This window comes from Podarcis muralis, chromosome 1, assembly GCF_964188315.1.
Source record: "Podarcis muralis chromosome 1, rPodMur119.hap1.1, whole genome shotgun sequence".
Taxonomy (NCBI): Eukaryota; Metazoa; Chordata; class Lepidosauria; order Squamata; family Lacertidae; genus Podarcis; species Podarcis muralis.
In genome coordinates this window covers 66,362,403-66,430,218 of record NC_135655.1, presented here as the reverse complement: position 1 = coordinate 66,430,218, position 67,816 = coordinate 66,362,403, and the positions used below count along the sequence as shown (strand labels likewise).

The window sequence follows — 67,816 nt, the reverse complement described above, 5'->3', positions numbered from 1 at the left end:
ACACTGACAAGATGCACCTAGTTTTTAGAGGAGGAAAACAAGAAAAAAAATATTCTGAATCAAATGTTGTACTAAACTATTTAATAAACAACCGAAGGGTTTCATCAGGATACCCTGAACCTTGAAGATACTTATATCACCCCCCCAACCCCACACAGGAAGCTGCTAGGTAGGAGATCAGGACAGACAAAAGCAAGAACTTTGCACAATGTATGGTTAAAAGACAGAACTTGCTACAAGACTGAGCGACAGCTACTAGCTTGGGTGACTTCAAAAGTGGATTAGACAAATTCCTGGAGGATAAGGCTATCAATGGCTACCAGTCATTATCACTATATGGTACCTGCCTCTGGATACCATTTGCTGATGAACATGAATGGGAAAGTGCTATGATGCTCATGTACTGCTTGTGGGTTTCCCACAGGCATCAAGCTGGCCGCTGCATGACAAGAGAGCAGTACTAGGTGGACCTTCCGTCTGATCCAGCAGGATTCTTCTTACTTTCATCTGACTGCCCACCTTCAGCTGCATAGCAGGGAAGTTCAAATGCATCACATGGCTCAATGATTCAGGCTTCCTGCCATTTAAGTGTTGGGAGAAGTGGATGTAGGCATCACAGAACCAAGTGCCCACCTTCACCTGCAAGTTCAAATGCAGGAGAGGCTTCATTGGATGCCCAGCATGATGAGAGAGGGAGAAAAGCCTTTCTCTATCTACTTTCTCCATGCCATGCATGATTTTTAAATGTCACCCCTCACTTGCCTTAGCTAAAAAAAAAATCCAAATGCTGCAACCTTTCTGCATAAGAGAGTTGCTCCAGTCCCTTGATCATTTTGGTGGCCGTTTTCTGAACCTTTTCCAACTCTACAATACAGTGGTACCCCTGGTTATGAACGCTTCTGGTTACGAACACTTCAGGTTATGAGCTCCGCTAACCCAGAAGTAGCTGCTCCTAGTTGCAAACTTTGCTCCAGGATGCAAATGCAAATTTAGTTCCAAGGGTAACAAAAATCCAAATATGTCCTAGAACATGCTCTGATCATAATGCAGTGTTATTGGAAATGAAATTGTATCTGCAGGGTTCCTTCAGATGGAGGATGAATGATGGGTTATTGAGGAATGAACAGGTGGTGGGAAAGGCCCAAAAGACTATTTTGAATTAAATATAAATACAGAGGTAGAAACAAGAGTCATTTGGGACGCTAGCAAAGCTGTGATGAGAGGATTCCCCATACAACAGAATGCTATAAAGCAGTGTTTCCCAACCTTGTGCCTCCAGCTGTTTTTGAACTACAACTCCCATCATCCCTGACTAGCAAGACCAGTGGCAAGGGATGATGGGAATTGTAGTCCAAAAACAGCTGGAGGCACAAGGTTGGGAAACACTGCTATAAAGAAAAAGATACAAAATGAAAAAAGGAAACAATTCTATCTCAAATTAAAGAGAAGGAAAAGAGTTTAAGATCAAAGCCGAAAAGCCAACAGATACAAAAAGAAATTAAAGCGTTGCAGACTCAATTTTTTCAAATTATAAATCAAGAAATAGAATGGAAAATAAAATTAATGAAACAGAGAAACTTTGAGTCTGCAAACAAAAGTGGAAAATTGTTGGCTTGGCAATTAGAAAAGAGACAGAAACAAAATACGATTACAAATATTGTATCGGAGGGAAAATCTATGGAAAATCCTGGGGATATTAGAAAATGTTTTCAGAAATATTATAAACAACTGTATAAAAAAGGTAAAGAGGATAAAGATAAAATCGAGCAATTTCTTAGGACAAATGAATTGTAGAAAATTCCCGGAGATAAAAGACCACTACTCAATGACATGATTACAAGACAGGAGATTGAGATAGCAATAAACCAGATGCAATTGGGCAAGGCCCCAGGACCAGATGGATTATCTGCCAAATATTATAAAACTTTCAAAGACTGGCTAATTCAACCTTTGGCAGAGGTTTGTAATAAGATATTGGGAGGGGAGAGGGCACCTGAAACCTGGAGAGACGCATTTATAACTCTGATACCGAAGTCTAAGCAAGATAGATCAGATGTAAAGAATTACAGACCAATCTCACTACTTAATGTGGATTATAAAATATTTTGGCTAATAGATTGAAAAAAAGTCTTATCAGAATATATACATAAAGACCAGGCAGGATTTCTTTTTTCTTTTTTTTAATGATATTTATTAAAAGTAAGAAAAAGAGAAAAAGAAAGTAAACAATACAAATTACAATACATATATATAAAAAAACAAAGAACACAATACATCAAAACAAAAGCAAAAACAATTAAAAACACATCCAATATTTCCATATCTTTATCTTTCATTAACTTGTTTCATCGACCTCCTCACACCTCCCTTTTTTGTATTCTAGTTATTAATTATTTCAGCAAATCCTTTCCATCTTTCACTATTTTCTGTCATTTAATTGTCTTAATTTATTTTAACCTTATCTTACCATAAAAAACCCTAAAACTTATTTATACTTAACACCTTATAACATTTCTACTAAAGCCGTATAGTTTCATTCCAACATTTTTCTAACACTCATTAATTTTGCAGTATTTCTCTAAAATAAATTTTTAAACTTTCTTCCAATCTTCATCCACCGTCTCTTCTCCCTGGTCTCGGGTTCTGTCAGTCCTTTCTGTCTATTCCATCTAGTCCATCAACCTGGTGATCTTCTTTCCGAGGCTCTTAACTCTTTTCCATGTCCCTTCTGCAGATCTTCTTCATATTTATACCTGCACTTTACTTTGTCATATGCTGATCTTGTTCTTAATTTCCTTCCTTTGGCACTGAGTACATCTCGGGGAGACTCCAACCTAAAAATGTCTTTATCCCTTCTCGACAAGTCAGCCCATTCTCCATAGTCAGAACTAAAATCCAAAGGGTATTTCAGAGCATGTTTCAAAATCCCTCCAAAGTTAAAGGCCCCCACAACTCCAATCTCCCCCTGGCCCAAAACCAAATCCCAAAAGCCAGAACATCCCTGCATAAGGGGATCTATCCAACTTTCCTTCTCCAATCCAAGCGGGACTCCATCTCTCCAAAATTGCCTCTGCAAGGTCAAGGCTCTCTCCACTTGTATTACTTGAGGTTCAACAACCACCTTCTCCTTTGTCTTCTCCACAGCTTGCCATGTTGAAACAGATTCCTGGATCGGTTCCTGAGTAGTTTCTGTATAAGTATTCACTTTTAGTCCCAAATCAGTCATTTTTTGTCCAAAATTGTCAATTTTAGTAATCATCACATCCGTCTTCTCATGAAGCTATTCCAATAAGGCGCTTGTCTTGCAAAAAGCAATCACTAAGGCTTCTTCTGTCAACATTCTTGTCCAAGGTCAATGTCTAATTCTCACGGTCTTTAATCTCTGCAGCTGGAAAATTCCCCAGCTCCACTCCTGCAACAGTTTCAAAAGCTCCCTCTAGGGGAAACAATTTCTATTTGTATCCGTCCTTTTAAAAGCAGATCCAGCAACAAAGTTAATTTCAATTTTCAAATATTTTGCTCCTTTTTAAGTGCAAAAGGAAACATTGGAATCAATATGTTTCTCTTATTTAACTATCTGTCAACATACGTTTTATTCACAGTCAATGAACTTTCCCAAAACATCGGTCTTACTGGCAGCCCGTTCCCAGGTTCAAAACGGTTGTAATTTATCTATCTTCACTCTCTCTCCTGCAGGCTTAAACGATCTAAAATTTCCCCCCTCTTCTCCTGCTTCCAAGGGGGGTTTAGTAATTTTAGCCGATGGAGATTTAATCCTTTACAAAAGACTTTCCAGACTTTAGCTTGCAATGTCTTTGCTTCAATCTATTTACAAAAAAGGAAGGCGGACTTCCTGTTTGAAACCTTCCCGTTTCGGTGCCAAATTAAGATGTTTAGTAATCCAATTTTCAGTTCTACTCACAGGTAGTTGTTTAAAGTCCAATTGTCCACAGGAAAAAGTCAGCGCTCTCCGGCAACAGCAATGCGGCTTCACTCCGTGAAAAAAGCAGTGGATTCGAAGCACCGCGCCGCTTACCCCACGTCGCTCCGGATCCCCGAAACCGGTTCCCCCCGCAAGTAGGGGAGGCGCAAAAGGTGCCAGCCGAATCCCACGTCCACAGGCTTCTCCCGCCTGTGGTTTTTAATGGGTCTCCGCCTCGCCGTGGCGGTCCAGACCCTGATTTCCATGAAGCGGATTCCTCCTGATCAGAGGAAATCCGCCATTGCCGGAGGCGCTAACCCGGAATTTCTGCCTGGAAGACATATGAAAGATAATATCAGAAACATAGTGGATATTTTGAAAAGATTAGAGGCTAAAAGAAATACTAAAGCATTATTAATGTTTATTGATGCGGAGAAAGCCTTTGATAATATTTCCTGGCTTTTTATGGAAAAAAATCTGGAAAGTATTGAGGTTGGTCAACAATTTTTAAATAGTATCAAAGCGATCTATTCAGAACAAAAAGCTAAAATTATTTTTAATAATGTGGTATAGGAAGAAATTAAAATTGAGAAAGGAACCAGGCAAGGGTGCCTACTCTCCCATCTATTATTTATTTTGGTCCTGGAGGTCTTGCTGAATAGTTTGAGAAAAAAAGATAAAGTCAAGGGCATTGTAGTGGGTACTAAGCAATATAAATTAAAAGCCTTTGCTGATGATTTGGTTCTAACTTTACAGGATCCAGAGACCAGTGCAGTGAAAGCACTGGAGATGATACAGGAGTACGGGCAGCTGGCTGGTTTTAAATTAAACAAGAGCAAAAGTATTGGACAAAAATTTAGATAAAGATGAAAGAAAAACCCTTATAGAAAAAACAGGCCTAGCATTTACGAACAAGGTCAAATATTTGGGTGTGAATTTAACAGCGAAGAATTTGAAACTGTATAAAGATAATTATGAGAAAGTATGGAATGAAATAAAAAGAGATTTAGAGATTTGGTCAAATTTAAAATTTTCACTTATGGGTTGAATATCGGTGGTTAAGATGAATGTATTGCCGAAAATGCTGTTTTTGTTCCAAACTTTACCTATTATTGATAATGTCAAATGTTTTAAAGAATGGCAGAAGGCCATGTCCAAATTTATCTGGCAAGGGAAAAAACCGAGAATTAAGTATAAATTACTTACGGATTCAAAAGAAAGAGGTTTTTTCCTGCCTAATTTAAGGATATATTTTGAGGCTGCGGCCTTCTGCTGGATTAAAGACTGGATTAATTTAGAAAATGAAGATATTTTGGATTTAGAGGGACTGGATAATAGGTTTGGTTGGCATACATATCTTTGGTATGATAAAATAAAGGCCCATAGTGGTTTTAAGAATCATATACCGTATTTTTTGCACCATAACACTCACTTTTTTCCTCCTAAAAAGTAAGGGGAAATGTCTGTGCGTGTTATGGAGGGAATGCCTACGGGTGGCATGCCTACGGATTTTCCTCCTCTAAAAACTATGTGCGTGTTATGGTCGGGTGCGTGTTATAGAGCGAAAAATACGGTAATTAGGAAGGCACTCTACAATGTGTGGATTAGATACCAGGACCTTTTGGTAAGAAAAACTCCCAAATGGATCTCACCGATGGAAGCGCAGGCACAAAAAAAGCTCAATATGGAAAATAAGTGGTTGAGATATTCAGATTTATTGGTTGATGGTGGGGAGGGATTTAAGTTAAAATCATTCGAACAAATTAAAGATAAAGTAAACTGGCTTCAATATTACCAAATTAATGAACTATTTAAGATTGACAAGAAAAAAGGTTTTGCATCTGAAAAAACCAAGCTGGAAATGGAGTTGTTAGATACTAATGTTAAAAATATGTCAAAGATGTATAGTTTGTTATTGGAGTGGCATACAAAAGATGATCAAGTAAAATTGGTTATGATTGATTGGGCACAAGATGTGGGACATAACATAATGTTGGAGGATTGGGGTAGACTTTGGAAGAAAGGGGTTAAGTTTACTGCATGTACAATTACAGATAGGTAGCCGTGTTGGTCTGCCATAGTCAAAACAAAAAAATTTCCTTCCAGTAGCACCTTAAAGACCAACTAAGTTAGTTCTTGGTATGAGCTTTCGTGTGCATGCACACTTCTTCAGATACACATCTGTACAATGCATGTACAATGTTAAAGGAGAATGTAATGAAAATGATGTATAGATGGTACTTAACCCCTGTTAAATTGGCAAAGATCTACCACAATTGTGATAATTTATGTTGGAAATGTAAAGAAAAGCAAGGTACTTTTTATCATATGTGGTGGACTTGCTCCAAGGTAAAAGACTTCTGGGGAAGAAATTATAATGAATTTAAAAAAATGATGAAATATACCTTTATGAAGAAACCAGAGGCCTTTCTCCTTGGAATAACAGGTGCTGAACTGCCCAAAAAAGATGTAAAAGTATTTTTGTATGCTACAACTGCTGCACGGATTTTGCTAGCCAAAAAATGGAAAACACAAGAATTACCAACTGTTGAAGAATGGCAGATGAAGATGATAGAGTTTATGGAGCTGGCTCACTGGGAGAATCCACGGCCAGAAAGAAGAGGAACACTGGAGAGGAAGACTGTCTCTGCCTCCAGCCCCTGGCCCAGGTTGTTTTATTCACAAAAAAAGCTTTTTACAGAGTGTTCCTAAATTATTGTCAATGAATCAAACCCAGTCAACACAATGCATTCATCGTGGACACAATGGCTTGATGCATATTTTATAATTCCTCATAGTAATCCCACCTGACTCCACACTCTGGATATTTGCACTCCTACAGACTGGAAGAAATTTAAAGACTATTTGAATAAATATTGTAATATTAAAGATATGTAATCACTTGAAATATTTAATTAGGCTGAGGATTAATTTAGGATTGAACATATAAGTTAGGAAATATGATTCTGACTCTGATATGGTATTATGAAAGATATAATTACTAAGAAACTCAGATGGAAGAGATTTGAGGAGGTCAAATAATATGTTTATGAAGATGGAATCTAATTGATTACCGTATTTTTCGCTCTATAACACGCACCCGACCATAACACGCATGTAGTTTTTAGAGGAGGAAAACAAGAAAAAAAATATTCTAAACGAAACAGTGGATGTATGATTTTTGTGGTTCATGCTGTGGCCACAGACATGTGATCTGACAGTGAGTTTGGAGTAGCCCAATGCAAAAATCCTGAGGATCCATGTGGATCCGTGCTTTGTAACCACGTTTTAAGTGGGGAGGGAAGGAAAAGCACTCAAGGGACAAGGAGCATGTGTGGGGTGGGTGAAGAAGGATGCTGCTAATAATGAAGAAGAAGAGGGGTATAAGGGGAGAAGGCTCCTCTCCTCTCCCTCTTTGCTCCTTTAAAGCAAGCAGGTTCTGCTTTTCTCCCTCCTCCCCGCTCATCCCCAGCATAGCGAGCTGAAAAACTTTGCTGCTATTTAGTGAGCTGAGTGGGGAGGAGAGAGGGACAGAGAGCCTGCTTGCTTTAAAGGAACCAACCGGACAGGAGCCGCTTACACTCGTGTAAGCAGCTCCTCTCCTCTCCCGCTTTGCTCCTTTAAAGAAGCAGGCTCTCTGTCCCTCTCTCCTCCCCACTCAGCGGCTCTTCTCCCGCTTTGCTGTTTCAAAGCAAGCCACGGAGGAGGGAAGGAAGGGGAACCATGGATTTTCTGCTCACGACTGCAGCAGATCCCCCCGCCACCCGTAGGCATTTCCTCCATAACACGCACAGACATTTCCCCTTACTTTCTAGGAGGAAAAATGTGAGTGTTATGGTGAAAAAAATACGGTAATTAATTAATTGTTAATGTTGTGGTGATTCATTGTATTTTATTTTATATTTCAGGGCAGCAGCTGAAGGAGGAGCAAAAGGGTTTTCTTGTGTGTGTGTTTATTTGTGGCTGATTAGCTGCTCTCCCTGTGCAAAGGTCAGAGGGGGCAGGGTTTCTGTTGAGTCAGGTGATTAGCTGTGTGAGGAGCTTATCAGAGCTTGCAGGGCAGCGGCACGCGCAATTTGATCCATCTTTTAGATTTAGGGGAGCTAGTCTCAAACGTTTGTTGGGGGAGACCTAGGTTTTTTTGGGGGGGTATTTGTCCTGTCTTCACGCCTTTTAAGATGGAGGACCACTGTAGCCACCCCCAACGACACATTTTCAAGATGGAGGGTGAGGGAACAGCTGCAGTCGCCTGCGGTTCCTGCGCAATGTTTGCCATCTTGCCAAAGGTTGCAGGCAGCTTTATCTGCAGCAATTGTATGTTGATTGCCCTCTTAGAAGACAAAGTCCAGCAACTGGAGGAACGTGTAGCTACGCTCCAAAGAATTAGAGAGCTGGAGCTCTTCTTGGAAGCAACAGAGAACACCGTCTCCACCAAGGAGGAGACAGGGGACACCCCTGAGAAGGAGGCTAGTTCACCAACACAGGTGCCAGATATATGGAGAAATGTGACTCAAAGAAGTAGGAGGCCCAGGGTTCGCTCTGATTGTTTAGAAATACACAATCGCTTTGAAGTCCTCTCCCCTAGCATGGAAGATGAAGAACAGACACCATTTGAGGATCTCTCCCTCATTACAGTCAATCAGGTATATGAAGACGGGCAGCAAAGTCAGTCCTCAGGGAATGTGCAGGTGACCTTGGAACGGACAGCTCACGGAAGAACCCCGACCAAACCTAAGAGGAGGCGTGTAGTGGTGATAGGGGATTCCCTACTGAGGGGAACAGGAGCAGTGATCTGTGGGCCTGACAAGATGTCCCGGGAGGTGTGCTGTCTCCCCGGGGCTAAGATCCAAGATGTAACTGAACGACTGCAAGGAATCATAAAACCCACTGACAAATACCCCTTCCTCTTGGTTCATGTGGGAACCAATGACACTGCAAGCAATAGCCTCCAGAAGATCAAAAGAGACTACGAGGCTCTGGGCAGGAAATTGAAGCAATTAAATGCACAAATTGTCATCTCATCTGTCCTCCCAGTTGAACGATGTGGCCCAGGGAGAGAGGGAAAAATAGTGGAAGTGAACAGCTGGCTTCGCAAATGGTGTAAACAGGAACGGTTTGGATTCTTAGATCACAGACTGCAGTTTCTTGAAGATGGACTTCTGGCAAGCGATGGGCTGCACCTCACAACGGTTGGGAGGAATGTTTTTGCCAAAAATCTCAGAAACCTCATCAGGAGGGCTTTAAACTAACTAATGTGGGGGAGGGAGACAATGCTCCTGAAGGTAGGAGTCTATCAATTGATGAAGATGATCATCCAAATGTCATAGACCAAATGGAGCAAACAGCATGCAGACCTAGTGGTGGGAGGAAAAAATCCTTAAATAAGAGACACGGGGGAATGATTAATGGACTTCAGTGTCTGTACACTAATGCGCAAAGCATGGGAAATAAACAAGATGAGCTTGAGCTCTTGGTACAGCAAACTAAATATGACATAATAGGCACCACTGAAACCTGGTGGGATAAGTCCCATGATTGGAATGCAATAATGGAGGGATACAATCTATTTCAGAGAAACAGACCAGACAAGAAAGGAGGAGGAGTGGCGTTATATGTCAGGGATGTGTATACCTGTGAAGAGATCCAAGATTTAGAACCTCAAAGCCAAAGTGAGAGCATTTGGGTCAAAATTAAGGGAGAGAAGAATAACAGAGACCTCATTGTGGGAGTTTACTATAGATCCCCAAGCCAAACCGAGGACATAGATGATGCCTTCCTGGAACAGATGGCCAAGCATGCAAAACGAAGGGAGATAGTAGTAATGGGGGACTTCAATTACCCGGATATTTGTTGGATGTCAAACTCAGCCAAGAGCATAAGGTCAAACAGATTCCTCACTGGCCTTGCAGACAACTTCATTGTCCAGAAAGTGGGAGAAGCAACAAGAGGAACAGCCATTTTAGATCTGGTCCTAACCAATGTTGATGACCTGGTTAGTGGGGTAGAAGTGGAAGGATCATTAGGCGCGAGTGATCATGCTCTTCTGAAGTTTACTATACAGCGGAAAGGAGCAGCCAAGCATACGAGGACTCAATTTCTTGACTTTAAGAAAGCCGACTTCATAAAACTTAGGGAAGTGCTGGGTGAGATCCCATGGAAAGTAATACTAAAAGGAAAGGGAGTTCATGATGGCTGGGAGTTTGTTAAGAGGGAGATAGTAAAAGCACAACTTCAGACAATACCAATGAGACGGAAACATGGAAGGTGCCTAAAGAAGCCAGGGTGGCTATCTAAAGAACTTTTAACTGAGTTAAGATTAAAAAAGGATGTGTACAAAAAATGGAAAAGGGGGGAAACCACCAAAGAGGAATTCAAACAAATAGCCAGCACATGTAGACACAAAGTCAGAAAAGCTAAAGCACAGAATGAACTCAGGAGGTTAAAAGCAACAAAAAAGGCTTTTATGGGTATGTTCGTAGCAAAAGGAAGAACAAAGAAACAGTGGGGTCACTCAGAGGAGAAGATGGTGAAATGCAAACAGGGGACACAGAAAGGGCTGAACTCCTCAATGCCTTCTTTGCCTCAGTCTTCTCCGATAAAGAAAACAATGCCCGACCTGAAGAATTTGGAGCAAATGATTCAGCAGAGGAAACACAGCCCAGAATAACTAAGGAGATAGTACAAGAATACTTGGCTAGTTTAGATGTATTCAAGTCTCCAGGGCCAGATGAACTGCATCCAAGAGTATTAAAAGAACTGGCAGATGTGATCTCAGAACCACTGACAGTCATCTTTGAGGATTCCTGGAGAACAGGCGAAGTCCTGGCAGACTGGAGGAGGGCAAATGTTGTCCCTATTTTCAAAAAGGGGAAAAGAGAGGACCCAAATCATTATCGCCCAGTCAGTCTGACATCAATATCAGGGAAGATTCTGGAGCAGATCATTAAGCAAACAGTCTGTGAGCACCTAGAAAGGAATGCTGTGATCACCAATAGTCAGCATGGATTTCTGAAAAATAAGTCATGTCAGACAAACCTGATCTCGTTTTTTGACAGAATTACAAGCCTGGTAGATGAAGGGAACGCAGTGGATGTAGCCTACCTTGATTTCAGCAAGGCATTTGACAAGGTGCCCCATGATATTCTTGTAAAGAAGCTGGTAAAATGCGGTCTTGACTATGCTACCACTCAGTGGATTTGTAACTGGCTAACTGACCGAACCCAAAGGGTCTCATCAATGGTTCCTCTTCATCCTGGAGAAGAGTGACTAGTGGGGTGCCACAGGGTTCTGTCTTGGGCCCGGTCTTATTCAACATCTTTATCAACGACTTGGATGATGGACTCAAGGGCATCCTGATCAAATTTGCAGATGACACCAAACTGGGAGGGGTGGCTAATACCCCAGAGGACAGGATCACACTTCAAAACGACCTTGACAGATTAGAGAACTGGGCCAAAACAAACAAGATGAACTTTAACAGGGAGAAATGTAAAGTATTGCACTTGGGCAAAAAAAAAATGAGAGGCACAAATACAAGATGGGTGACACCTGGCTTGAGAGCAGTACATGTGAAAAGGATCTAGGAGTCTTGGTTGACCACTAACTTGACATGAGCCAACAGTGTGACACGGCAGCTAAAAAAGCCAATGCAATTCTGGGCTGCATCAATAGGAGTATAGCATCTAGATCAAGGGAAGTAATAGTGCCACTGTATTCTGCTCTGGTCAGACCTCACCTGGAGTACTGTGTCCAGTTCTGGGCACCACAGTTCAAGAAGGACACTGACAAACTGGAATGTGTCCAGAGGAGGGCAACCAAAATGGTCAAAGGCCTGGAAACGATGCCTTATGAGGAACGGCTAAGGGAGCTGGGCATGTTTAGCCTGGAGAAGAGGAGGTTAAGGGGTGATATGATAGCCATGTTCAAATATATAAAAGGATGTCACATAGAGGAGGGAGAAAGGTTGTTTTCTGCTGCTCCAGAGAAGCGGACACGGAGCAATGGATCCAAACTACAAGAAAGAAGATTCCACCTAAACATTAGGAAGAACTTCCTGACAGTAAGAGCTGTTTGACAGTGGAATTTGCTGCCAAGGAGTGTGGCAGAGTCTCCTTCTTTGGAGGTCTTTAAGCAGAGGCTTGACAACCATATGTCAGGAGTGCTCTGATGGTGTTTCCTGCTTGGCAGGGGGTTGGACTCGATGGCCCTTGTGGTCTATTCCAACTCTATGATTCTATGATTCTATGTTTTATATTCTTTTTTCTTTTTCTTTTTTCTATTTCATTCTTTTCTCTTTATTACTGTCAATTTTCTCTTTTGTTATGTTTATGTACTGAAATTAATAAATATTATTATTAAAAAAGGATGCAAATGCAAATTGTGCGCCAGAGGCGTGTCCGCAGCGAGAGGCCCCATTAGCGAAAGTGCGCCTCAAGATAAGAACGGTTTCAGCTTAAGAACGGCCCTATGGAACGAATTAAGTTTGTAACCACAGGTACCACTGTACCTTTTTTTGAGCGGAGGCAACCAGAACTGCCTCACCTTTCCCTCCAACTCAGTTTGTTGACCCTCATCTCTGCATTCAAACACCAGTCTAGGGTTTGTACAGCCTCTCCTGTAATTGAGAAGCTAGGCATCATCAGCATACTGATGGCACCTTGCTCCCCCAATCCTAATGATCACTCTCAGTGGCAGGGCTTTTTTTCAGCTGGAACTTGCCACCTCTCAGGTGGGCACCATTGCCATTCTAAGAGAATAAGGGAGGCGTTTGTGGCGAGTTTCAGCAACTCTTTTTCTAGAAAAAATAGCACTGCTCAGTAGCTTTATATAGATGTCGAATGGCACTGGGGACAAAATAGAGCCCTGTGGCACCTCACAGCACAAATACCAGGGGACCAAATAACACTCTCCCAGTGCTATTCTCTGGGTGCGACCCTGCAGCTAAGAATAGAGCCACTGCAACACAGTGTCAATGATACCCATTCCACAGTGTCAGTCCAGAAGAATACCATGGTGAATGGTATCAAAGATTAGGTAGAAGGTGGCATTCTGCAAGTCCTCTCTCTAAAGGACAACCAAGGCTAATTCAGTCACAACCCTAGGCTTGCAATGAAAGTGGCATGGACCAAGAAAACCACCCTTGTCTAAGAATCTCTGAAGTTGTTTCGCCATGGCTTTCCCAACCACAATTCTAGGAACTGAAGGAACAAACACTTTGCCATTAAGGTGTCAAGGTGCAAGTACATACTTTGATTTGTGCTGCTCTTAATCAAAGGTTGCAATCCTCCACCAGATTATTAATCTCCACTCAAATGACTCACCCCACCCAAGAAGCAGCCTATATCACAGTAATGATATAGGAGGCTCAATCTCATCCAAGGTCCCTGTACCTGAAAGGAACTGACAGAACACATCACAGGGGATATTTTTCTCCCTTATGGGTAGTCTGTTGGGATCAACACACTGAGGGTGGTCAGGGCAGAAGCCAATAGTGCACAGAGTAAGTGGGTGGCTCTTTCTGATAACCCCTTCTCTCTGTTCCTACTGGCCCAGCAGGTTTCTTGAGCAGATAAGACCCCTTGATGGAGGTCTTAACTGATCGCTTCCAAAAGGAATCCCGCCTCTATAAGTCCATCTGTTTAGACCCCCACCTTTTCCATTAGCCATCTGCCCTTTCTCCAAGGTCCCACCACCCACATCAATTTAGGCTAAGGACCACATGCAGCCCTTGGGCCACAGGTTCCCCACCCCGGACCAAAAAGACCTTTGGTTTCCTTGTTCCTGCTCCACATCATTGGCTGGAGTGTGGAAGTGAAAAACCTGAGTGCCATGGCATTACCGTATTTTTCGCTCCATAGGGTGCACCTAGTTTTTAGGGGGGGTCAAGAAAAAATATCTTATTCCCCCCCCCCCCCAGCCCCAAAGAGCAAAGAAGCCAAGACAGGGAGCGGGATCCATCCCGCTGGCTGTCTTGGCTTCCTCTTTAGCTGCGCACAACCTCTCCAGCCAGGAGAGGCTGCGTGCGGCTTTGGCAGAAGCCAAGACAGCGAGCGGGATGGATCCCGCTCGCTGTCTTGGCTTCATTTTTAGCCGTGGGGCTGGGGCGGGGGGGGGGGGGAAACCGCTTGGAACCAATTGGAAGCCACACCTCAGTTGTCGAACATTTTGGAAGCTGAATGGGCTTCCGGAACTGATTACATTTGTCAACAGAGGTTTGACTGTAATTGAGAAAAATTCACAACAATACTTTAAAAGAAAAAAGGTTAAAATACTAAAACATTAAAATTACCTGAACTTTCTAAGCATCTGGGTAGGTTTGTCTAAACAGGCATGTTTTTAGCAGGTGCCAAAAAGGGTGCAGTGAAGGCTCCCGCTTGATCTCAGTTGGCAGGGAGTTTCAAAGTACTGATGTTGCCACACTAAATTATTGCATTATTACAAATGCAAAACAAGTATTATGTGACAAATATCTTAGCCAATGCTAACGCTGAGGTTCGAAGAAGAAACACAGAACTAAGATACACTGTATACCTGATGGATTAAAAAAGCTCATGAGATCCAGCACTTAGCTAACCCCCATGATGCACAAAGCTTCTTTAAAGCCACAAAGACAATCTATGTGCCAATAAATGATATGCCTCCTACCCTCAACAGACCCTCAACAGACACTTCTTAAAGGTAAAGAATCTATTGCACTGTGCTGGAAAAAACTACTGTAGACTTCCATAGTCAGGGATGCCAACTTGAATAGAATATTTGAGGGGAGGGCAGTTAAGCGCATAATCAATCGCATGATGTGGCACATGTGTGGGATGTAATCCATTGGGAGCTGTCAAATACAGTGGTGCCCCGCAAGACGAACGCCTCGCAAGATGGAAAACCCGCTAGACGAAAGGGTTTTCCGTTTTGGAGGCGCTTCGCAAAACGAATTTCCCTATGGGGTTGCTTCACAAGACGAAAAAATCTTGCGCGTCCCCGCGGTTTTTTTCTGCTTTCCCCCCCTTTTCCTAAGCCGCTAAGCCGCCTATCAGCTGTTCCGCTGATAACCCGCTTAACAGCTGATCGCGAAAAGCCGCTAGACCGCTGTAGCGCTAATCCGCTAAGCTGTCAATGGGCTTGCTTCGCAAGACAAAAAAAACCGCTAGACGAAGAGAATCGCGGAACGGATTCTTTTCGTCTTGCGAGGCACCACTGTACAACATTCCTTGTTTTCCTAAAGTAGACATGCAAAGGAATGTTTGGTGCAGCCAGTCAAAACTTTCTGTTCCTCCTGGGCTGGAGCATCCTTCGTTGCATGTGACAAGTGGGTGGGCGTGACCTTTCCAGACATGGTAAAAGGCCAAGGCATGCTGCTACTCTTTTTCTTTTCTATCTTCCTTTCGTCCTGTGAACTGCTAGCCTGCAGTCACTAGGTAAATCTCCCTTAAAAGGGTAAACCTGTTTGTATATGTTTGAAACTTGAAGCCTAAAGCCTGCCTTCAGGGATCACACTGTGCTCTGCCTGATCGTGAGTAAACTTTCTTTTTGTTACTTATGAATAAGACTGTGGTGCCTTTATTCTTTTAGGAGGGCTTCAAGGGGTCTTACCAGGAAAATATTAAAATACATTTCAATCTGGACAAGTCGGATTGAATTGCATATTGCCTTAAGAAACTCACAAGTTTGCAACAAGTTTTCTGCTGTGTAGAAAGGGAATGCACTCTGCTAAGTAAAGGAACTTGCTAACGCAAGTTAGGAAATATATTAATAAACAAGATATCCTCTCCTGCCACCCTGAACGTTTCCACAGCATGCACACTATTTGAATGGCAACGTCCAGTGCTTTTTTTCTGGGGGGATGCATACCCCTAAACATTTTGTGAATCTAAGTTTGGCCTCATTGAGGGGCAGTATTTCAATGAGTAGGAAAATGAGTACTCCTAAACATTTTTTTAAGAAAAAAAGCCCTGGCGATGTCCATCAGCTTTGGGGTGGCAGCCCCCTCAAATGTTTTATTTGAATGTGGGGCAAAGGGACCTTGGCCCCTAGGACTTGGCTCCTATGTCCATAGTTACATCTGTGCAGGACTCTAACAAAACCCCACTGTGTCCATGTACGTGATGACTGGGTGCGAACGTTCAACGCCAAGTTACTGAAGAAAAAATTAAGTTGCAATAAGGGGGTACTAGATAACTCAAAGGAGTCGGTGGACTAGCTTTTGGAAATAGTATGAATATGGGTCACGAGATGGAAATCCGGAGGTCTAGACGAGCAGCGGCAACTTCCCTTTCCCGAGTCGGACGCAACCACGGGAAACCTATGCGTGCCTAGCGGGAAAAGGCCGTGATAAGCAATGCCGAGCCGAAGGCGCAGCCGGTACACAGCTTTTTAATTATGACAATGCTCATTCTACAGGCGGCCGCCTGGAGCTGCTGCCTCCAAGGTAATGGCGAGGCCAGGCGAGACGCAGCAGAGTCGACCCTCTCTGCTCCTCTCCTCTCCCTCTATTGGCCAAGCTCCCTCCGCAACTGAGAGGCAGCCAACCCGCCCGCGCTCTGAATGGACGCGAAGCGGACGGCGGGAGGCGGGCCTCCGCGGCCCTCGACCAACCAGGGACGGCCGGCGTAGGGCAGAGTGGAGCGCTGCCGGCCGTAACGTCGTGCGAGCGCCAATCGCAGCGGGCTAATCTCTCCGCCCCCGCGTCTTCTTTTTCTCCTTCCTCCAGGGCCGCTTGTTGGGCATATAGCGGCGCGGCAGCACCAACGCCACCACAGCCGCGGGCGGCAGCAGCATCACCACGACCTGCAGCAGCAAGTAAGCGGATTCGTTCAGGGAGGCGTCGGAGCGGGCGGGGCTTGAGGGAGAGAGGGAGGTGGTGAGCGCGAGCCGGCTCTGAGGGAGGAGGCGCAACCGCCCGTCGTGCGCGCGGCAGGACCCGAGTGCCGGTGAGGGACGGCGGCGGCGGGTTGGGCGGGTGACCGTTGGCCGCGGGGAGGTCGCGAGCGAGGGGCTCTGTGGGCGAGGGAGGGGGGCGAGGCGGGAGGGGGCAGTTCCGCTCCACGGAGGGCGGGGGAAGGGGAGATGAGGCGAGGAGGCCCCTGGGGTGCCGCGGCTTCCTCTGAGGGGAGCCTTGCCGGATGGAGGAGACTCGAAAAGCAAAGCCGGTGGGGTGGGGCGTCTGGGCGGCGGATACTCTCCTGGTGCGGCTTGGGAAGAGTTGAGGGAGGGCGGCCGGGTGGGAAACGACGCTCTCGTTGTGGGGCGGCCTGTTCCGTTCCCCGCACCCCCAAGTGGAAAGGGGCCTGAGTATTAACTGGAGCACGAGTTTATTTTATTTATTTCTTTGAGGGCATTGTTACTGTACCCTTTCTTAAGAATTTGGAGAATGCGGAGGCCCGAGAGAGCCAGGAAACGGCGGGCGGAGCGGAGTTGTGGAGCCAAGGGGAAAGATGTGCTGCTGCCGCCGCCGCCGCCGCCGCCGCCTGGGTCTGAGGCCCTGGAGGTGGAGGTGCACGGGCGGCTGTGAGCAGCGCCCCGCAAGTTTGAGGTCGCTCGTTGCAATACCGAGCCTTGGGAACAACTTAGCGCAGGTTGCCTCCCTCCTTCGCTTTCCTCACCCTTTTCCATCCAGAAGCGGCCGAAAACGGTTTCTAGGTCGTGGGTAGATGTCTTGTTCTCCTGCGGTTGTGTAATAGGGTTGTCATGAGCACATGTTGGGCGAGATGCACGAAGACTGAGGAAATCTTCAGTTTGCAACTGTACACCCCCCCCCCCAACTGCATGTCTTTCAAGTACAATTTTCATAATGAGGAACCAAGCTTTCTTGGGCATGGTCAAATGTTTGTGGAAGGTGGAGAATGAATCTCAACCCGCCCTGGTATTTTTAACGCCTTCTGGCTGTTTCCTTAAGATGTTGTTCCTTTGGGTGGGGCTCCGTGCTGGGGATAAAGAATATGGCCCTTGTAATAAAGCTCTGGTCTTGGCAGCCATTATTCCAGTGTAAGTGAATCTGTGCCATAGTGTGACTTCCCTGTCATGCCTATGTAATAGTGAATACTGGCTTTGGCAAGAAAAAATTTGGCATACCAAGGAAGGGTGTATCTCTTGCAGCACCCAAAGTTAGGAAATGTGCGTCTGTCAAAAGGAACTGCTTGCAGTAAAACTTAAGGAAATTGCAATTGCAAAACCTAGTAAAAGGTAAAGGGACCCATGACCATTAGGTCCAGTCGTTGGCCGACTCTGGGGTTGCGGCGCTCATCTCGCTTTATTGGCCGAGGGAGCCGGCGTACAGCTTCCGGGTATTGTGGCCAGCATGACTAAGCCGCTTCTGGCGAACCAGAGTAGCATACGGAAACGCCGTTTACCTTCCCGCCGGAGCAGTACCTATTTATCTACTTGCACTTTGATGTGCTTTTGAACTGGGAGGAGCTGGGACCGAGCAATGGGAGCTCACCCCGTCACGGGGATTCAAACCACCGACCTTCTGATCAGCAAGTCCTGGGCTCTGTGGTTTAACCCACAGCGAAGCAAACTTCCTTAATACACCCAAGATTACTAGTTTGATGTTAGAAAATTAAAAAGTTTTGTGTATGTAAAGGAGCCACAGCTCTCTCTTCAGTCTTACACATTTCTAGTCTGAAGTCCCAATGAGTTCAGTACATTTACCCCCAGGAAAATATGTGTAGTATTGCAGCCATAAAAAGTATAGATGGAGCTTTGTTAAGCACTAGTGAGACATCTGGATGTCACAGTTCAAGAAGGATGTTGACAAAGTAGAATAAATTCTGAAAACAGCTGCAGAAGTAGTAAAAAGTCTGAAGTAAAGACTAAATAAATTGGGTATGTTGATCCAAAGTATGTGTTAAAAGCTTTTTATTATTTAAAAGGATATTCCAAACAGAAGGCAGTTTCTACTTTCCCTACAATGTAGGAAACTTCAAAATAATGGAAAATGAGGTGAAAATGGAAGAAAGTCAATTGAGCATTGAAGAAATTAGCTTAAAATGAGGTTTTGGAAAGAGTGTACAGTGGTACCTCTAGATACGAACGGGATCCGTTCTGGAGCCCCGTTCACATCTAGAGGTAAACGTATCTAGCGACGGCACGTCTGCGCATGCGCGTGGTGTCATTTTGAGCGTCTGCGCATGCGCAAGTGGCGAAACCCGGAAGTAACGTGCTCTGTTATTTCCGGGTTGCTGCAGAGCACAACTCAAAGTGTATTTAACCCGAGGTATGACTGTATTGTGTCATTCTAGGGGCAAGTGTGACTTTCATTTCATTTCATATTATAGCCCCTAGTGAGATTTCCTGCACAATTGAATTTTTAATGCTTGCAAATGATAATGTTTACAAGGTTTCAAAGGACTTTCTAAAGCATTACCATATTGGCCTGAATATAAGCCACACCTTTAAAATTCAAGGGAAAAAAAAGAAAAAAGACAGTACCTAAATATAAGCAGCTCTTTTAAAACTTGCAGGCTCTCATACCCGTTCCGTTTTACCACATGTCTGTTTCAGCAGTGATATTGTAAAAGCCAATTTTTATAAGGTCACGAATTTAAGACGCACTTTAACTTTTCACAGTCAGAACTTGGGAAAAAAGAAGTGAGGCTTATATTCAGGCCAATGCGGTCATTCAAAGAGCAAGTTTCAGGTAAACAACATTTACAGGGATGTTTCTTCTAACTCATTTACTCTCATTTACTCTCGGGCCCAAACTAAGTGGGATACTAATGACACTCTCACTGTGAAAAAAGTAGCTGTGAGCCTGCCTACCCCTTCCTGTCTGGCAGTACATGCCTATATTTTACCGTATTTACTCATTTACTCTTTGTGTAGAGCCTACATAGTTCATTACATTGCTTCCTGCACATTCTACTTAACAGATCAGATACCTTTGGAAGTGTTAGGTCCATCCAAAATCCCTTATTATATATCAATTTCAGACACATGGAATGAAAAATCACTTTAAAAATGCGAGTGTTTAGCAGTCCTTCATTCATGTCCTTGGTGAACATTTTAGAATATATCTAGTTTTATGGTGGTTGTAACAGCACTTTAAATTTATATTTTACATTCTGAATAAAAAAGCATCCATGAGACAGCCAACAATCAGTTATATATTAAAACAACTATTCTCTCTATTAAAATCAACAGCTATTTCATTAAAACCAGTAGCTGTAAGCAAAACAAATCCTAGCAAGGAAAACAAAGAAAATACCAAGCCAAAGAGGGAGATCCCTTCAAAAATAGAGCTACCAAAGCACTCCAAGGGCACATTTACTAGCTGTTGGTATGCCCGAAAGGATGGATCTGATTTTTCCTCAGAAGTGACTTCTAGACTTGGTGGCCTCTTGAAAGGTAATCCCTCCTCCAATATACTTTAAATAGTAGATGAACATAGAGGAAGATCTATGTCTAACAGTAGATTCACATGGGAGCAGTCCATCCTTTAAGTAAAGCCTTAAATAGCCTACATCTAAAAGTCAGTTTCAGAATTCCAGTCAACAGCACTTTCATCTGTCTGCATTACTATTTTGTTCACTCACTAATCAGTCCCTTAGTGATCCAAGACACCTATTTAGAACATCTAATACTTCCTTAGGATCAGATGGGAAAATCTGAAAGAAACTTGAGTACTGTAATTAGCTTTGACACCAAACCTCAAACTTATAGGCAATATCACCCAGCAGTTTCACATGGATATTTAAACAGTACAGTGGTACCTTGGGTTAAGAACTTAATTCGTTCCGGAGGTCCATTCTTAACCTGAAACTGTTCTTAACCTGAAGCACCACTTTAGCTAATGGGGCCTCCCGCTGCTGCTGCTGCTGCAGCACCATTTCTGTTCTCATCCTGAAGCAAAGTTCTTAACCCGAGGTACTATTTCTGGGTTAGCGGAGTCTGTAACCTGAAGCGTCTGTAACCTGAGGTACCACTGTGTAGGAGACAAGCAGGATCCCTATGGCATCATACAAGCCAGCCGCTATTGGGATCAGTTCTTCCACCTGTGTTTTCACAATGCTTATTTACTGGAGTTGTCAGGGCAATCCATAGCTGGCTATAAAGCCAACTTGAAAATATTTATGTGGGCTTGGTGCTTTACTTCAAATGTAAACAGAAATTGGACTTTGAAACTTAAGATATGTGAGGTGTGAGAAAGTAAATAAAGATCTATGTGAGACACATTGCTGATAATTAAATGGCAAAAGTGACTGTGACTTGTAATCACTATATCTGAATAGTCCATATTTCTGGATTTGGATAAAGGTATATTGGAAGCTTTTTTTAGGGAAAAAATGAGGAATACTCAAATATTTGTCATTAAGGTAGTTTCTGTCTTAAAGATTAAGGGGGGGGGTTATGTACCTTCCATGTTAAGCCCTGAAACTTTTTTACCGCTCTTGCCACTATCATTTCCGTTCTTTATTCTTCTCAATATAGTAGCTGCTGCTTATGTGTATACTATACTTTGTTAGTCCATTGATGCAAGCTTGTGCAATCTTGTATTTTCCACCTGAGTTGCAATTGTCATGAGATAGTGAAGTTTAAAATTCAGAAACAAATTTGTAAAAACAAACAGCACTGTCACCATTAGACCATTTTGCCTTACTAGTACTGTTGGATGTTTACAATGGCTCTGCTTTCTGGTGAGTGGAGAATGAATTGGTTTCTTGCCACAATGTGTAGTTAATTGAGAAGACAGTGTCTGAAATATCCATGCAGTGAACAACTACATACTGGGGTATTGATATTACTGAAACCAATTATGGTGTATTTAATTCACAGTTTCAGCAAAGATAATTACATATGAAAATGCTTCCTGGTAAAAAAAATCCTTTACACTATTAGCCAGTGCATAGAACAACCAAGTCCTCTGATGCATTGTATTGGAAGGATTTTGGATGGAGCAAAAGTGCCCAGCTTTGCCCTGCTGAGCCAGCCTCTGCTGATAGGGAGCTTTGCTGTTGATGGGGAAGCCCTGCCAACGAAGGGCAGGTACATGTTACCACTAGCAGCACTCACCAAAACCTGATATTTCTAGTGCTGGTGGACTGTTGCTGGGTCACTGTTGGTGCAGCAGGCTTGATCCAGGGCTCTTTACTGTGTCAGCCCAGGAGCTGGCACAGTGAAGGAGTACTTTTATGATGTTAACCGCTCTGAGCCCAGCCTCAGCCAGGGAGGGCGGGATACAACTAATATTATATTATTATTACTACTTTTTCCTTCCCTCTCCCTTTCACCCTTTCCAGCATGAGAAGTGTGGCTGTGGAAGATGCAGTGGCTTTACTACTCTTATCAAGTGGCCAGGAATTTGGATTGAACACTTGGTATTAGTGGCTAACTAAGGAAGCAAAGGGGTACAAAATCATGAAATTTTCTCCTTTTTTAAATTAAAAGTTGCACAGGTAGTTCCCACCGCCTCAACTGACTGGGGAAGGGTTGATCAGTATTTTCCAAGTGGTATTGTATGGCAAGCTCCCAGCCTTTTATTTTGTTTATGTTTGTTTTCAAAACGTTACTCTGCCTAATTTGGAAAGGAACTCAAGCTGGTTTACAACCTGAAGCATAATAATAAATTACATAACTATACCCTTTAAATCACAAATACTGACATCAAAGCCAACCTCTCATATGAAAACCCAAAGCCACCAACAGTCTGGTAAAAGCCTTTTAAAACAGACATGTTTTTACTAGTCACCTAAAACAATATAGTGATAGTTTGACCCTTGTTAAGGCATTCCACAGGATGAGTGCTACAACAAAAAAGCCCCTGTCTGCCTGCACCTTTGCTGTCTGCAGGCAACTTGAGATCAAGGAATATCCTCCAGTTACAAACATAGTCTTTCAGGTAGAGTCTAACCCCATCCAAAACACACTCCAAACCAAAGTCCATCCACTAACAGAACTTATGTTTTGTCTGACTTAAGCTTCAGCTTGTTCCAGTGCCTCACAGCTACCAAGCATTAGTTCAACCTTTCAGCTCCCTTCCTAGGATCAGATGGAAATGAGAGATAGTTAGGTATCATCATACTGAGAGCTCTGCACCCCAGCCATCAGTTGCATGCAGATATTAAACAATCTTGCAGAACCTCATAATTGCTTAGCACCACCTTCTGCATCCTCTCAGGTTTGAATGGAGCCACTTCAACATCGTTCCCCCAGTTTCCATCTTTTGGAGACAATCCATAAGAAAAGCATGGCCAATGGTATCAAAAGCCACTGAGAGGTTCAGGAGAATAGATAGTAAATGTCCCAATAAAGATCTTACACTTAGGTAAATAGGGCAAATTCAATGCCAGAAATGAACTGAAAGCCAGACAGGAAATTCTGGAGCTGTGCTGCCACAACATGTTTGCACATTTTGCCCCTAAAAGGGATGGTAGACACTGGTCACTAGTTGTTTAAATCAGAGTGTAATGATTGTTTTCCCCCACTAGAAAAACAATAGGGTGCGATTCAACATTGCAGTATGGTTCTGCCAATGCAAGTATTTCTGCTTCCTAGATGGAATGATCTGATCTCCTCCCCCCCCTCTCTCTCTCACTCTCTCTCTCTCTCTCTCTCTCTCTCTCTCTCACACACACACACACACACACACACACACAGCCTATGCTTGTTCTCAGGGTTCTCCCCACAAAAATACTGGCTTTTGCAAGCACAGCAACTTAGTTGAATCTATATTACCATTCTCTTAAGTACCAAAGGCACTCAACACTTTCTGAGAGAAGTATTTATTACCGTACTCACTTATGTGTGCATATGTGACCATTCTGATTTCACATCCAGTTTGAGTGAGAATCAAGAGCCAAGCCTGTTAACTGCATCTCTCTACGGATTTAATGCTCCTCTTCAGGGTGATGTATAGCATTGAATAATATACTCTGTTCAGTTAGAATGAAATGCTTGTAATCTTGAGATACTTTCATTTTTAATGTTTGGTATTTTCTAAATGACAATTAGTGCTGCAAAAGCATGCATCCCATTATATGAACAATGCAAATACATAATTTAAAATGTTAAGATATTAAGTGATCAGAAGTATACGGCTTTGACTCGTCCCTGACCTGTTCAGATCCACCAATCTGTGTACTTTTCTAAAGCAGACCTTTGACTTTGATATTGTGGGATAAATCCATGATTTATCTTGAAGTATGGTCTTACCTAAAGTAAAAAACAGGGAGTTTCTGATGAGGGGTTGAACTCGCCTTTGGCACATATCTCTAGTGTTCAAGTCAGCTCTGCCAAATTGGCACATACCTTCTTTACAGTTTCCAGTGCTTGAAGGTCAGTGAGGCAATCCCTTTTTTATAGAGGTCCTGCTTTGGGATTCTGCTGAAAAACAAACTTTAGCCCCATGTGGTCCTGATGAACCTTTTAATATAACTACTTTGCACCAAGCTTAGATAATATCTTCAACTTAGTTGTCTTGTTGTTTTCATGATCCTATGTTTCATGATCCTTAGATAAATAAAGGATATTTTTGGCGTGGTGAACATGTTCCATACTGTTGCAACAGTGCCATCAGTTCCATTTCGTCAGGTGGAATATTTATATTCCTTGGAGTTCTCCACACTATGGAAGAAAACTTAAAGTGCCAAACGTTGAAATATGTTAATTCTTTTTTTTCTTTTAAGGGCTCTAGTTTCTGTGAGGTAGCCAAGACTATAACAAAAGTTGATACTTGAACAGATTTCCTCTAATTTTAAGAACAGCAAATTATGTATTATTGCAAATAACTATATTATATAATACTTCTATTTTCTAGTTCAGAACAAGAAGCAGTTTGTCCCAACCTGAACTGGTCTTCCCTGGGAGATGGCTAAGCTTGTTCCAGGCTTCAAGAAAATCACTAGGAAGCAACAATTTTAAATGTGCAGCCTGCTTTATATCAGAGGCCAGGAAAAGGAAAGCTAATATTAAAACCATATAAAACAGGTAGGATAAAACTGATGAAAAGTTTCCAGTGTTAGCACAATCTCACCCAACTTAGTCTTCAGTTTTAAAATCCAGGCCAAATTGGTCTTGATTCATAAATATTTTTGAGCTCTGACACTCGAGAAAAATAACAGTCCATTCTTATAGGTGCTTCAAAGTGCACCACTTTGTACACACCCTTGCCAGCCAGATAAGACATACAGGTGGGTGTCTTTGTTTGAACTTGGACATGGTGATGAGACAAATTGGATGAACAAATACTTTCTCTGATAATTCAACCCATATTATTTTGGACCCAAAATGGTACCTTAAATTGTACCTGAAAGATGGCGGCGATGATACTGGAAATGCTTTTGGATGTGCTGTATGCATACTGATACTTCTGTTTTTCAATACAGCCCAGTGCACAATAATTTAACATGAATGACAGTTGCTGGTGTTAAGTGGAAAGTTTTGTGGCCTTTTCAATGGTACCCTGGCTGCTGTTGCAATCTGGAATTAATTCCAGACACAGCTGTAGAACCAGGAGTGCACTATCAGTCTACGCTAATCATTCTTCTGTCATGCTCACATTTATTTCCAGTTGGCGAGTTTGCATCCATTATTTAACAGTAGACAAAAACAGAGCCAGACTAGATTAAATTCGTTGCAGGTAGCTCAGTCTCTGAACAGAAGCAGTCAAAAATCTAAGTTACTCACTATATAGAATAAGTGGGACTTCCAACAAAATGCTACTGTGGGGCTCTATTCAGTGTCCATGGTACTTTGTCATGTCCTTTCCCATGATACTCCATTCCTGCACTCATCCATACTTCCCTTCTCTTCTCCATCCTCCAACCAGTCAGCCAGCATTTATTGGCCACCAAGCATCCCCATAACTTCCTCTTATGTATGGATGCTTACATTTTGGTTATATAAGGTTTTGCACTTGTCTCTTCACTTTAGAAATGGTGGGAATGATAACTGCTGAACCTTAAAACATTCATTCTCTGTAGAGAGGATGCTATTACTATAGAATAATCGGTTTTGAAAACAAAACTAAAAAGTGTTTACTGTAATTGGTAAGCTTTGACTGAGCAGTGCTCTTGTTGTCTGTCTGGATGTTTCACCCAGCTTGGATTGATTTAAATAATCATAGTATGTGGAGCATCTTCTTTTGTTTTTGTTTCCTGATGTAGATCATCTTGAACCTGTTTTCTGTGCTTCTGAATATTAGATTATATTTTAAGGTTCAACTATATAAAATATTTGGTTTTAAGTTAATATAGTTTTAAATGAATCCCGTGTTTTTTTGCTATATTATTTCAAATGTCTGCAAGGCTCTGATGCAAGCATAGTACAAAATTAAAAATTAACTCCATATATTTAGTGTTTTCTTTGTATCTTGCTATGTTGCCTTTCTGCAAAGCTCAAAGTTCTAGCTCCTATCGATATTATTTAACCAGAAAAGCTTAGCTTAGGTATATGTCCACATTTTATCTACAATTGTTATCTCTTGTGTCTGCTATATCTTCTCCCATTTGTAAAACCTGAGTTCTGAAAAGAATGTGATTTAATAAAGCTTGTACTTCCAACAAAGCAGAGATGTTGCAGTATATGGGGGCTAACAAGAGCAACTATTGTATGCTCCACAATGATGCTCACACAGCGTTAGACACAAGAATCTTTTATTAAGAGGAAATGTTGGCCACAGTGCTGGAGCTATTAGTCCCTGTTTGGATTTTTTTTTTTATATGTTTCTTCCATCAGACTGTTGATCAAACATTTCTGTCAAAAGGGCAGTACCTCAGAATGCATTGTTATGCTCCTGAATACTGAATTTATAAATGTTTGTTTCATTTAAGAGTGGACACTTCTGCAAGAAATTATGGACAAATAACATTTAGGAATCTCACATTGAGGGTCTTTTTATCTTTTGTGGGGGGGAAATACTGACAAAGATATGCAAAGTCAAATTTTAACTAGCTTAATTTTTTTCTTTGGCTTTCCATAATGTTTCTTGATCTAACACTTACCCAAAGCATTGAGGAAACTAGCATGCGCAGCATTCCTGCTTATCCTTTATTTCTCATTTGCAGTGTAGATTGAATTGCAAGATTCAACACTCCACAATCAATGACTAGTTGCTACTATGTAGCAACCTGTTGTGGATGTTCACATAGCAGGAATATCTGTGAGTAAATGAACTGGTTATGCATGCTATATTAGCAATGAAAGGAAACGTTTATTGGCTGGCATATTGGAGCACGTTCCAATGAAATCCCTGGTTTTCTATACGTTTCTAAACGTTAGTGAGCAGTTCAAGTGGAATACACATACATTAAAGGTGCCAGTTTTTCAGCAAACCTTAGGCACACTCCTGTAGCTCTCCTTGACTTCGGCATCCTCATTTAGCCATGAGTTGAGACAAATGTACCCTGCACTCTGTCAAAGATATCTTTCCTGTCTTTCCAGTTTGGCAACTAACCCCATGCCATTTATTTCTACTTCTGCTGCTTGCTTTTACTAGTATGATGAACAAAGCATTGGTGACTCTTGTGGCAAAAAAGTGTTAGGACACAGAGCAGGGAGTTGGAGGCCAAAGTGAGAGGGGCTATATTATTTAGTTCAGGATAAATAAGATTTCTCATTGTGGAAGGGTAAGTTGCTTGGGACTGAAGGACTAGGGAGATACAAATGATTTGAGCTATTGAAATAATTGTGTAGAACAGAGCTGATTTTCAGCTCTTGAATACTCATTCAGGATTGTATGTGTGCATAATGCTGCAACCCATGTCTTGAGATAAGGGAAGAGCTGCCTGTGCTTAAGGGCCATTTTTACTTAGACCTAGAGAAGGAGTGCCACAGGACTGCAGAGATATTTGCTATGAAGCACTGTTAGAAATTAGCCAGGCATGTTTTGCTACTGCTATCGGTCTAATTTTGATGACATAGAAATTTCTGGGCACCAGGTTGACGACCAAAGTATAAAAACCTCTGCCTTAGTTCATAGTTAATACAGTTTCCACTGTGTGTGGGACAAGTGAATTATTGTAAGAGCAAGCTACAGTCAAGCAATGTAGTTGGGATCATAGATTCATAGATATTTGTTCGTATAACATGATTCTTGTTTATAAAACCCAATTAAAAAAAATTTGTAGTGTTGGAAAGGACCCCGAGGGTCTTATAGTCCAACCCACTGGCGAATAGACATTCCATTGTGGCAACTGGAACCTAGTTTTAAGGTGCCATTTGGCATCTAGCTTATATATCAGTTTCTAAAACTGTTGTGAAGCCCAGTGGAGACATCATGGGGGAGATCTGTGTGCTCCTAGGTGCTTTTAGGGAGGGATAGTAGCCTAGCCTGGGCTGATTGGATTTTTAGTTCCCTGTATATCTCAGGTTTCCATGGTTATAGCTTCATTCTGAAGTAGTCTCATGTGTTGGTGATAACTTGGCATGCCTCTCTGCATATAACTTGGTGGAGGTGTTGCATGTAACTGTTGCTATGTTGATCATAACATCTGCTTTTGAGACCTTATTATCTCAGGGCAGTGTTTCGTTGGAATCAACAAGAACAGTAGTTTCTCTCATAGGGAAAGGTGCTAAGCAATATGTTAGGACCATAGTGGAACTTTCATAATCTATATATTATCCATTCTGAGGGCCAACTTACATATTTTGTATTTGTCTTTTTTCATTTTGTTCTGTAAATAGCAGTCAAGGGACCACTGATCCACAATAGGGCCATGGCCTGGACAGAGGGGGCTTAATCCATTCTCCCCATCCTGCCGTCCCAGCTGAAAGTTTTAACTCCAACAGCTGCTTTTTGCCCATAGAGGGAAGCTATTTTTGACACCAATAGCTACTTTCCTCCTAGGGCAAATAGTAGCTTGTGGGGGTGAGACTTAATTTGGGGGGCTGTGGTATGGGAGGAAAGTATTCTCCCTCCGCCATATGCTCTGTGATTGCCACTATTTAAATAAATGCAAACAAAATATGCACTTACTATGATTATCCTTCATTTGGTTGAATTGATAGTTATTGCGCCATAGTTAATAAATTAAGGCCCATCTGAATGCTTTGTGTGTAACATTCCCCCCCCCCCATGAATCCCATGTATGTGCATGCTTAATTCTAGATCTGCCTAACAAATTCATTCCAGTAACAAAATAAGCACTTCTGCATGCCTTTTTGACTAAATGAGCCTGCTCTTAGGCTTCATTTGTGAAAACTGATCATTTGTGGAAAATTTTCCCCATAAGTGTTTGTATTTCATAGTATTTCCAGCTTTAAATCCTAAAATCGGGTTTCTTATGACATATTTTTAAGGACCTCAACTGTCATGCATATAGTGTAATATTTTTTCAATAACTGATTGATATGTGAAATGTCAGTATTATGCATATATGTCAGCAATCTGATCTTCGCTTAACAAAATCAGTAGTGTAAATAGTATTATGATGAGATGATTAATTGGTTAACATAGAAGTTAACATATGTAGATTGAGATATAGTTTACACTGAGAACTATAAGCACTATTGTGATATGGAGCAACAGTCTGAAGCTCCAGCAAACAGGGGGTTCAGTGTTAAACTAATAAATTTACGGTTTTCTCAAGGCCTTTCTTTGTTAGAATAGCCATGTGCCATCTGTGTAGCTTTTACATTTGGATCAAAGTCTTCAAGATATTATTTGTGTGGGGTGTGGGGAAAGTAACCAAAACCTCTTATTCAGCTGAAAATGTGTTAACTGTAGCACATCTTGTAATGAATATACTTCATTCTTGAGTCCTGGTCGGACAATTAGTTCTCTGTTCACACCCCCACAGATTCACAAATCTTTAGTCTAGTTGAGTACTGGATTGTATTGGCAATACTGCAAAGCACTTTTTACATTAAAATATTTTCTTCAAATTATATGAAGCACTGAGTTTCTGGTTCATTGTTGCCCTTGATTCAGTATAGTGAAAGATATAACTAGTGCTTTATTTCTGGGGGGGGGATGAAGGGGTATGCATGCCCCTAAACATTTTTTTTAAAGGAAAAAAAAGCACTGGATATAACAATTATTTTTGGATAATTGACTCGTTTTTCTTTTCTAAAAAAAAAAAATGGAAATATGCATTTCCCCCAATTTGGAATGTATAACCCACATATATCTTAGACACCAGGGATACTGCATGTTTTAATGGTCTGTGGCTATTATCATTTGTAGCAGGCAAAAATGTGACACCATCTTCCCAATAGTTTATTGATATCACTGTTACTTTGTTCACTTGTTAGTTCCCAGGTACAGAAATTCAACAAACTAAAAAAATAGGTATGCCAGCAGAGACATGGGGACTTTCCAGAGTATTGCACATAATGTCACATGTATGACAGCCTGTTTGCTGAACAGAAGTTGTGGGTATGTGTTTAGTACAATGAGCTCCTGGTCTTCAGGACACAAGATGGTGACTGGGAGAAGTAGAGAGAGGTTGGTGGACAAGGCAGTTAGGGATGTAAAAGTTGTGTCCCACTCCCAAGCTGACAGCTCCCCTGGTGTTAGGGGAATGAGGAAGACCTCATCCTGAGGAGGACAAAAGTGATCCCTTAAAAAGGACCTATGCATTTGAGGGGTGCATAGATACTTTGTTATGCCAAGAATACATCTCTGAAGAGTGGAATTATCCCGTCAGTAGAAGAATCAGTCATTTAGAACATAGATAGCTTGGTGTGTGGTGGGCATGCTGACTTGCCTGCCTGGTGTGAAAGTTGCAAATGTCTCACATTGTGTAGATTGGTGGATGGTGCTGGGGAGGAATCAGTCACCGTGGTGCATGTAGGCACCAGTGACATGGGGAAATGTAGTTGTGATGGGGAAATGCAGTTGAGAGGTCCTAGAAGTGAAATATAGGCTGCTAGCTAAGAGGTTGGAAGCTGGGAAAGTCAAGGTAGCTTTCTCTGAAAAGCTTATCCCCCTAGTTCCTGATGTAGGGTCAACCAGAGAGGCCCAGTTTAGTAGTCTCAATGGGTGTAACTCAGTATTTTATATTGCACAGTTTTGTATCTGAGTGTTGTTTGTTTAAGGAAAATGGTTAGCGGCAACTACAGGTCATACCATTTATACTAGGCTGAATATTATGTTTCTGTAAAAATGGAATTTCAAATGTAATTGGGCAAGAATTTAGCAGATAAAATGTGATTAAGGGCCAGTACCGATGCAAACTCTAACTTACTCTTAAATTCTCTTAAGATCATGATGGTATCCATCCCAGAATACTATGAAGGCAAGAATGTCCTCCTCACTGGAGCTACTGGCTTCATGGGAAAAGTTCTTCTGGAAAAGCTACTAAGGTCCTGTCCGAAGTTGAAAACGGTTTATGTGTTGGTTAGACACAAAGCAGGGAAGAATTCTCAAGAACGCGTGGAGGAAATGATCAGCTGCAAGGTATCATTCATAAAATGGCTATGTTGAACCTGACATTAAAAAAAATATTTTAACAAAGTTTTGAATAATAGTGAGAATACATGTGGTAGTACAGGGATGGGGAACCTTTCATTCCATGGGCCACATGGGAGCCACATGTTATGTGGCGGGACTCTAGTATGTGATAATTTGTAGATTTGAAGCTGCATTTTCTTAGTACAGTGAGTTTACATCCAGACCATTTGTATCAATAGTAAAATCAACTAGGAAGTATTTTTTAGTCTCTCATCCAGAGTAAGTGATACAGAAAACTTTTAAAAATACCTTTGTCGCAGAGGAATGTGTGTGTTGCCATCTCACATAGTTATCCCCTTAGATTTGTGCTGTTAAACTACATACATTGTGCTGCTGATTGCACTGTACCTGCCTGGGGGAATTTGGATTTTATTGTTGTTAGCCGCCCTGAGCCCGGCTTCGGCTGGGGAGGGCGGGATATAAATAAATTTTATTATTATTATTATTATTATTATTATTATTATTATTATTAGTGCCATCCATAAGACTCTACGCTTGCAGGGTCCAATCCATGTAAGCTCATTCATATATGAAATGGTGTACAGATTGCATGGAACATGCCTGTTATTTTGGGCTCTGTAGTTTAGACCGTTGTGTAAATTTGAAGTACCATGTGCTAATGTTGGATCCTGATGGATACTTGTTTTCCCAATATATTATATAGATAAAAAGTCTGTACAGGGTATAAATTTTGGAGTGCTCATTCTAACCAAGTAGCAACCTAACATAATTAGTGATATGTGTCCTAGGCCACAATAGCAATTTCAGTGGGCTGAAATACAATTTACATTTTTCCACAAGGGGCATGTTACCAGAGCTATAAGTATTAGCTAGCTAACTCCTTTCTCATCCATAGTTAATTGTAACATTAAATTGCAGGAGAAACTAATACTACTTTGTATCAATACTTTAAGTGTGTAGAGATAGATCTTACTTGAAATGGATTTATTTTTAGCAGTGTTTTCAACCTCCTATCTCTTTTTATATATGAAAAAGAATAAACTGGTGAACTGAGCAATTCTATCTCTCATCTAAGGAGCAATGGGGCAAAACAGAGTTGCTGAGCCATCCCTATATCTGCTACTCATGACAGCCAATGCTGAATATGACAGCGCTGTTTTCTGCATAATTGATTGTTGTTTGTTTGCTGCACTGGCTCTAAGCCTGGATAAGGCCACTTCCAGTGGCTGGACTAGCTTTGTATCCAGTGGGGGGTGGTTAGCCTCTGGCCTGGGAGCCTCATCTGTCCATCAGGTAGTTATTTCTGACTCCCCAAGACCTCACTGGTTTTGACAGAGACAGCAAAAGAGATTGAACCTTTCTGCCCAACACATTGCCCTGTTGGGGATGTAAATTGCCCTTCCCGGGTCACCAGATCAACCACTTGATGAATGGAGCACCTGTGTGTGCATAGGCATTCATGTGAGTGAGTGTTTGGAGAGGAGGGACAGAGTGCAGGGAGCATACTCACTTGGCATGTGGTCCCAGGAGTTATAATCAAGGTTGAACCTGGACCCCAAAAAGGCTACCACCCATGGTTTAGAGCATGGCTTTCAACATGTAAGCGAAATACTAACTCCATAGTTAACACTGTTTTTGCATGTAAACAGAACTTAGCTATGCTAGTCTGCATAGGATTTGAAGTAGGCAGTGAAACTCGGTAATAATCCCAGCAAGAAAGCTCTTCAGGAATATATAAAGATTAAACTGAAGAATTTATTTTATTCCTATTCAGATTCTTTGTAGATGGAAGAAATTATTTCTCAAAGAAAACCATACCCATCAGCGTTGTCCATTGCTTCCATTTGGTGTAGAGATATATTTAGCTGTTGAAATGGATGAAAACAGTTTGTTGTAACATTCAAAAAACTTTCATTTTTAAAAAGAAATATAAAGCCTTTTAATATGCATAATGTAAAAGGCTTTGCTTTGAATATGGAGTTAGTTGCATATACTTGAGTAAGTTGCCCCTCAAAAGCTGCTTTTGAGGAAAGAAAATACTGCAACAGTTGAGTGAGGAATATGTATGTATTCTTGCCTTGCAGTCATTACACTTTCTTTTGACCTTGTATATTCACTCTTAGCTATATTTGGTCTTGTTTTCTTTTGACAGCTCTTTGACAGATTGAGAGATGAACAGCCGGAATTTAATGAAAAAATTATAGCAGTTGCCAGTGACCTTACAGAAGTAGACATGGCCCTTAGTGAGGAAGACAAGGAGAACCTCATAAACTGCACTAACATTATATTCCACTGCGCTGCTACTGTAAGATTCAATGAAATTCTAAGGTGAGTCTGAACTATTAATTTAACATGTTCTGGTTCCCTTTTTAAAGCTACCTTAGTCATCTTGTAACCTTTATAAAAGAAGTAAATGCTTTATCCCTGGTTGCCTAAATGCTTTCGGCTCACAATAAGAACATATGCATTCATTCTATGCACTTTAAACTTTAGAAAAGGGAAGAGTAAAAGGTATTAGCCCAACTTTTCATTTGACAGTTGTGTGAAATGGAGCGGTACCAGTTTAGAAACAAAATTCAAAAGTGGTATGTCTCATTCTCTGTTGCTTCATACACATTCCCATTATGGTAGGCATTTTCTTTTGCATTGTGTTTTTTGGTGCAGTCTAGTGTACAGTATGGGACGCGGGTGGCGCTGTGGGTAAAACCTCAGCGCCTAGGACTTGCCGATCGTATGGTCGGCGGTTCGAATCCCCGCGGTGGGGTGAGCTCCCATCGTTCGGTCCCAGCTCCTGCCCACCTAGCAGTTCGAAAGCACTCTTAAGTGCAAGTAGATAAATAGGTACCGCTTTATAGCGGGAAGGTAAACGGCGTTTCCGTGTGCTGCGCTGGTGCAGGCTCGCCAGAGCAGCTTCGTAACGCTGGCCACGTGACCCGGAAGTGTCTCCGGACAGCGCTGGCCCCCGGCCTCTTAAGCGAGGTGGGCGCGCAACCCTAGAGTCGGACACGACTGGCCCATACGGGCAGGGGTACCTTTACCTTTACCTAGTGTACAGTATAGAGTGTTGTAGCTCCAATACTTTTTACTAGCTGGGTGTAAAGCAAATTGTTGCATATTTAATCTGGCTGAGGTAATTCAGGTGTTCTGACTCTTGGATTACTTGATTAGCTGATTCTTTCATTGAGTGATAGATATTAAAGGAGGAGGCCTGTGGCTCAGTTTTATTATTGCATGCATAACGCACAAGTTCAGAAGTTTGCATCTAATCAAAGTTTTATTGTTTCTTTATCTTGGAATTACTTAAGTATTGCCTAAGGGTTTTGATGCTTCCAAGATAGACTTATTTTTTTCTTGTCACAACTTGACTGCAGTAGTCTCTCTAGAATTAAGTTAGTGATTTCTCTCTCTCTTCAGATTGAAATGAATTCCATCCTCTTACTGTGGTGTCTGTAATCTGAGAAGAGAGATAACGTGCTGAATCTTCTGCTTACTTCACAGCTTTATGTCTCTAGTCCTGTCTTCTCACTCATTGCCTTCATCCTTTCTCATAGCACCCAGCCAAGATTTTCAACACAAACATCTCCTGTTTGTGCATTATTGTGTGTAATGATTGCCTTTAAACAAGGACCTGCAAATAGTGGGGTTCAGTTTATGTGGCATGTGACGCTTGGACTAGATATCTGTTCATTGTCCCAGTGTCACCTTCTTTTTATTTACAGCAAATATGTGACCTGCATCATTTGAAGAATATCATATACTTGATTTTGGCATCATTTAGTTGATAAGAAAAGCCTAATGCTCAATTTGTAAGAAATGTTAGTCTGTGCTGTTGTGAGGGAAGTTTTGGAACCACATTATTGAGTACACTCCCAACCTAAGAAAACATAAAGCTTCTTATATTTTGTAAGAGGAGAATGGGGGATTTGGATAGAAGTGTGCTAAGAAGATTAGAGGTGAGCTGCATGCTACTGGAAACACTTGCCTTTTCCATCTGTTGACACAAAAGTTCCTGTTGGTTTTCAGCAGATACACTAGTAGCAGCTGGATTTGACCAGGCTATGTTTCCTGAACAGCTAGGAGACAGCAAATCACAAAGGAATCTTGTTGTGCATACGTGTTGAGTTTGGATACCTGAAAATACTCTTTAGTACACTTGTTTTCCCCCCTCTCTCTCTCAACAGAGATGCTGTTCAGCTCAATGTAATTGCGACACAACAACTTCTCTTCTTGGCCCAGAAAATGAAGAATCTAGATGTGTTTATCCATGTTTCAACAGCATTTGCATACTGCAACCGAAAACACATTGAGGAAGTGGTCTATCCACCCCCTGTTGATCCTAAGAAATTAATAGATTCCTTAGAGTATGTGTCTAATGTTCCCCCCCTTTAATTGCATGCTTTCAAAATTGAAAAATGTTGGAAAGTTTTTTTATAGCTGATACAAAATGAGAATGGATTGAACATTGCTGGTTCTGATCTTGGCCATATGCTAAGGTGATTTTTAGCAATAAGAAAAGTAGGGCTTGTTTGGAAATGCCTTCTCTCGGAAATACATTGGCTAGAAAAAAGGAAAGTCTACCTTATGACTCAGGGTTTGCTACTGAAAAGCAGAATGGGGTTAAGGCATCTTAAACTAGAAACCAGTTTCTGTAATCTGCTGTTCAATATAATTGTTTCAGATGGAGGATAAATTAGGAAATATTCTTTAAAAAATTGTATTGAACTATAAAAAGGAGCATATTTTCCTAATGGAATTTCCATGAGTAAAAATTGCATCACTTTAGGTATTCTGTTTCAAGTGTAAATAATGACTACAGCAATGAAGTAGAGGTGTCAACCAAAAGTGTGTTAAAGGAAAATGAAAACAAAAGAGCATGAACTCTTGTGGGATCTTTAAATGTTCTTATAGTCAACACTGAAGTAACATCTCAGTCTGGTACATTTCTTTCTTTGTGCAGTTAATGCACAAATAACACAAATGTGTTAACACAAATGACACCTAAATCGTGGCTATTCAGAATTTCAGTAACAAATGAGTTGTCAAGATGTCATTGTTATTGTCATTGTAACAAAATGACTTTGTTAAGATGTCATTCTTTGTTTAAAAATGAGCTACAATTATGAGTAATCCAAGGTTGCCCAGGGGAAACATGACTGCTTTGAGTTTCATCAATTCCCCTCCAGCATGATGCCAGGGCCCACCCTGTTTAGCTGGACCTGCAGCAGGCCGAGTGAGAGACTTTTGAATCTAACCCTCCACAGACTAGAAAAGCTTTTCCAAACTTAAACTTTTTAAGTGGTCGTATTTATATATATATATATATATATATATATATATATATATATATATATATATATAGCTTTGATTTTTTTCATGAAGAAAGAACAGATTTGATTAGCCATCTTTGGTGCTTTAGAGTTGACTGATAGGATGTAAATGAATAAATATGTTTATTTCTTTAGGTGGATGGATGACAGCCTAGTGAATGATATTACACCAAAACTAATAGGAGACAGGCCTAATACTTATACATATACAAAAGCCTTAGCAGAATACATTGTACAACTGGAAGGTGCAAAACTAAATGTAGCCATTATAAGGCCATCAATTGTGGGTGCCAGCTGGAAGGAGCCTTTCCCAGTAAGTCAACCTTAACCTTTTTATAGCAAAATTTCTTAGTCATTATTTACTATTGATTCAGTCTTTATTACTAAGACACAGGCCAGGGCTGTGTGAAAAGCAGATAATACATTGACTCCGGATCAGTCTAAGCCATCTCTTTTAAAATCTTGTGTAAAGGGAGCTAAGTGATAAATGGATGTAGGCCATAAGGAAGCACTACTTGGGGCTTATGGTTTATCAGTACTGAACACCTTGTGCCTGTAACAAGAGTAGTAACATACAATCACAATGTTACATGATCAATAAGACCAGGCATAGGCAAACTCGGCCCTCCAGATGTTTTGGGACTAGAACTCCCACCATCCCCAGCTAACAGGACCAGTGGTCAGGGATGATGGTAACTGTAGTCTCAAAACATCTGGAGGGCCGAGTTTGCCTATGCCTGAATAAGACGTTCTTCCAAATAGTACCCTTACACTTAGTATCACTTCCCATATTACAGTTGCTACTCCTTGAGTTTCTTATGGAAACATTGTAATTATCTCAGAAGAAATGGTTCTTGCCTAACGATAAATCAGCAAGCAATGAGCCAGTGGGCTTATTCTTAGCACATTGACTATTCATACATTTCTAAAGTAGTTTATTGTTAAATATTTTACTTGTTGAATGAAAAAAATATTTTGTGAAAACTGCATAGTTATGCTATGGAATTAAGATATTTGTGAATTGTTTTGAAAATGCTTTCTTAATATGACTGAAACAGTTAATGTCTTCCTCTTCTTACCCCATTGATTTTCCTTCTCCAAAAACATTGTTTGTAGAAAAGAAAAAATGTTTATATACTGTGTATGCATATCACAGTATATATAAATATAAAATTGGATTGTAAATAAAAAATGGAAATATTGTGAAATTTACTCAGCTGCAAAATGATTAACAGTTTATTTTCATAGCAATTAAGCCAGTAAATCTTCCTTATGCTTTGTTTCCAAACAGGGATGGATTGATAACTTTAATGGACCTAGTGGCCTTTTTATTGCTGTAAGTAAAAGTTAAAATGTAGACAAATATATTTTTCTGAAAAGCTAAAGTGGCTTGAAATGGCTTTTTTATCTTGTACCTTTTGTTTTAAGGCAGGAAAAGGAATCCTTCGAACGATGCGAGCCTCAAACAATGCAGTTGCAGATCTTATTCCAGTAGATGTAGTCATCAACGCAACAATAGCTGCTGCCTGGTATTCCGGAGTTAATAGGTATAACAGGTGACAATGCATTTTTTAAAAATTGACTAAGCGGTGGTCTTATGATAGTAAACGATTTGCTTACATCAATATGTGATTGTGGTTTCTGTTTCTATAGCCACAAGGAACTCTTATTGCTTCCATTAACATTGCGACTGTCTCGTGCCCCAAATTTAGTACAGGGCCCAGGGGCATACAGCTCAAGGGGTGTTCCGGACAAGCGTCAAACAATGGCAAATTGCACAGTTTTTTTTCCTGAGAAGCCCCTGCATTGTTGCTAGGACTTCTCTGGCATGCTTTTGCTTCACAAAGAGACCAGTGCAAGCAAGATTGGAGGCAACCTGTACTGAGCACAACTTCACCCCACTTCAGATCTTGCTGGTGTCTCTCCAGATGTAAAGTGACAGAACCCCAGAGACCTCTGCAGCAGTTCAGACATCTGTGTATAGAGGTTGCATCACTCTAGCTGCACTAACCACATTATTTGTTTCAGTTTAAGCCATATTTAGGATAAACTCATCTGTATCCATAGATAAGAGGGAATGAGTTACTAATTTTCTGGGGGATGATGGTGTTGCAACATAGTCTACCTACCCCGATTACTGACACCACTTCTCTTCAGCTGTGGACTTGTGGCAGTTTAGTTCCCATTGCTTCTCTTTAGAATCCTAGCGGGCAGTCCCTGGGAGCTTTGTGAACTCCTTGCCTTTGCCCTCGGTTAAATGTGAAAGTTTTGGGTGGCAGCATTGTAATGCTGGAATACTCTCCTATGTGAGGCTTCCATGCCCCAATACTGATTACTTTGAAGTATTCCAGAAGTTCTAGAGAAGAAACACAAGAGGAAGCAATGTGACTTGGACTTCCTCATTACATATATACTTGTGTTTCTCATCCGAAGAGCGCAAAGAAACAAATCCTCTGTGCTTCCTCTTCCCACTTCTCTGGCAGGTCCAAAGCTGTTCTTAGATGTATAGTAAGAGTATTTCCAGTTTGTCTCCTACTTTTAGTATTTTATTATGCAAACACTCACTCACATGAATGCCTATGCACACACAGGTGTTCCATTCATCAAGTAGTTGAACTGGTGACCAGGGAAGGGCAATTTATATCCCCATCAGAGGAATGTGTTGAATGGCCCTCTATGACCTAGCAGCTAGGAAGATTAGGAAGAAAGAACTGGATGGGCTAGTGGTCAATCACAGTGGGTACTCTGAGATGTAATTTGCACATTTTATTTGAAAATTACTTTTTATTCTGTTTAATAAGAAATTTTGGTGGATTTGACCGTGGTTTTACTGCATATGTAGCAACTGCTGTCCCCCCCCCCTTCCTTCTTTGGATGTTGCCATGGCCTTTGTCTAGTGCAATAAAATCCAATAAAAATAAAATATAAAAAAGCAAAAATGTATCACATAGGAACATAGTAAGCAGAAACAATAATGCCCCCCTATTTAAGATGTCAGATTGTTTAATTAGCTAAAGGCCTGGAATGTTTTTGCCTGGTGCCTATAGATAGGGAGAGCATTCCACAAGCAGGGAGACATCACCTAAAAGTTCCATTTTTGTGTTGCTACCCTCCCAACCTCTCACAGAAGGTGCACACAAAGAAAGAAGGGCCTCAGATGATGAGTGCAGGGTGCAGGTCAGTTCATATGGAGAGGGGTGGTCCTTGAGGTATTGTGGTCCCAAACTGTTTCAAGGCTTTATAGGTAAAAACCAACATTGTGAATTGGGTCCGGAAACCAGTTGGCAGCCAGTACAGTTGGGCCAGGATTGGTGTTGAGTAATTAATAGATCCGCTGAATCAGTTTATAAATGCTACACTACAAAGTGTTTTTTTTTAAAAAAAAATCCTTGGCTTCTTACTTACAAATATTACTATTTGCTGTGGTATTGGTTAGCTATTTTTACCCTTTCCCCCCTGTTTTTTATTATGTGAACTATTCTTTTGTCTTAAGAGGAATGATAATATAGAAAAAAAATTAACTAATTTTTGTTTTTCAGACCAAGAAATACTATGGTATACAACTGTACTACGGGTGGCACCAATCCCTTCCATTGGGGTGAAGTTGGTATGCCTTCTTTTTTCCCTCTGCAGTTTAATAAATTAACTTATTGGTGAACCTTTAGAAAGCCATGCATGAAGATTCACTTTAAAAAAAAGAATTGCTTTTAAAGGACCAAGCGTTGATTTGTCCCTGCTTTATGATTGGGAGCAGCTTTTCAAATAAATTTGCTCTCTCCATAGATACTTGTCCTTCTAGACTGCTAGAACCATTAAGCTCATAGGGGAGAAGATTGTTTTGCTATGTATGCTTGATAATACATTGTGTGACACAGCATTTTAGTGTATGCGTGTAGTGTTAGAGCAATGTGTACCAAATATTTCAAATATATATATTTGCCTTTTTAAAGCATTACAAAAGTAATAAAAATACAATATAGTATAAAAGAGGCTTTACTTAATGATGTGTGTGTTTATGCTGTGGTTCCACAGAAATGTATAAGTTTTCAGAGAGAACATGTAACCCTTAAACAGCTTCAAAGCAGTGTTTCAGTGTGAGGGTAATAGCTGCTGAAGTTACAGAGGGCAGAATGGTGATTGAGATTTACCAGTGGTTTGAGGGCAGAGCCTCAGTAGTCTGTAGAACTCCTTTAGCTTTAATCATGATTCTAGAACAAAATATGCAAAATAGTGAAAAATATAAAATAAATAACTCAGAACAATATAAATATTAAGCAGATTTTCATAACTTATTCAGCCCACATATTTCAATTTTTCTACCAAATTGAACTGCACTAGTACCCAGCTTCTACATTTTTTTTAGCACAGTGTATATACACACCTGGTTTTACTCAAGTATTGGACCACAATTGATAGCAGTGCTTTAATCAGAGTTATAACATTGGAGCAAAGCACATTATAATGATTCTTAAAGGGAAGAGGGCCAAGAGTTGCAGTTCTGCACCAGTGTGGAGTTTGCAGGCATTATATGTACAGTGGTACCTTGGTTTTCGAACTTAATTCGTTCGACTCCCAAAACCATTTGAAAATCAAGGCATGGTTTCCGATTGGCTGCAGGACCTTCCTGCAGTCAAGCGGAAGCCACGTCGGACGTTTGGCTTCCAAAAAACATTCTCAAACCAGAACACTTACTTCCGGGTTTGCGGCGTTCAGGAGCCGATTTGTTCGGGGGCCAAGCCGTTCGAAAACCAAGGTACCACTGTGTAGCTTTTCAAGCAAACCTCATAAAGTGGCTTACACTAAAATGTTAAAAGCAATGAGCATTAGTTAAATGCTTAAAATATGGGAAAGATAAGCTATAAGGAGAAAAAAATGTTTCAAGGCTAGATATTGAGTAGCAGCAGTTGATGGATAGGGGTGGGTGGGTAAAACTAGTATATCTGACTTGCAGCCCGTGAGAAAATGGGATTTGCTGAGTTTTGAGGAATCAGTGATATATTAAAAAAGCAGTTACGTAGGACTAAGTTATTTTCCAATTTCTAACCGTACTAACTTAATTTGTTTAAAGTTTTACATCCCTGGATTATTATTTTTTACAGCATCTCTTCCCAGGCAATTAATAGCCTGCATATAATCTTAACATTATTCTTTACCATCTTCTTTTCTGTCTAGTCAAAATGTCAAAAGCAGTGCATAAATCTTCCTCTTCTGGAGGACTTCCTTTTTACTGTAAGAACACTTCTTTAGTTTCACTGGAAGTTGGGTTAAGACAGTACATGATTACAGATTCAGGCCTTCAGTCTGAGAAACCAAAATAAACCTTAATGAACAATTCCTTAATTTAATTCAGATGTGTTTGATACCTGAGCTAATTAAAAATGTTGGGCTAATCTGTAATGCAACTTACAAATTGTTGTGTGATACATAGGTCGTAGCATAGTATCAGCCAGTGGAGCTCTATTTGCAATTATTTACAAACACAAGGTTAATAATTAAGTAGGAAAGAGGAACAGAGAGAGCACAGAACAGGAAATGAAGCTGCAGTAGTGGAGCACTTAAAAGCACCAAAAGAATTTTAGTGAGAGAGACTACTTAGGCTTGACAGTTGAACCGAATGAATGCTGAACATTGCTAATTAGTGAAAGATGTGTACGAAAGATGTGCTTTAATTCATTGAGAATAGTACTTGTATGTTATGTCCATGGAAGTCCATTACATTTAAATGGTTATTATCAAAGCTGTTACACAACTTTTCTTTCTTAGAATACCATGTAATATCCACTTTCAAGAGGAACCCTCTCGAACAGGCCTTCAGACGGCCCAATGTAAATCTAACCTCCAATCACCTTTTATATCACTACTGGATTGCTGTAAGCCATAAGGCCCCAGCATTCCTGTATGATATCTACCTCAGGATTACAGGAAGAAGCCCAAGGTAATGGTGACTAGCTCTGTCTTCTGTTCCTCATGACAAACCCATGTTTACACGATTTAACACATTAACAACATGTTATTTGTTATTATGATTGAATGTGCCGCTAAATCCACAGAGATGTTTGACTTCAGGCCATGAAAATGGTGTAGTATGGATAATGTGCTAAGTAGCTAAACCATCAAGGCTGTTGAATTTGCTACCTAACTGTGGGTTCATTCTTTGAACAAGAGCTGCTCAAAACATTGTGACCCTTATTTTTCCTACAGAGAGTTACATAAATTTGACATTCAAGAGGAATCCTTTAGAACAAGCAATAAGGCGTCCCAATGTTAAACTCCAGTCCAACCCCCTTAAACATCATTATTGGACTACAGTCGGTCACATACTTCCTGCGTTGTTATACGATGTTGTTCTAAGGTTGACAGGTCAGAAACCGTGGTAAGAAGGAAAGGGCTAATACTTTGCTGGAAAGGTGATGGAAGCTTTTTGGCGGTGTAGATCAATGGCATGAGCTTCTTCTGTAAATTTACTAATAGAAGCATCAACAATAACAGTAAAAGAGCTGGATGTTTCTTAGGACTTAGTGATTGTTTGAAGTTCATTTTCTTACAATGAATCTAACAGTCCCAGCCATTTTCTAAGTCTTTTGAATCATTCCACTCTAGCACTGTTATTGAAATTATAAGCTGAAATGGAATGGGAGGGCAAGGAGATGTAAGAGATAAATAAATATATAAATATATATGTATATATTGCCATCTGTATAAATATAGATGACAATCATGGTGCACTTGTGTTTTTTTTAATGGATGATACAAGTCACTTAACACATTTTATCTCACTGACATTCGGCTTATAATTCTTCTGGCTACCTTTTTTAAGTAAGCAAAAGGTTTACTTTAACTCGTCAAAATTGCATAGTTTTATACTTCCTATTTTATAGTTTTAAAATGGCACTATTTTCAAGCTTTCTTTTGCAGAATGGATGTTCAAACTGCACAACCACCACCACTGAGATCTGAGGGAACAGAGGAACTGTCAAGTTCTGTTCTTTTCAAAGTTAAATTAGCATTTGCAATACTACTACTTTTTTTAAAAAAAAACCCAAATGCATATTTTGGTATGTCCTCTATTGACTTTAGAAGCTCCAGCATAAAACTTGTCCATGTTCTGTGACAGCATCAGCATATTTTACCAAAAGTTAGTTCATGCACAGAAATAATGCTTGTTATGCTTTATTGCTTGTGGTATTGTCTTGATGGCTATTGTGGAAGCATGGGCAAGTATTATGCCTACATCTTTGGAATTTGGTGACTTAATGCCATTCTCTCAGCTGCCAATACCAGCTTCTCAGGTCCATCAAAGTAGACTTGCTACACTAAAGGCATGCTTCTGCTCTGTTGCACTGATCCAGAGGAATTTGCTCTACTGGTTTTGGAAGAACTTTAACATTCTTGTCAGTTACATAAATTTTATGTATGTATTTATGTATGTAGAACAAGATTCTTATCTATGTACAAGACTTTAGGCTTCAGTCCTTTACATTATGGATGGGCATTGGCCAGGCTGACAGGGGCTGATGGGAGATTGAGTCCAACAACATCTGGAAACCACAGGGCATCTGCTGCTGCTATACAAATGACCTGGGAGTAAATGCTCATTGAACTCAGTGGGACTTACTTCTGGCTAGATATGCATAGCTTTGTACTGTTTTTTGTTACATTTCCAGACCATCATCGAGTTCCTTATGAGATTAGCACCGCTCAGTATCTCATTAGTTCAGTAATGGTAGGAAAACGTCAATAGAAACAGTTTGCCTACCACTCCTGATTTTACACCTATGGTTGAAGAGAAAATATTGAACGTATTTTAGGGAATCTTCAGAATTGCAGTAAAAGACCTAGCTAGCAGTCTGCGTTGACCGACAGCACACATTAGAATACTCCACAACGCACAAAGGCGTTTCTCAATATAGGCTTTTTGCAAACAGTGGTCTTCAGTGGGTTTATTAGATCATTTCCTATGAAAATTAACCTATGAAAGCATTCTAAAGAGAAAGCTAAAGATTAAGGGAGGAATTCAACATTGCACTATGGCAAGCCTTGTGTTAGTGAAATCATTTCAGCTTGCCAGATGGTAGGTTTCCCCCCTTGTCATCTCCCCTGTGCTGCTCTGGCGGTTCTCCCAACCCCTCTAGGAGCAACTAGGGGAAGGAGGGGAAGTGCTGTTGCCCTAGCGGAAGTCTTTGGTTGAATCTGGCCCACATATATGCCCCCCTGCTTAATACTAGAAGCTGTGTTCATCCATTGAAGCTGGATGGTTGGAGATTCAGTACAGAGAAAAAGGAAGTGCTTCAGACAGCACATAGTTATAAACTGGGTTTCACTACCAAAAGATGTAATGATCGCCATCAATTTGAACAGCTTAAAAGTAGATCAGACAAATGGGTAGAGGATAGGGCTATCAATGGGCACTGTCACAATGGCTATATTGCCTCCAGTATCAGAGGCAGTATGCTGGGATCACAAACAGGAGCGTGATACTACACTCATATCCTGCTTGTCAGCTTTTTATAGGCATCTGGTTGACACAGTAGGAACAAGACACTTGACTGGATGAGTTTTTAGTCTGAACCAGCTGGGTTCTTAGGTTAAAATCACAGCATGCTTGGTGACTTGCTAGTACAATATAGTACCAAAGTATGTGATACTGCATTGGCACAGCAGTTATACGCTTAACCTCTCACTGGTGCAGCAGCATGTGGGGGGGGGGAGAGGGGGGTATTTGGTACAGCGGCCACAGTTGTGGTTAGCTTAAATCAGTAGCATTTATTTCATAGCAAAAAGTACCAAGTTACCAATATTCCCACCTAACTTCCTTTTGTGGAGTGCCTTGAAAGTGTAGCCAGGGGAGAGCGAAGTCTGTGAGAGCAGACTTTCTCTTTCCTCTCTCCAACTCTGGTCCAGTCACTCACAGCCCTCCAGAGCAGATTTTGAGGCAGTTCAGGGAGGGGAAGAGGAACTCCTGTCATGCCAGAAGAAATCAATTCTGCTGGTGAGAAGCCCCATTGGATGTCGCCCAGGGAATTGAAACTCAAAATTGTTCATCTAGAAAGTAAAATAGTCACTCTTCGTAAGCTTGCGTCCTTAACTTCAAGTGTACTTGAATGTAATGCATTTTTTTATTACTGCTAAAAATCTTTATAGTCAGTATTTTTCTGTTCTTCTGAATTTTGTGCTTATGAATGTTTGGAAAGAAGAGCTCTGGCTAAGCTTTTCATAATATGGGTGAGCTGCACAAGTTCCCTTGTTGTAGTTCAGACACATTTTAGGTCCTTAGAAGAAATGTATATTAAAAAATCCTAATAGGAAAAAGTGTTGCATAGTTTCATTGTCTTGTATTGCTTTTCTGGTAGGTAGTTATTTGTATTTGGGATGTAGTTCTTCCTGTTAAATAGCTTTCCCCCAAACATACTTCTTTTATAAAATATTTTACACACAGTAGAATTTGACCATCCTGCTCAGTATAGGCAAACAACCACAGTCTTTCCCAAAGCTGTTTCATACAGATGCTGATTTTATTTTCTTGTCCCTTTCCCCTTTTTATCTTCTTTGCTCTTTATCATCAGTGCCTTCCATTTTAAGGATCAGGCTGGAAATGTATGTGTAGATTCACTGTATGCTCTTGGCTGTGGCTAGGCGGGGCCAGTGGAATAAGTTGTTGCTCTAGGAAGACAATATGCACCAGAACTTAATTTTCCCTAAAAATGTATTTAAAATATGAATATTCAGTTTCCTGTATTCAAATTTATACATAAACATATTTTTTAAAATAGAAAAGCTGCTTTCCATGTTGATCCTAATAATAGAATGCACTGTATTCAGACAAATTATTCATTGTTGCCCCAGGTAGGCAATGAACATGGATAGAATATTTCTGCATATTATGTAGCAAACCCTTACATCTGAACTGGCATACTGCATTGCATCAGTTGGTGTAACCTGTGATGATATTGGAAAGGAGAATTGTTTTGTAATGTAAACTTTCTTTATTGGCCTCTGGAATAATGGGAGCGGGCATCTGGTGTGTTGATTCTCAAATAAATACCCGACATATTATTTGTGTGAGAATTATACTCAGGGGCACTTTCTGTTGCAGGGGAGCTGCCCTTTGATGCTATCCACAGAAATAGTTTTCTGGGAGTGGTGGAGAAATAGAGAAAGGGCATCTGTCTCTAGAGTTTGTCCTTTGTAGATTGAGGCTAAGCTTTGATCAAGCCAGAAAGTTACAGATAAATTTTTGAATCCAGTGTTTCCCCTCTTGACTTGGCAATGAAAACTACTAGATAATATTTCTCTTCTTCTTTAACTCTATCTACTTCATATTAAATCTCTCTCTATAATCTAGTTTTCAATATACTGTCTAAGCATGTAGTTCATCATTTTCCGTAAAATATTTATTAAAATGCAATGCAGAAATATTCTAGTTATGTTAAATTTACTTGAGTGCCTTGGGGTTGGGAGACAATTAGAGGATCTGAGTTTAGACATGTAGTTTTTCAAATGTCATTTTCTTGAATAACATCTTTCCCTGAACTGTAGGATGATGAAAACAATAACACGTCTTCACAAGGCTATGATGTTGCTAGAATATTTCACCAGTAATTCTTGGGAGTGGAACACAGATAACGTCAATATGCTCATGAGCCAGCTGAGTCCTGAAGACAAAAAGGCAAGTTACATTTGTTTTTGTCTTAGCAATGACTTACTCACTGTACTATTGACATGTCAAGCTTTTCAAAGAAAGAATAGCTGACAGGGAAAATAGGAGAAAATCAAGCTATAGTATAATCGTGTGCTTGGTTCCTTTCTTTGCTTTAACTTTTATAAAAACTAATTTACAATGCTAGACACCTCAGGGAGTGGAAATGAAAGTGGTGGCGCCCCCACCTGCCCTGCTGCTTCAACCACTGGTGGAGAAGCAATCCAGGTATGGTAGGTTTTGGTGGCTGCAGAGCAGCACAGCATTCCTCCGCCCAGCGTTGCTGATTAACTATGAAACAGTTTCATCTGTTGTGCTCTTGACTTAAGAATAAAATTACATTTCATTTGTGAAGTTTGGCATAATACTGTTCGTTCTTTTTGTGACAGACCTTTAATTTTGATGTTCGACAACTACACTGGGCAGAATATATGGAAAATTACTGCATGGGAACGAAGAAATATGTATTGAACGAGGAAATGTCTGGTCTCCCAGCAGCTCGGAAACACTTGAATAAGTATGTATAGTTTATGGGTGGATTTTACCTAACAAGTCCAATCGGTGCAAGCTCTGTACAAGGGCTTCCACTTGTTCAACAGAGCTTTTCCTTCTTCTAGTATACCCCCTAAATAATTTGACTTGTGGGGGCAGGTGTCAGGAGAGCCTCCATAACATCACACGAGAGAGGAGATTGTTCTGTTTGGCAAGCTGCGGTGCTTGTGCTGATGGGAAATTCACCATAGCATGATTTCGGGTTCTGCCCTCAACCTTTATTCTTTACTTTTTAGAAGGTAATGCCAATTGAAACCTTACTGCCTCTTTTAATGTCTGGTGCAGAGGAGGGCAATGCTGTATCCGTCTGGTTTTGGGATCAAAGAATTGTCATGCAGATATAATACCTGAGGGAAGGTGTTAAGTGTGACACCATATGCAAGTAAAAAAAAAAGTTTACTGATAATTTTCCTTTTGGAGTATACCAATATAGCTGCTGTGAAGTCATAGAAGTCAAAATATCACACAATGTAAAGTACATAAACCTGTACAAATGGAAAATTTAATCTCCTTGTTGACCCCACCATTCTTGTTGCTTTTCTTAATTAAATTTGACTGGGGGGGGGAGTTGCAGTAATATTGGGTAGCTTAAAAAAAAAAAGTTGACACCACAAAAAAATCTAGAAATCTAAAGTGTCTACTACAGCTGAAAAAGTACATTTGCCACTGTTTGTCTTCACAACAGCTTCCAAAAGTATGATCAATCTGGCCACAAATATCCTAGCTACTTTTAGTTTTACTATAGTAAAGAATAATTTGAGGCTTGGATTTGTGCTCTGAGATTGCATTGGTATGCAGTGAAGAAAGGAGAACTGCTGCCCTTCCTTTCTCACAACACTTGTAAGTTATGTACCCGTCTTCTAGAAACCACTCCTGGATTGGTGGGTAAGGAATTCTGGGGGAATTCCTGATATTTTCCCTCCAGTTTGCAAACCAGAGCCAGGTATTTCTTAGCTGAAAACGTTACTGGTTGGGTTATCTGTAGGGACTTCTATGACAAACATGAAAGAAAACATCTACTGGTAAAAGATGCAGCTTATTTCCTTATTGCAGGAATAGGTAATATGATGCTCTTCAGATATTTAAGACTCCAGACTTCCATCAGCTCCAGCCAGCATGACCTAAAGATCTGGAGGGCACCAGGTTGGCAAAGGCTGGCTTATTGTATAATGCATACTTTATACAAGTAGCTGATTGTTAGACTTCTCAATTTATTGGTCAACAGGAGCGGGCATGAAGTGCCAATTCATCTTACAGTTGTTAACTTTACTTGTGGGTCAGCCTATGTTTTTCACATCTTGTTTTTCCTTGCTTTCCTAGGCTAAGGAACATTCGTTATGGCTTCAATACAGTGCTTGTGATCCTCATCTGGCGTATTTTCATTGCAAGATCACAAATGGCAAGAAACATCTGGTATTTTGTCGTTAGCCTCTGTTACAAGTTTCTCTCTTACTTCAGAGCATCCAGCACTATGAGATATTAAAGATGGCAATTCTAGAATTAGGACATCTATGCATATGGTGGTCTAATGGCATAAAGCCCTAAAATGTACCTACTCATCTCGTCTTTTGTAAAAACATGAAATATTAGATCTGGATTGTGAAATACAGTACAGTACACGTGATGCTTAATTGTGTATTTCTGTGGAGATCATATGGCTGGTACTGGATCAATCTGTCATTAGGCAAATATGTAGGTTAAATATCCAAATGAATTTAATATCTCTGTATGAGGAAGAACTTTAGGCCACTGACCAGTGTAACTGTGCAATTCTGGAATGCATTGAAATTAAAATCTGCCTTAACATAGTAAACTTAATTTTTATTGCAAATAAGTGTGTTTAGTTAAGGTGAACAAATTATTGGCTTAGATGGTAGAGCTATTTATTTGAGACTTTAAAATTGCAACTGGTTTGTCTGGTTATTCTTATGAGAGAGGTATCTTTGTAAATGATTGTGAGTTGGGCATTCGTTAGTCTTTTATTCTTCTCTCCTCCTTTCTAATCCCTTGACTTGAAAAAGCAGGGATCCTTCAAGGGGAAAACTGCAGCTGGTATACAGCATTTTTCTCTGCATGTTTTTCTGACTTGTGGCTTAGAACTGTTTGTATGGCCAAGGAAAGAGGTGAATTTATCCCTTGGAAGTTGCACACAAGGGAACCACATCATTACAAGTCACTAGTATTTTCCTTTTATTGCAGAAGAAATCAGGAACTTTGAAATTTTATTCAGTGATTTAGCGCATAAATCTGTTTACGAAATGCCACATTTCTTAAATTACCTACAGAATTTTAAACCAAATTATCGAGCACTACTTCTGAAGGGGTGAAATTGATATTTATACTAAATAAAACTCAGCACAGTTTGGGGGAATGGTGAAAATATAAATGAAGAAAATATAAATAACTGAATAGGTTCTAGGTTAAATGTATTTTTCTGCATGTTGCTTTACCAGGAAAAATGCATTTAAAACAGTCCTTGCTCTAAGATTTAATTAAGTACATATAATATTAAAATCTTACTCTATAAAACATACTTACATACAATTCTCTGCTATCATTAACATTCTTTTTATTTGATATAATCTACCATACCTGTGTGGTGGCAACCGATTAACTTCTATTATACCTGGGGTTTTTTTTTTATTAATATGCCTAAGTAAATTGTGAATGAATCCTGAATGAACTATAGGAGTTATACGAAGCACATGCATTGCATCCTATACTTATAATTCCACATATAGAGCATGTCTTGCTGCTGTGGAAATATAACTTCTTTCATGCAAATGTGCATCTGATTTTGGAGAGAGAGCTTCCTTGTTGAAGTTTAAATATTTTATCTTATTAAGTACTTTAATGTACAGTTGTTGTTTTTTTTAAAAAAAGATCTGCATATAATTTTCCAGGGATACAAAATGTTACATAGTCGAAGTCCACACTATTAAGAAGTGTGTGAGTCTGGTGTTACAGTGTTGGAATACAATAAATTGTGGATTTAGTGATTTAAGGTTTTACAGTTGGGTGCAATATTCCTACTGTATCTGCTACAGCTGCTCCCCTAATTCTTTCTCATTGAACTTGAATATTTACTTGGCATTTTAGTACGTTGTAAACTTTTGCACAAGGTGCCTGGAACCCAACAAGCCACTTTGATTTGTGTATATATGTACGTGTGTGTGTGGTTGAATTTGGTGAGAGGCAATTGTAAGATGCTTAGATGCTGAGTTCATTTTCTCACTGTACTGTTTTTATGGAACAAATTACTGCTTACTCCTGAAGCTAATGCAGCTGAGAAAATTGCACCAGGATCCATACTACGATTTTAAAAGATCTCTGAATAACTGATAGAATTGTTTAATTTTCCACACTAGTTTAACTTCCAGTATGGCTGCCATATTGGATTCCTAGGATTTCCATTTAATTTGAATGGTTACCTAGTTTTCTCATACAAAGAAATAACATAACTATGTCGCAATAATGTTCTAGCATTCCACATAAATCTAGATTGTAAAGGTTCCTTCAGTTTTGGTGTTCATACTAATGTTGCAACTTCAGTAATTTCAGACTTGTTAATTAAAATAAACAAGATTCACAATTTTGGGTATTAGTCTGAAAAGTCTAATTGACTTGAAGAAACTATCCAGTCTAAAGTGAGAGAAGAGCATTCTGAAATGGATCACTCAGAAGGTGTGCCAGAACTTTAAAATTTGGGACCATAGAAGAACATTACCCTGCAATGTAGCTTTCTGCTGTAGGAACAGATTCTGAAAACAAAATTTTAAATCATAAGCTTTTATAAAATAGAAATATTGGGTGCCTTTGTTTGTAAACCAAAAATAAACAAATTCCTGAATATGATGTTTGTTGAATTTATCAAGTTGTTTAAGCTGTGTAGAAACTTTAACTTAAAAAACATTTTGTGCTTTGAAATAGAAATTAGTAGCAAAATCTCATTTCAAAATGTCTAAAGTTGCATGTATAGTCATATTCAAATATCTAAAGGGCTGTCATATGGAGCAAGTTTGTTTTCTCCTGCTCTGGAAGCTAGCACCTTGAACCAATGGATTCAAGTTACAAAAAAGGAGATTCCGACTAAACATCAGGAAGAACTTTCTGACTGTAAGAGCTGTTTGACAGTGGAACAGACTCCCATGAGAGGTGGTGGACTCTCCTTCCTTGGAGTTTTTTAAACTGAGGTTGGATGGCCATCTGTCATGTATGATCTAATTGAGATTCCTGCATTGCAAGGGGTTGGACTAGATAACTCTTGGGCTCCCTTCCAAGGCTACATATATGCTATGTATATGCTGTACATATTACAGTCATATGCTAAAGGTCACATGAACCCCTATTACCAATGAGTACTAATATAAAACCCTAAATTGAAGAAATTTAATGTTGCATGGTTACTTCAGGGTGAAATCTGACTAAAACATGCATAGTAGACTGCCTGAAATCAATGGACAAGTTACTTAAGACAATTGATTTCAGTGGATGTATTCTGAAAATGGCTAATGTTGAATTTCACTCACACGAGCAATTTTGTGCATATTTACTCAGCGTCTCTCTGAGTACTCATCTCTCTCTCTCTCTCTCTCTCTCTCTCTCTCTCTCTCTCTCTCTGGGACCTTCTAAGTAAGCATGCATAAGATTACAGGCCTAACCATTTTTTTATTAGTGTCTTCATTTTCTTCATTGTATTTAAGCTTGAATGAAACAAAGTGGATTCAGCTAGTTCCATCCAACCATTTAACTACTTATTTAAGGTGGAAGTGCATAACAGGTCTTTCTTTACTTGTCACATTATTCAGGCAGTACAGGACCTTAGATGGGATGAGATACACAAATTTTACTTTCTGTACTGGAGTAGAAGTTCGGTAGAAATGAGGCACAGGGGGGAAAGGTCAGTGTTGCTTCTTTCACTGAAAAATGAGCTGACATTCACGTAATCTTGAAACTTTAAATATATGGAATATTTCTAAAAATAACACCACCACATATTAATACTAATTTTAAAACTTAATTTTTGTCTAGTCTAGATGAGTAGAAGGTTTTTGTTTTTATTTTAAAGGATCTCTGGATATTCTGAGCCTGTCAGACTAACACTCATCCCAGAAAAAGGAGGAAATGATTGCTAGAATAGGCAATCATGTTTAAGAACCTTTTATGCAGCGCATATATGCCGTCCAGTAACACTGATTTTCTTGGTTGCTTACAAGCAATAGTATGCTGAGTACAGCTTGCTGGGGGGGGGGGGGTGTGGAGAGAGAAAGATAAGTGGATCCAAGCAAATATCGAAAAGTATCTGAAACATAAGAGAGAATGTGGGCTAAATGGTACAAGCAGCCCGGCTCACACAGATTCACAGCTCTTCTCTTCGGCTAAGTGTTTATTGCTACTCATCAGTTTTTAAAAAGAATGCAGATGACCCAGGACAGATTCCAAATGGTTTGTATCTTAAGAGATCTTCTGCTCCACACTGAGCTCCACGCCTTACATAGCTTGAGATCCCAGTTTCCTGACGCATCAGCTTTCTGTACTGTATCATGTTGCTGCAATTGAAATCTGTTTGATCTTTGTGAACTCCCAAGATTTGTCTACATGAATAGTAACAACAGTTCAATTTTAAGGCTTTAAATAAAAACCATTGATATGGCATGGTCTTAACTTGCATATAACAGTGTTTTGTAATTATGGTTTTAACCCCCCCTTTTTTTGTTGGTCAATGGGAAGATGGGGTACAATGGGTTTGGCTAGTTACAATTCTAAAGGAGCCCTTTAACATAATTTTTAACATGGGCTACTTGGGACTCCTGTCTAAGAAACGTATCTGTCTTACAGTTCTGAACCATTTTAATTTCAAGAGGTGACAAGGCCTAATTCTGTCAAAGTTGCACAGTTAGATTTTCAGTCCATTCTGCCTAATCACAATGTATTGGAGTGGTTGTGGCTTAATTGAGGATGATGTGGAACAATATGCACAGCAGGTAAGGTAAGACCCTGCATAGGTCTGCATTGAAATGCTGAGTGGTGGACTTTGACTTGGGAAGGTGGTGGGCTACTCATGGCTGTTCACATTTTCTTAACCTTAGTTGACTGTCACTGAGAGTAATTCCTAAACTTAAGCAGGTTAACAGATTTATGAGGAGAATGAATTTCTGCAGCACATCTGTTACCTCTATCCATATCTGGGAAAGTTTAAGTGCCATCTATGCAGCCCCTAGTGATAACTACTGAAATGTGCTTTCTATGTGATGGTGGTCCTTTCTCATGTGGGGTATTGGGGTGGTGCAAAACTCTTGCTGCAGCAACTGCTCTGCCTGCCTATCAGCTTCACAGAGTAATTCACAGTGTTGGTGTAGAACTTCAAAGCCTGAAGTGACTTGTGCCACTTTAAAGAGACCACCTTCCATATGTTTTTACCCACTACTAAGAGAATTTGGTGAAGCTATACTCCAGTTCTTAATTTATTCAAAGAGTTCTGACATCATTGATAATCTGTCCATCCGTCCCAAAGTGATGGTATATCACTCCCCCAGACCCAGCAATGCCTTTTTTCTATTCAGGCTTGAAGGAAAGCCTTGGCTGACTTAACAGGATGACATTGTGTTTTAGACTTCGTTTACAAATGCTTGTTGGGCTTCTGTTATTTAATTGGAGGGTGTGATACCATTATTTTTGCCTGCGTGTGTACAAAAAAAAGTTAAAAAGCACCTATCCACCCTCCAAATACAGAAGTTCTCTTCTTTGCAGTGAAGAAAGAAGAATTAACTATTCCAATTGGATGTACCATTTTTGAATAACAGACAGGTCAGAAGTGTGAGAATTAAGCAGATGCCTTTGCTGCATCATAAGCAATTGAACAGTTAACCTCTTAAGATTATATTCAGTTGCGGATGGAAGACAATGTTTCTTCAAATTACCGTATTTTTTGCCCCATAGGACGCACCGGCCCATAGGACGCACCTAGTTTTTTTGGGGGGAAATAAAGAAGAAAAAATCCCCCCCCCCAGGTGCAGGGCTGGGGCAGGGGAAGCCCGAGCTTCCCCCGACCCCAGCCCCCAGAACAGGCTGCTATCCGCAAGCCGTGGGAGTCGTGTGGCTCTCCCACGGCTAGCGGAGCGCTGTGCGAAGCCCGAAGCTTGGGGCGTGCTGAGCTCAGCACGCCCCAAGCTTCTGGGTGCAGGCAAGCTCTTCGCTAGCTGTGGGAGAGCTGTGTCTCCCACGGCTAGCGGATAGCTTCCTGAAGCCTGGAGAGCGAGAGGGGTCGGTGCGCACAGACCCCCCTCGCTGTCCAGGCTTCAGCAAAAGCCTGCATTCGCCCCATAGGACGCACACACATTTCCCCTTCATTTTTGGAGGGGAAAAAGTGCGTCCTATAGGGCAAAAAATACGGTACCTACTTCTCTAAAGTGCTCTGGGACACTACCTGGAAGTACGACGCTGTGGTTTCCAACTACAACTGATCTTTGTGACATCAACACCTACAGTTTTCCTCCGTTTAATATTTCATTCGGAAAGAGTAGACTGCACGGTTATTTTCATTCTTTGTGACTCTCACTTAAAGCCTTGCCCATCCATTTTTAATAGGAATGTGCTGCACTTAGCTTAATAAGTTTGTTTCTGGGCGCACTGGTTATGCGTGCCTGTGTTTTGGTTTTTTCCATGCTGGCTTGTGCTTCCAAAACAGGCACAATCTGAAGTGGGCCCTTTCCTGGGCTGAGAGCAGCTCAGTAATGGAGTGATAGTGAATACAGACTAAACTCAGTATCCATCATCTGGTATTTTTGTGTTAGAACATGTGCAATCTAGTGCAGTTTTGCAAAAACTTCCCTGCCAGTGATCCATATTGGGTTAGGTCTACACAGTGTGGAAGAATTACTGCGCTGTACAGCTTGTCTGCCTTCCAGAAGCTGAGGTTTTAGTATTTAGTGTGAAAAATATGAAAGTTGCAGTAATTTAAGCCGTTACAGCAGTTACAGCAATTTAAGCCATTCACAGGCAAGTTGATCTGTTTTGCCTATGTGTATAAACATAGAAAGATAAAAAAAAAACCTTTAAGTGAGAAAATGTAATGCTTTTTTTCTAGGGCAAACAAATACGAATAGATGGCAGTGTATGCTTTCTCCACCTCCAGTTGGTGCCAACTCTGTCTAATAATATCTTTGCTTTTAACCTTTACCAAAGAATGTTTTGGGATACTCGAGTGTGTGAGATATAAAACCTGGCAATGCTCAAACAAGGGATTGCTGAGTAGTTGAGAGCTCAAATAATTTAACCTTGTAAATTGGAAGGCAGAATAATCCTGCTATATTCTACACAGCAGCTAAAATGAGAGGACAAGCTTTCAGACATGACATTAAGAGACACTCACACTGATCCCTGCTCTTCGGCAGCAGAATCTCAACATCTGGAATTCTTTTCTTACAAAAATATTTTGAAAGATTTTTTGGGGTAAGTATTTTTATTGACTGTCAGGGCCAGCGTCTCCTCCAGCAGGGAGGGAAGATGAGTCAGGGCTGACCACGCCTCTATCGGAGAGTGGGGGAACGGAGGGGAGGTCAGACCCAGATAGCCTCCCCGAAGGGGGAAGCAGTGACAGGAGCAGTGTAACGGTCAGGAGGAAGGTGGCAGGCTGGGCGTGCGCGCCAAGTTCAAATGTACAGGCGCGCGGGACAGCAGAAAGCCCGGATTGGGAACCAGGTCCTAAAGCCTGCCGGAGGCAGGGGGAAGACTCAGGGGACTCAGCGTCAGAAGAGTCTAGGAAGGGCAAGACCCCAGCGGACAGGCGGACCCAGAGGAGGAAAGAGCAGTGGAAGAGGTGGAGCAAGGCTAGAGTCTTAAACTGGTGTCTGGGGGGAGGAGACTCAGACGGAGCTTCGGCGGTCTAGAGTTTGAGACGTAGAGCTGCGCGCCGCGGCTGTGAAAGAGAAACTGAACTTCAATAAAGACTTTTGTATATAACAACGGAGTGGCGTTGGTCCTTTGTGAGCTGGGACCTAGGGCAGCTCTGACATTGACTTTTACCCATTTAACCCAAACAACAAAATAGTGCTTCATGAAACCAAACCAAGCATTAAAAACCAAACCAAACCAAGGGTGGCATTCTGAGCACATAGGATCGGTTTGAGGGTAGGAGGCTGATATCCAGATGGAAGGTTTAGCCACCTTGTGACTTCTCTCCAGTTAGGAAGAGTTTTATCCGTAATGGTTGAGTCCATAGACCAAGCTTCCATGAACTGATGCTCACTTTGAAGTTACCAATGAATCTGCCCAGTCCTACAGATGCTCCCACTTAACAGAATTAAAATACATGCTCTAGACTTGCCTATTTTCAACTTTATTCCCAAAGTTAATCCCAGAGCAGGTTACATTAGAAGAAAATATGGGAAGGTTACCTGGACTTATGTTTCCTTCATGCCTATGCTTCGTGAGGAAGCTGGCACCTAGACACTATATGTCTTAACATATCTCCGAGCTCACTAGAAGAAGCCCACCTTTTAAAACTTTCACACAAATGGGGCAATGAAGCAGAGCCCATGGATACAGGTGTTTGCTAAAAGTAATAAAAGATGGCAGCTGGTTGGAATCCTGATAACTGTGAAAAGAAAGGGGAAACTCGCCAATCACTCTAATGATTGATGGTTGAATTCAAATGCTAAGCCTCCCTCCCACAACACTGCTATAGGGGAAATGACAAGCAGCAAATGTATTTTTGCAGCCAAAGCTGCACTAGCTGAACACAAGAGGCAGTTATTAGTAAACTTGGGTGGGGTGTGTGAAACTAAAACACTCCCATGAGAACAGAGCATGCGCAGGGGCCCACAAAATGTAGAGTATTTGGTTCGGTGGGAGGAGTAGGAAACCAGAGGGATGGGAATAGATATGGAGTACCTCTAAAAGATGTGGCTGGCTGCAGTGGCGTAGCGTGGGTTGTCAGCACCCGGGGCAAGGCAAGTAATTTGTGCCCCCTAACCCATGGATTTGCGCCCCCTAACCCGTGGATTCGCCCTAACCCCAGATGTTGCGCCCAGTGCGGCTGGCCCCCCCTGCACCCCCCACACTACGCCACTGGCTGGCTGGAACACTGAATAATAATAATAATTTTAAAAATTGTCCAGTAGCACCTTAGAGACTAAGTTTGTTCTGGGTATAAGCTTTCGAAAGCTTTTGACTACGTCAGTCCAACACAGCTACCTACTTGAATATTAATAATTAATAATAATAATTTATTATTTATACCCTGCCCAACTGGCTAGGTTTCCCCAGCCACTTCCAACAAAAGATTAAAAATACATTAAAACATCAGTTATTAAAAACTTCCCTAAACAGGGCTGCCTTCAGATGTCTTCTAAATGTCAGATAGTTGTTAATTTCTTTGACATCTGGTGGGAAGGCGTTCCACAGGGCGGGCGCCACTACCAAAAAGGTCCTCTGCCTGGTTCCCTGTAACCTCACTTCTCGCAGCGAGGGAACCACCAGAAGGCCCTCGGCGCTGGACCTCAGTGTCCGGGTTGAATGATGGGAGTGGAGACGCTCTTTCAGGTATACAAATGAATGATATTTGTCAAAGCAGATCATAGAATCAAGAGTTGGAAGGGACCCCAAGAGACATCTAGTCCAACTCCCTGCAATGCAGGAATCTGCTAAAGCATCCACGACAGATGGCCATCCAACCTCTGTAGTCTGAAGACCTCTAAAGTATGTTTAAGCTCCCACAATACTCCTTATTTTTGTTTCTGCTGTAAGACTAACACTCTGGGGACACAGAAAATAATAAATGGATTAATTTTATGCTTGACGAAGAAGCCACAGTTAAATGCTTTGTTTCAAGGGGATTAAAAAGTGACTGGATGGATCACAACCGGGCTTTGGGGACCAGGTTCTAAAATGCAACAAATTATTGTTGCATTTTAGAACAATTTTAGGTTCTAAATTGCAATAAGTGTAATTATTGAAAAGACCTTCATGTCTGGCCATGTTTGGTCTCTTTAAATGCCTCTCAACACATACGTGTTTTGTCTATTTACTCTTCCACCCTGTGGGCCTGACCTTATACTTGGCATTCTTTCTGTTAGAAATACTGCCAAGAACCCTTTTGGGTTCTGTGCACAGTCTGCAAATAATCTGGCAGGGAGCTGTGCCTGAAAGTGAAAGAGAGAGAAAGGAGGGTGAACGCAGTCCTATCGGTGTTGGAGATAGAGCACTAGGAAGCTCAAAAGATAAACAACAACTGGAAAATGAAGAAAATTATTAATTAGTGAGGAAAGCTTACTTTTTCTGTGTTCCTTGCAAATTCTTGCATCTACTTCTCATTCACAAATGACCCGCTATTGTGTGCACCTCCATGAACCACTTCCTCTGTCCAAAATGACTGCAGTTGTGGTAGAACTGATCTAATGACTATTTGTTAAAAGGGTTGGGGAGCATAATCAAAGCTGAATGTTAAATATTTTGTTTTCAAATCTGGGGCATAACTTCTGGTTCTCTTGTACTTGTAATTTCATTCAAATTAAATCCACTTAAACTCCTTTTTTAATTTCAACAAGAAAAAATTGTTTGTGTGTGTGTGTGTGTGTGTTCCAGTTTTCTGACATGCATTTATACCTGCCACCTCCTGTGAACGCAGGGCCTAGCACTGCAATTCTGTCCAAAGTGGCAAACACCCATGCCCTTGACTGCATAAGATCCACAATTAAATGGTTAAGGCAGCATGAATAATCCCCAAAACTGACACTAACATTTGTTGGGAAGTATTAACGGAAGGTCTAACCCAGGCTTCCTCAAACTTGGCCCTCCAGATGTTTTTTGGCCTACAACTCCCATGATCCCTAGCTAGCAGGACCAGTGGTCAGGGATGATGGGAACTGAAGTCTCAAAACACCTGGAGGGCTGAGTTTGAGGAAACCTGGTCTAACCTCTACTCTAGGCAGCTTCTGTATGTGATAAGGATGTCCTTGTCATCTTGTCATTTACCTCAGGCAGCAAATGTCTTGGAAGCAAATGGCATAAGAAACTATTAAGGAAGTATCCATAATTCTTGCCCCCCAAATTATGAGGCAGGCGGACAAATAAAAACTCCCCGCTTAGCAACCATCCTATCCTTGCTTTCTAGATCATCCACGAAGCATTACCAAGGAAAATAATTAGTGTATTCATAGGATAAAAATGCATTCAGAACAAGATGGAAGGTAAGTATTAAAAAAAAAATCCTGTTACGATGCTTCAGTCAAATTATTTTGTAAAAGAACTTTCTGACAGTACGAGCTGTTTGACAGCGGAATGGATTCCCTCGGGAAGTGGTGGACTCTCCTTCCTTGGAGGTTGTTATGCAGAGATTGTATGGCCATCTGCCATGGATATTTCAGTTGAGATTCCTGCATTGCAGGAGGTAGAACAAAATGACCTTGGGGGTCCCTTCCAATTCTACATTCTATGATTCTAAGTTGCAACTCTATCATTTTAAAGTCATTTAAAGCTACACATGGTGTTCAGGTCTGGCGTCATTTCCTCCTGAATACACCCACGGTGCAGTTTCAAGAGTTGGAATCTGGAAATCCTATGAGAGAGAATGCTTCTTGGTCCTTTCCTCTGGGCTTTTAGCAGGGAAAGAACAACCCCACTCTCTCCCAAGCCCTTTTCTTCCCAGTGGATGAGAAGAGGCAGGCTGGTCTGCATGCACATGTCTTCGATTTTGCAATGAGCAAGTGAATGAGAAATTGTGACAACATTTCTGCCGCTGTTATAGCAACTGCTTCAATTAATTTGAGGTGCAAGGGGAAAGGAACCTGAAGTGGGTGGGAGAAATCAGAGTGGTTGATAAAACACACTTGAGTACTTGAGATAGAGGTTCAGGAAGTGTGGGGTTATTTGAGCATTCATCTCTTTGTAAGAACATTATATATTGTTCTCTGAAATGACTTCTGTTCCAAGATCAACTTCTCTTGTGCACTTTGCTGGCTTCGTAAGATTATAGTGACTCACACCTCTATTCATGCACAACAATAAGCAGTGCCGATATGCTAATCTGCTGTTCAGCAAACGCCCTTATCTCTTAAGTACTCCATTTCCCAGCAGTGGCGTTGCATTGCATGTCTGATTCACATGCTAGTGCCTTGGATATTTTAGTATATACCGTATTTCCCCGTATATAAGATGATGGTTTTTTGCTTGGAAAGTTCAGGCAAAAATTGGGGGTTGTCCTGTATACAAATAATAAATGCAGAGGCGGATGATTGTTTGTGGCAGCGGCAAGCGAAGCATTGTTGGCTACGGCGAGCAGGTGGGCGGAGGATTGTCGGCTGCGGTGAGCGGGCAGATGAGCAATTGGTGGCAGCGACCTCCTTCCAAGCTAAGCAACTCAAGAGCAACCACCTCCAAAAAAAAGCTCAATAATTTTGGCTAAAAAGGTAAAGGTACCCCTGCCCGTACGGGCCAGTCTTGACAGACTCTAGGGTTGTGCGCTCATCTCACTCTATAGGCCGGGAGCCAGCGCTGTCCGCAGACACTTCCGGGTCACATGGCCAGTGTGACAAGCTGCATCTGGCGAGCCAGCACAGCACACGGAACGCCGTTTACCTTCCCGCTAGTAAGTGGTCTCTATTTATCTACTTGCACCCGAGGGTGGTTTCGAACTGCTAGGTTGGCAGGTGCTGGGACCGAGCGACGGGAGTGCACCCCGCCGCGGGGATTCGAACCGCCAACCTTTCGATCGGCAAGTCCTAGGTGCTGAGGCTTTAACCCACAGCGCCACCTGCGTCCCTAATTTTGGCTAACTTCCCCCTTAAAGGCTCAACAAATGAAGGGTGACCTCCACCAAAAAATATTAATTTGAGGTTCAAAAAAACAGGGGCCGTCTTATACATGAAAAATATGGTACTCTGTCTACTTTCTTTTGTATCCCTTCTGTAATCCCATCATAAAATCATCAGACTTTGCTATACTTGGACAGCAGAGGCGCCAGGTTGCCCCCAAGACTGAGGGGGCCTGATGCGCGTTGCACGTGTGTGATGTCACACGTGTGATGTCATGTCGTCTGGAGGAGGCCAAATGCTCCAGAGGAGCCAGCCACTGAAGCTGTGATGCGTTCCGGGGCCCCTCAACACTGAGATGCCTCAGCCCCTTTCCAACAAATATTGAGGGGCCTGGAAACATGTCGGCTCCTAGAATTGGCTCGCCTGATGGGCAGCATCTGTATGTTTTCAAGCTTTGTATACTGCCCTTCAGGAGACTTCCAGGTGAAGATGGCAACAAGTAAGGCTTCTTGTCCTTGAGCTCTACAGTCTAGTCTAGTTTTATTTATTTTATTTATCTGAATAGTTTTAGAGTCATTTGGCTCTTCAGTTAGTGTTCATTGCTACATACAGGCAAGGGGCAATAGATGCTTTATCTCTTTTACTTCTACGTGGGTTTAAAACAATATATTTTAATTGGAGGTCAGAAGCACTTAGAAGACCATCTCAGTCAAAGGATACTTGGCAGTTTTAACATGGTTATATTACATGAGCACAGACCTGCAATGCTTCCGGTAAAGCATCTAGAACTCAGTTGCCTAGGATCCAAGCCATAACAGATAAGCCTTTTTCTGTGTATGGATTTCTTTTGCAGTATTGGAGCACAATATGCCACATGAAAGAGGGTCATATCCTCTTGGTGGAATGGGGGGTGGGGACCATGACAGTAGCTTCTTTACCTGCTACAATATTGGCTTTCTTAATAATCAACTATTCTCAAGTTGTTGTTGTTGTTGTTGTTGTAATAGTAATCTGATTTCCCCCTCTAGTTCAAGTGTTCCAACAGGTACTGAAAATGGGGACCCTGCCCCATATTACAATTTTCATTCACAAGTCTTCCCACGGATGACTCAAATAGCTAAAATTGTAATTGGGGAGAGATGCGTGTTTATTACCACCCACCAGTCAAGCAGATCTTTCCCAAGAACTCTGACATATTTTTATGTGACTCACGCGCAGTCACCCACACAACTCCGTGCTTGTAAAAGAAGCAGGCTTCAGGAGCAGTCCTATGAATGAAAACCAATAAATTATTATTTTATAAGTGGGGGTTTTAAGGGTTTGACATGTCAATTTCACAGTGCCTTTGGAATGCAGACTGGCTGCCTCTCCCAGTTGGTATGCAATTAGCTGAAAAGACAAACACAAAAGGGAGCTCTTCTTCAATGGAGAGAAAATAACTAACTGTGACAGATGCCTGTGTCATTGAAATGTGTGAGTCTATCAATAACAAAATAGTACGGGTCTGTGCATATATAGAGCCTTCAATAGCCTATTATCATCCTTATTAAGTACCATTTATATGACAGCTTTCCTCCAAGAAGCTCAATGTGGAATACATGTCACACTGATATATATATATATAAAACTACATTCCCCCTCACCCACAGCAACCCTGTGAGATAGGTTAAGTCAGGCATGTCCAAAATCCGTTTTGGGGGCCTAATCCGGCCCGCTGGTCAGTTTAATCTGGCCCCTGTGGCAATTTATTTCGTGGGGTCAACAAAAAGATCAATAACTTCAATCCTAAAAAAGGTTAACAACTTTGGTCGGCCCTTTGGTCGGCCCTCACGGCCCTTCACTTCATCAAATCTGGCCCTTTTTGAAAAAAGTTTGGGCACCACTGGGTTAAGTGATGGTTACTGGTATAAGGTTACTCACTGAGCTTCATGGCTATGTAAATAAAAACACAAACCAAAAAGGAAAAAGAAAGCAAGAAAAGAAAAAGAACTTCCAATTCTTCATCTGTCAGCAATATATAGAATTTTTTTCAAAGTATCCACTCCAAGGTAACACCCAACAATTCCTTCCACTTTCTGTAAACCAATATTTTCTTCAACCTTTATCGATCTGTTTGCAAGCAGAGTTCTCCTCAACAGCACGCAAGGAGGTGGAAAGCCAAGAACAAAAGAGTGTTACAATTTTTAAACCTTCATATAGTACCCACCCTGTCACAGAAAGACCACCCAAAAAAGTCACAGATACATCACAAAGTGGGTTGTACAGGTAAATCAGATCATGCTCAGAGTTCATGTTTTGCCAATGTATTTACAAGTCTGTCAGTCAAGATGCCTGACAATAGCTTCTACAGTAGTACCTCTGGTTACGTCCTTAATTTGTTCTGGAGGTCTGTTCTTAACCTGAAACTGTTCTTAACCTGAAGCACCACTTTAGCTAATGGGGCCTCCCGCTGCCGCCGCCGCACAATTTCTGTTCTCATCCTGAGGTAAAGTTCTTAACCCGAGGTACTATTTCTGGGTTAGCGGAGTCTGTAACCTGAAGCGTATGTCACCCGAGGTACCACTGTAATTGCCTTTTCCTGGCCAGTATGAGATATCCTTTCAAAATGGTGAATATATTGACTCCAGAATCCATCATCAGGGACCTGTTTCATTCATGCCTAGATCTGCTCTTTTCACAAGTCTGTGAAAAGAGTTCTCAATACTTGTTAAACCAGTTTCACAGAGGGAAAGCTCCAAAAGAATTTCCTGCTATGTGACTGCAGGAGTCTCAAGGATGACTAGTGGTTAAACGCAGCTGCTGTACTGCTCTCTGTACTATTTCAGCTCAGGTTTTACTGGTAAAAGTGATATTTCACTAATGGAGAAATTTCTGGAACAACAAGAGGGTATCAGCTCTGCCTAAGGCATGACAGATAACAGCAACAACCGGGGGAAAGACATAACATCTTACAAGGACAGGAAGAAGCACCACGGACAGAATAATTGCCACACACAGGAAGAACAAGGATATAGTTTGAGTTCCTCACTTGTAGTTTTATAAATCATTCAACGTGTCAACACAAATCAAAGTTATTAGTATTACAGTTGTTGTATAAGGGATTATTATAATGACCGGAATATAATTGAAATTAATAAGATTTTGGAATGCAGAAATAAAGAAAACAATCAAACCATCAGATCTAGCATGCAGGGGGCCACTTTATCTAAATTATATAGTTCGGTATTTGAACGATTAGTATTAATAATTGTATTATAAATTGGTATTGTTATAATGAGGCTATTGTAACTGAAAATTAATTTTAAAAAATATTATAAAAAACCAGAAAGAACCACTGGTACTAGATGAGTGAACTTGTGGGATTGGGACCAAGCCACCCTCTCTACTCTAGCACTGCTTTCCTCTAAGTCGAAGGACAAATGGAGGCTCTCCCATTCCATTGAACTAGAAAACTACTGGAGAAGGCTAGGCCCCTTTAAGCAAAGCAACATCTTGAAGCATAGGTGCTGCTAGTAATTAGGCAGAAAATCCTCCTGCTGCTATTGCAACACCAGAGCTCAGTTTGAGCTGATTCATTGGGGGAGCAACTTTAGATTCCTGTGTTCCTCAAGCCCTGGCTTCCAGCCTAAAACCTGCCCTGCCTTACACTCAGTTTGGGATTTGCCTTGTTGTGGGCCACATTAAAAAAAACAAAAAAAACGTTAAAGCAAAGCTTTCCAAATTTTTCATGTTGGTGACACACTTTTTAGACATACAGTGGTACCTCGCAAGACGAACGCCTCGCAAGACGGAAAACCCGCTAGACGAAAGGGTTTTCCGTTTTGGAGGCGCTTCGCAAAACGAATTTCCCTATGGGCTTGCCTCGCAAGACGAAAGCCCATAGGGAAAGTAGCATCATTTCAAGACTCCTGCCCACCTAGCAGTTTGAAAGCACAAAGTGCAAGTAGATAAATAGGTACTGCTCCAGCGGGAAGGTAAATGCCATTTCTGTGTACTGCTCTGGTTCGCCAGAAGTGCCTTAGTCATGCTGGCCACATGACCCGGAAGCTGTACGCCGGCTCCCTCGGCCAATAAAGCGAGATGGGCGCCGCAACCCCAGAGTCGGTCACGACTGGACCTAATGGTCAGGGGTCCCTTTACCTTTACCTTTTACATTTCACGACACAGTAATTCAGTTTTACTAGCAAACCAGAGGTTAAACTAACTCCTTTCCAGCCCCGGGAGGAAAGCGGGGAGCATTTGCAAGGCACACCTGCACACTGCAGCCGACACACTCATGTGTCACGACACAGTTTGGAAAACTCTGAGATATGCAAGTTAATTCAAATTGAGACTACTTCCCCCAGATAACCTTTAATTTCTTCCCTAACTACTCTATGATCGTAAAATCTAAGGAATACATTAAAGGAAATACATACAGAGTCAATGTCAATCTGATGTACCACATTTTCTTTTCTTGAATTCTTGCTATGTTAACTTTACACTGAGGTTATAATTTTTCTAGCTATAGGATGCTACAGTAGACAGAAATCAGGCTTGACTGAATGTATTTCAAAGTACAGATATTTCTCACTGTTTTGCATATTCAGTTGCAATAAACTGCATTGTTGGTTGACATTGTGATGTAAACTTGTTATTAAATAAAGACTGTTATGGGGCATATACCGTGCATTATTTTGATGGCTGAGATTTTAATTAAAAAGAAACACCACATGCTAGCAGTGGTTTGAAGAATTGACTCTTAAGAAACTAGAGCAAATGAACACGTAAGGCAACTTTATACTTGTTGAACACACTTGTAACAGTTAGACTGTAAATAAATCTATTTAGCAATTTTAAAAAAGAAAAGAAAAAAGCAGTGTTTGAAAAGCGAAGATGTTGCTAGTTTGAGCTACTGCATGCTCCCTTTTATGTTGGCAATATTAAATACTTCTATTCATAAAAATAAGGGCAAGAATGAGGTGAAAGTTGGAATCTGCATATATTAGTGATACATGCATAGCAAAAGGAGAACAGTGAAGGCAACCCACTAATTGCTGCATTATGCAATTGCTCGGAGCTGTGATCAGAACAGGCTTGGAAGGCAGCAGAACTCTCTCAGGCTGGAAGGAAAACTGGGATGGCTAGACATATTAGAAGTGATGCTACTCTCCCAAGGGGAATTTTATGGGAATTCACTGCTTGGTAAAGGCTTATTTGTCTTCCAAAGCCTCTGGAGGTTGCATCTGAATGGTCTCTGCTTGGGTCTCTCCTTGCATTGCTGAGAATTTATTTCCAGTTATCTATTGATTTTGTGAATGCTTTAATTATACTTTATCACATGCTATTGATTTTGTTATATTTGATGTTTGTTTTATGGAAGCATTTGGGGTCATTATGTTTGGGGTCTTTGTGACAAAAAATAGCATAGAAAAAACAGCAATGAATAAACTGTAAACTACGATGTGTTTTTTTAAAGGACGTCTACAATACATTAACAAATGTGTATGGACTTGCTTATTATGGTGTTTTTCACATTCTCTGAGACATGCAACAACACAGTACTGGGTCCTTTCATTTAGTCAGTGCAAGTGCTGACTAAATAATGGTTAGAGTGTTGAACTGGAGCCTAGGAAACCAGAGTTCAAATCCACACTCAGCCATGAAGTTCACTGCATGACCTTGAGCCAGTCACAGCCTCTCAGCCAAACCTGCCCAACAGGATAATTTTGCAGGTGAAATGAGGTGAAAAATCATGTATGCCACCTCGAGTTTCTTGGAGGTGTTAGTAGTAGTAGTAGTAGTAGTAGTAGTAGTAATAAAAATAATAATAATAATTTATTATTTATAACCCGCCCATCTGACTGGATTTCCCCAGCCACTCTGGGCAACTTCCAGCAGAATATTAAAATACAATGAGAATATATTTATTTAAATAAACAAATTGCATCACCACAAAAGCGGTCAGAAATTTACATAACACTTGCATGCAATCTTAGAAATGATTGTTACTATTTAAATAAGAGCATCACACATCTCACTATAATGTGGAAGGCGGTGAGCAAGAGATCTGTTTATCTGCTCAGTGCTGGCTGTTGATAGGGAATATCAGGACCTCTGATCTCTCTTCCTATGGTTCTTCAACCAGATTTGGGATAGACACTCCTAAATCAGTGATTCCTAATACAGATCCTGATAAGATACAGTGGTGCCGCGCAAGACGAAAAGAATCCGTTCCGCGAGTCT

At 40.9% G+C, this 67,816-nt stretch overlaps 1 protein-coding gene across 8 annotated transcripts; it reads left to right on the top strand.

The window, feature by feature from the left end:
• The first annotated feature begins 16,583 nt into the window (after positions 1 to 16,583).
• FAR1 (fatty acyl-CoA reductase 1) lies at positions 16,584 to 51,695 on the top strand. Of its 8 annotated transcripts, none has more exons than XM_028730873.2 (13): positions 16,584 to 16,714; positions 24,669 to 24,838; positions 31,056 to 31,250; positions 33,418 to 33,593; positions 35,447 to 35,626; positions 36,728 to 36,905; positions 37,884 to 37,928; positions 38,021 to 38,148; positions 40,132 to 40,199; positions 42,794 to 42,965; positions 47,129 to 47,258; positions 47,678 to 47,805; positions 49,161 to 51,695. In XM_028730873.2, exons 3-13 carry the CDS (start codon positions 31,059 to 31,061, stop codon positions 49,321 to 49,323), a joined length of 1,560 nt encoding a protein of 519 aa, XP_028586706.1. In that variant the 5' UTR covers positions 16,584 to 16,714; positions 24,669 to 24,838; positions 31,056 to 31,058; the 3' UTR covers positions 49,324 to 51,695. The 8 variants fall into 8 exon arrangements, with proteins under 8 accessions (XP_028586706.1, XP_028586723.1, XP_028586646.1 ...); XM_028730890.2 differs by having other exon boundaries at positions 16,585 to 16,714; positions 38,021 to 38,139; XM_028730813.2 differs by lacking the exon at positions 42,794 to 42,965 and adding an exon at positions 42,356 to 42,527 and having other exon boundaries at positions 16,588 to 16,714.
• The last annotated feature ends 16,121 nt before the right edge of the window (positions 51,696 to 67,816 follow it).

Excerpts from the sequence above, each read along its gene's own strand:
- FAR1 (XM_028730873.2), top strand. The coding sequence starts at position 31,059 with ATGATGGTATCCATCCCAGAATACTATGAAGGCAAGAATGTCCTCCTC. Across the intron at positions 31,251-33,417 it reads AGGAAATGATCAGCTGCAAG|CTCTTTGACAGATTGAGAGA; the intron begins GTATCATTCATA and ends TTCTTTTGACAG. Across the intron at positions 37,929-38,020 it reads CTAGTGGCCTTTTTATTGCT|GCAGGAAAAGGAATCCTTCG; the intron begins GTAAGTAAAAGT and ends TTTTGTTTTAAG.